The sequence below is a fragment of the Haliotis rubra genome, unplaced genomic scaffold, assembly GCF_003918875.1.
Source record: "Haliotis rubra isolate DU_JTF1 unplaced genomic scaffold, ASM391887v1 Scf306, whole genome shotgun sequence".
NCBI classification, from domain to species: Eukaryota; Metazoa; Mollusca; class Gastropoda; order Lepetellida; family Haliotidae; genus Haliotis; species Haliotis rubra.
The window spans coordinates 326,762-398,850 of NW_025766976.1; the positions used below are offsets into that span (position 1 = coordinate 326,762).

At 41.3% G+C, this 72,089-nt stretch overlaps 3 protein-coding genes across 5 annotated transcripts; 1 reads left to right on the forward strand and 2 right to left on the reverse strand.

Moving 5' to 3' along the window:
- Window positions 1–2,110: 2,110 nt before the first annotated feature.
- On the reverse strand, window positions 2,111–19,978 carry LOC124282894 (inositol-trisphosphate 3-kinase homolog). 3 transcript variants are annotated; one of them, XM_046718933.1, is made up of 10 exons: window positions 19,819–19,978; window positions 12,675–13,326; window positions 10,313–10,397; window positions 8,931–9,083; window positions 7,523–7,595; window positions 6,087–6,222; window positions 5,718–5,774; window positions 5,053–5,226; window positions 4,632–4,808; window positions 2,111–4,226 (listed from the first exon to the last, which is right to left on the reverse strand). In XM_046718933.1, the coding sequence occupies exons 2-10, from the start codon at window positions 13,161–13,163 to the stop codon at window positions 4,164–4,166; spliced, it is 1,407 nt and encodes a 468-aa protein (XP_046574889.1). In that variant the 5' UTR covers window positions 13,164–13,326; window positions 19,819–19,978; the 3' UTR covers window positions 2,111–4,163. The 3 variants fall into 3 exon arrangements, with proteins under 3 accessions (XP_046574889.1, XP_046574890.1, XP_046574891.1); XM_046718934.1 differs by lacking the exon at window positions 19,819–19,978 and adding an exon at window positions 17,776–17,911; XM_046718935.1 differs by lacking the exon at window positions 19,819–19,978 and adding an exon at window positions 15,235–15,475.
- A 15,942-nt stretch (window positions 19,979–35,920) lies between these two features.
- LOC124282883 (putative uncharacterized protein DDB_G0286901) lies at window positions 35,921–42,611 on the reverse strand. The gene is given in 7 exon segments (XM_046718915.1): window positions 35,921–35,991; window positions 40,851–41,315; window positions 41,472–41,566; window positions 41,741–41,814; window positions 41,816–41,834; window positions 41,974–41,977; window positions 42,440–42,611. Coding segments are annotated over 7 exon segments (900 nt in total).
- Window positions 42,612–45,213: 2,602 nt separating this feature from the next.
- LOC124282884 (extracellular matrix protein A-like) lies at window positions 45,214–54,318 on the forward strand. The gene is made up of 4 exons (XM_046718917.1): window positions 45,214–45,307; window positions 47,296–47,571; window positions 48,439–48,894; window positions 54,281–54,318. The coding sequence occupies exons 1-4, from the start codon at window positions 45,214–45,216 to the stop codon at window positions 54,316–54,318; spliced, it is 864 nt and encodes a 287-aa protein (XP_046574873.1).
- Window positions 54,319–72,089: the final 17,771 nt, after the last annotated feature.

Below are 72,089 nucleotides of genomic sequence, written 5' to 3' on the forward strand. Positions count from 1 at the left end.
ACATGGATCAACCTTCGTAATCAATAATGGATGTATTTCGTGATTCTATTTCAAGTGGCGAGATTAAAGGTATATGGTTTGTCTTGGCTATGTAGTGCTGCTAGTATTGAGTATAGCTAGGACCATTGCATCCTCGATAATCTCCAGGGTATACGTTACGATCACTCTCCACTATACCCTGGATGCATCCACGGCTTGGCCCGATGATTTTATTACCTCTCTTGACTGGCTCCGCATTCTCACAGTGGCCAATGAGCTAAGCCGCCGTTACATCCGAGCTTGCCAGTGTCAACAAAGATAGCGGTCGCAGTCGCGAAGGTTTGTTCGCAGTGCCACTCAGATTTTTGACACTTTCAAAAAATATATAAAAGAAATCTACCTCTTTCAGAGTACCTCTGCATCAATTGTGTTGCCAAGTTTAAACGGTTAGATAATTTAAGAAGCGAAAGTGAGTTGTGATTGGTTCGCTCAACTTCCCAGCATAGACACCTGATTGGATAAAAAGCCAGCCAAGGGAGGTAATAGAATCATCGGGCCAAGCCGTGGATGCATCCAGGGTATAGTGGAGAGAGATCGTAACGTATACTCTGGAGATTATCGAGGATGGGACCATTGACGATGTTGTCAAAGTTGCGCTTTACAGTTTGGATCCATTTCGTCATTATCGAAATACGGGCATTTGAAGCTTTGAGTGTGCACGCTTTCAATGCTAAAACCGTTTTGAAACAAAATTATTTCCATCACTTCTGTATGGAACCCTAGAAGGGACATTGTCGCGTTGTCGCATTGTCGCCTTGTCGTCCTCTCAAAAACAAGCAAAAAGAGGCAAAATTTACCAAAGCGCGACAACGCGACATATTCTGACCTTGAAAATAAATTGTCGTTATGTCGCCCTTTTTATGAATAGAAAAATATGATTCAAAACGCGACAAGGCGACATAGCTACAATGCGACAAATGGCCGAAATGTCTCGTTGTCGCGTTGTCGCGCTTTGGTTAATTTTGCCTCTTTTGCTTGTTTTTGAGAGATCGACAATGCGACAACGCGACAATGTCCCTTCTAGGATTCCATACTTTTGCGACTATGACATTCTTGCTTCCGAATAAAATACGCAAAGAATGTTTAACCATGTGCACGGACATGTTTCCTGAGAAAACCTTTCTGGTTCAGGGTTTGGAACGCTCCCTTGGCAAGGTGTAGACCATCTTTGTTAAATAATCCTACTTTTAATGGTACAATACGGTAATTTATACGTCATTCTAAACTGTGAAAAGCGACTCTGCTCCAGAATCCAGTGACGATTTCCGAGTAAGGTGTCAATGTCTTGCATGATGTGTAAATCAGGTTTTCTTTTTGTATTTCGGATGGTATGTTGCATTTCAATTTCGTCATACATGAGTGAGTGAGTGAATTTAGCTTTACGCCGCACTCAGCAATATTCCAGCTACATATAAATAATCGAGTCTGGACCAGACAATCCAGTGATCAACAGCATGAGCATCGATCTGCGCAATTGGGAACCGATGACATGTGTCAACCAAGTCAGCGAGCCTGACCACCCGATCCTGTTAGTCGCCTCTTACGACAAACATGGGTTACTGAAGGTTCATTCTAACCCGGACCTTCACGGGTGTCGTCATACATGAAGTGTGCATGGAGTAGATTTACTTCTAATATAGATGTGTATATATCATTGTTGATACTGGGTATCTAAATAGCGACTGTAGAGAAGACCAGTATGCAGATGATCTTGGTGAAACGTTACCTTACAGAGTAAATAACATTACGTTCTTTTATGTTTGTTGTTTAACTCATCAATATTCCAGCTATTTGGAGGAGGTCTGTAAATAATCGAGTCTGGACCAGACGATCCAGTGATCAGCAGCATGAGCATCGATATACGCAATTGGGATACGATGACATGGGAACCAAGTCAGCGAGCCTGACCACCCGATTCCGTTAGTCGCCTCTTACGACCGACAAGCACGGGTTGCTGAAGACCAATTCTAACCCGGCTCTTCACGGGTTCCATTACATTACGAGTTGTGTATGTACCAGAAAAGAGGTCCACTGTTGTATAATCGTAGACAACAAGGAAATACCAAACATTTATTACATCTTTTATTCGTCTTTCTTTTGAAATAAAGAAATAAATAAGAACCTTTTGAATCCACTGTCGTTGTTTTACCCTGAATGAACAAACTGACGGACACAACAGCGAGTGATTATGGTTTTACGCCGCACACAATATGGCGTTCGGACCCATGGAAACCATATAAATATGTCAAGACCATGTTGAAATATATTCACTTATTTGTGCAAATCAATCTGCTTGGTTTCTTAATATGAGGCAAAAAACGCCAAGCTGCTTAAAATTATAACTGTATCAATGAGTGTTGAAACACAGAGTTGTAGGTAGCCATTGGTGATGCATAGCAACGCAGATACGTCTCTGTCCTTGTTTTTGGACTGAGCTTTATAATGGATGTATTATCTTTCGCATCTTAGTTTACTTATTGCGACGAGACAGATATAAGAGCCGGTACAACCATATCTCCCTCACTGTGAACATAGTGATCTATACCAATACAGACCCGAGTCAAATGCTTAACAAAGGTAGCGGTTTAATAGTACCTTACTTCTGTAACAACCAAACAAAATAAATAAAAATAAAACAGAAAATGATTAAAACATCCTGGGCGATTGTATCCTTTGGAAGTATGGCGAGACAATAACATTAACCGGCTTTACCCTGGTTGTGCTGAGACAACATCTCCGACTTGCTGAGTTTGAATCTCGGTTCGAATCGCTGATTGTACCAGGGGAGACAACTCGTGGTTTGTATTTGGCGTTTCTTTTTCGCTGCATTGTTTGTTTCGGTAAATTAAAAACTAAATCATAAATTCTAGCTACAGTACCGTGAGGGAAATTATTCACAGGTCAAACTAAATATCGTGAGTAACACACTTTGATAGTTCTTACTGCGAGACGTATTAGTTACTTTGTCCCATTTTTATCATGGCATATTATTATTCTTTGAATAATCTTTTATAGAACTAACGTAACTATTTAAAAAATTAGCTATACCATAACTTAAATAATATCATTATATATACCCATACATTATCGTGCATGCACGAGAACGATAAACTAACATAAACATAAAAATTATGTCGTTGAAATATCAAAAATATATATTATAGTGTTTATGTTACCACTAAAACACGTACTCATGCTTAGTTGTTCCTGTTGCACACCAAGCTCACACTATGCTTAAACATACACGCGCATTAGTGTATGACTGTTTTACATTTTCATACAAACAACATACAGTGTACGAGGTAATGAGGTGTTTGATTCAGGAGACAAGCGTATTTTCAACGATTAAAAACAGTTAATCAGTTAAGGGTTCAAACGAGAATATTTTAAAATACCATAAAAATATCATTGCCAGATAAAGTGGATGGCCAACTGAAAGTACTGATCTTATTTAAAAACTGAAATTTTAAAAATATCTTTACTTGGAGCACATTGTTGCCTCTGCTCAAGACACAGCGTACTGCATACTTGGAGCATATTGTTGCCCCTGCTCAAGACACAGCGTACTGCATACTTGGAGCATATTGTTGCCTCTGCTCAAGACACAGCGTACTGCATACTTGGAACACATTGTTGCCTCTGCTCAAGACACAACGTACTGCATACTTGGAGCACATTGTTGCCTCTGCTCAAGACACAGCGTCATGCATACGTACCGTACGTACATTATTAGAAACTGCCCTAAGATACACGAATATACTCAACAGTGATGAAACGCTATCACAGAGAATGGTTTGATGATTACAATGAGTTCATTCCACGTCGTGTCACAACTTGTCGTCTTCATCCACCCTGAATGGATGAGGAAGGTATCCCAGTCCACCGTCTTTGTCGATCAGTGATGTTGAAAAACTGAACAATGTGATTTTTTATCTCACTTTTAAAGTCCTGGATTTCCTTGGAATCCAAACAATCAAAACAGCACCCAAATCTGGCGAAAAACAGCACTTCTTTTAAATCTGTTGCCTGTTCTGCGCATGACAATCAGACCAGGAACGTTCTCCACGTGCAAGGCACGCCTTCATAAAAACTTCGCTCCGCAAGGGGAGGCAACTCTGTCCGCCTCAAGTATCTCGAGAGTGAAGAACAATTTCACTCTTTTGACTTGCTTCCAGTTCATCAAAAATCTGAAATAAGTATTAGATTACTTTCAGTCATAATCCAACAAAACGATACACCAATAAGAACGCTTCGGCGATTAATTTCACAGCGAACGATAATAATTCTGAAGAATATACTGTGGACAAAATTTGGTATTCTACCAGATTTGATGGTGGCTAAACCTTGAACCAAAACAATATATATTTCATTGTGATGTTTTTGATACAGATATCCTGGATGTATTTAGGCCATAGGTCTGCCGTATTTCTGAACGTTTACAGCCTTGTCATAACGTCCATACGTCTAAGGTCTGATCATCTTTCAAATGTATACCTTCATTTGCTATGCAATTAACACCAATGGAGATTGAGAAAATGCTCTATACATCTACAGGTTCATATATTAATACAACATATATACCAAACACCTACCTCAATTAAATTATCCAGGCCTGACAGAAAACCATCCTCATGGTTTCCCAGTTGCCATGGTGATCGATGATTTAAAGTCATTTTGGCCTCTACAGGAATGGTTTTAGCAAAGTCTATCATCCAGATCCCCGCATGTCCTTGCTTGTCGTAGAGAAATAACAGCGAACCCCCGACAACCTAAAAATATGATCATTTTGTAAAAACGTGTTCTATTGTTATGGTATATGCATCCTCATTATCCAGAGTATGACCACTTTCACGCCAAACACACAGTTCAAATACTTCCATTGAGTCTGAAATTGCGGTATTGATACTAAAAGCGGCATAAAATCATTGTCTCTCATACACAGTGACGAGCGTACGAACGCACACGCACACACACACACTCACACACACACTGAATACATAACGGGAAACTTACCTCGTGTGTCCTGAAAAAGTTGGACCTTTCAAATCTGTCTCGGATATCTTTTAAACGAGCACACATTGCCTTGATGGTCGAGGGACAGCTGTGTATGAACTTGGTGATCGTGTCCTTGACCTGGTCTGAAGTCTTCACCTTCTTCAAGTTTGTGTTGGTGTTTGCGCCCGTCATCTGAAACACAAACAAATGGTCACGTATGCTGTAAACCTGCCTGCCATTTGAAACACAAACACATTGTCAGTCAGTCTACCCGCCACCCACATGGTCAGTCAAGTTACCCGCCATTTGTACACTGTAAGTTAGAGTGAGAGAGTTATATCACATATTGTCAGCCTAATTGAAACACAACCCACGTGATGCAGGTCTCAGACGTTCACCACTGAAACCCAAGAACACTGCAATGGTTCTGTTAACCCAGCTATAGAATCGGGGGAACCAGGAATCGAGGGACGCAACTCTGCAGAGCGGATTGACGGCCGACAACAGTTTCTCAAGCATCTCCAGGAACTTCAAACCTTGCCCTTGCCTCAAACATCTCCAAAACTTGTACTTGTACACGTAGATCGATTAACTAGAAGTCAGTGACACTTTTTCAGAACACACCTAATCAGCGTCCTCATTGTTAAATCCTCAAGTAAAATGGATCTATATCATCTTCTTACCCGCACTGCCTCTATCCGGAAACCAAGGTCAGCAGTTGAACTTTCTCGTTCCCTGAACTGAAACAACAAATGCCACCAAATTAGGATAGCCAGAAGAAGGAGATATACGTAGTGATATACGATCCCTGAAGATGCAGGTTAGAATTTGTCTTCAGCAGCCTATGCTTATGGGGTGGTCAATCTCGCTGACTTGGTTGACACATGTCATCGTATCCCAATTGCGTAAGCCCATGTCCCTCGGTCTAGACTCGATTATTACAGACCTCCGCCATATAGCTGGAATATTGCTGAGTGCAGCGTTAAATAACAAACAAATAAACTTTAGTGTTGTAAGTGATGGTACAGCAGGTACGTGTTAGCCTGACCCACCTGCATGTATCTGAGTTTAGTGATGGCCTCCTGCTCCCGCTCCGCTGGTGTAGGAGCATCAGGATCCAGCTTCACCATCTTCTCGTACAGATCCTTCCTCAGCACTGGGTTCTTTACCTCCGACTCCAGGAACGTCCTGCAACATCAACAGTTAATGAATCATGTGGTATTTTTCGTTTGTTGACGCCCAACACTAGCTATATACCTAGGCTTCTAACTCGAATTTGGACCCAACAATCCAGTGACTAACTTTGGGATCAATGTACCGCAGCACACAATCAACCAAGTGAAGAACTGGGTTTTCTTTTTTCCTGAACAAACGTGATACTTTTGTTGTCACGGTTTAACAAGGTTGGAGTGACAGAATGGATGGGTGGGAACAAGTAATATTGTTGGTTCTTTCCTTACACAGTGTGAAGAACTGTAGAGACACATTATTTATATGTATGGATCAAAATATAATCTTGAAATAGAAATTGTGCCTCTCGGTGGCAATATTGGCTATAGTTTAACCTGAATACCGCCAATATTACCGTTATGGCGTGAGAGATATAGACCATGATGGTAGTCTGTAAATATTCGCGTCTGGACCAATCCAGTGATTGACATCATGCATATCGATCCACGCAATACGGATATGATGGCATGCATAAACAAAGTCAGCAAGCCTAACCAATCGATCCCGTTAGTCGCCTCTTACCACAGGGGCGTGTCACGCTTAGAAACAGCGTTAGAAAGACATATAGGTATATAGACCCTACCCTAGAACTATTATATAGTTCTAGGGTAGGGTCTGTATACCTATATTATATAGTTCTAGGGTAGGGTCTAAATACCTATATGTCTTTCTAACGCTGTTTCTAAGCGTGACACGCCCCTGTGCCTCTTACGACAAGCATGGATCGCTGAATATCAATTGTAACCCGGATCTTCACGGGTAAGTTGCCATGTTGGTGGTACAATAAGGTCAAAACGGGAGTGTGATGAGGCTTCGTGTGATCAGAACACGCCATATTTTTGGTACATGTAACGGTCAACATATGGCGAATCTGGGAAATTTAACAAAATATATTTTCTTGCAGTGGTAGTTTGTGTTTTTTCTGACGGAAATAGCGAGTTTGAGATTAAACAGACGAGAGCAGGCCGCTAATCACGTGAACAGAAAATCCATAACACTCGTTCACGTGACCGCTCCCTTTTGAAGTAACTGCGCAGTAAATGATTGCAGGATTTGATATACAGGGCGGTTGTTTTTCGAGTTTTCTTTTTGCATTATAACACATCAAGGCGTCGGTAAATGCGAGACAGGAGTGTTGGAAATATCTCATTTACTGGACGTTGATGCTACAAAACCACTCCTTCAGACACGAAAACTGTCACATGCCACACACCCTTACATTCCCGCGTGACTGAGTTACCTCCCTTGCGTCACTCACCTTTTTCCCATCTTGACGTCCATTATATTGGGGTCAATGAATCGATGTAGGAGGTCCTCCATCTCAATGAAGACTTCGCCCACGTTAAGGAAGTATGGATGAATGATTGTGGTTTGAGGCCGGTCGTTTAATGAACTGTCACATTTTGAAATCATGATGCCATGCAGGCGATTCAATGCTCCATCTACATTATAAGGGGCGGTGGGGTAGCCTAGTGGTTAAAGCGTTGGCTCGTCACGCCGAAGACCCGGGTTCGAATCCCCACATGGGTACAATGTGTGAAGCCAATTTCTGGTGTCCCCCGCCGTGATGTTGCTGGAATATTGCTAAAAGCGGCGTAAAACCAAATTCAGTCAGTCAGTCAGTCTACATTATAAACACGTGTTCTACTTGGCAGAACCGATCTACACGACAGAGAAACATTGTACTGAACATCTGTTCTGCCGCAGGGTTTCTAAAATATGATTATGATATTAAAATAGCACGGTTACAATTTATTAGAACTAAATACTATTTGGCAAATTAATTTCGTAATATATTAACAGGGCGTAGTGTACCAACTCTAGGACGTTAACACTATTACATATTGCTGAGTTGGAACTGCCACTCATCCAACCAGCCGTTATGCTCTGTTTCCTGGGTAATAACAAACACCTATTGTACGTCTGATCTATAAAGTACATGTTTGGTCTTGCAGTGGTAGACAACCTCCCTGCTGCGGTGTGACTTACTCTAAACAACGCTTGACTGACTCTACCAAGTCCGAAAGTTGATAATAACCGTCCCAAGGTACTCTTCCACAAGCAACTTTTAGGCTTATTCGGTTCTCACGGTTTTGAAACATGTTCTATGCTACAGTCACTCGTTCTACACAACAGACACGTTCTACACGATAGACATTCGCATTACACGATAAAACGTAATTTATGTATGATACACACCCGCTCTGTACGATAGACAAGTTCTATCCGAGAAACACATTTTACACGATAGACATATTCAACACGATAAACACTCGTCCTACTCAGTAGAAACGTTCTACACGACGGACACGTTCTACATGACACACACACATTCTGGTCGAGACCTGTTCTGCCTAAACATTGTCATATATTTTAGCTACCAACATTTTGGCAACTCCGGAACTAAATGTGATGGGTAAGTGTAAAACGTTTATAGTCTATAACAAACAAACCTCAGTAAAGACGTGCACCAGACTATGTATATCGATAGTAGTTCGAGAAAAGCGGTACGCATTCTGTGAGAACGTGAATTCGGCTGAAGCAGTATAATGGAGTTCAAGAAATACATGAAACTTCCATGTGTTCGCTGAATCATAGACAAGCATGCACTTCGGTTTCGAGTTATTGACCTTCATGCAAAATAGTTCCTTTTGTTTAAAGGATACACTCTCCGTTGTATTCGACCTCCCTGCTGAAGAATGGGATGATCGGCTCTGTAATGGGATCGTCCATCAGGGCTTCATATGCCTTGGTCTCGTGGTTTTCTTTTGCCATTCTCTTCTTCCAGATTGTGTTTGGACCAGCGGGGGCGAATGATCCTGGAACAAGGTGTAGATACTGTTTAGACCTATATCTGATGAGGGTCATCACACCAGTCACACATTCAAAGATGTATGTATATCCAATAGATCATGTCAAGATTCGTTTGATCTGCGTTGCTGTAACCCATATGGGTGATTGAGTGAATTGCGGTTCACGGCCGCTTTGTACAACGTTTAAACTATATTGCACGCTATACTACACCTCGTCTCACGAACACCTTAACGTTGTCTCACGAACACCTGAACTATACGTTGTCTCACGAATACCTCAGCTATACGTTGTCTCACGAATACCTCAGCTATACGTTGTCTCACGAACACCTCAAAAGCTATACGTTGTCTCACAAACACCTGTAACTATACCTGTTCCCACGAACACCTGAACTATACCCTGCTTCACGACCACCTCAGCTATGTTGTCTCACGAACACCTGAACTATACCTTGTCTCACGTTAACCTGAAATATACCCTGCCTCACGTACACCTGAACTATACCATGTCTCACGTACACCTGAAATAAACTCTGCCTCACGAACACCTGAACTATACCATGTCTTACGTACACCTGAACTATACCTGGTCTCACAAACACCTGAACTATACCTTGTCTCACAAACACCTGAACTATACCTTGTCCCACGTACACCTGAACTATACCTGGTCTCACAAACACCTGAACTATACCTGGTCTCATACACCTGAACTATACCTTGTCTCACGTACACCTGAACTATACCTGGTCTCACGAACACCTGAACTATACCTGGTCTCACAAACACCTGAACTATACCTGGTCTCACAAACACCTGAACTATACCTGGTCTCACAAACACCTGAACTATACCTGGTCTCACGAACACCTGAACTATACCTGGTCTCACAAACACCTGAACTATACCTGGTCTCACGAACACCTGAACTATACCTGGGTCTCACAAACACCTTAACCATACCTTGTCTTACGAACACATCAGCTATACGTTGTCTCATGCACGTACACCTGAACTATACCCTGCCTCACGAACACCTCAGCTATACGTTGTCTCACGAACACCTGAACTATACCTTGTCTCACGTACACCTGAACTATACCTGGTCTCACAAACACCTGAACTATACCATGTCTTACGTACACCTGAACTATACCTGGTCTCACAAACACCTGAACTATACCCTGCCTCACGAACACCTCAGCTATACGTTGTCTCACGTACACCTGTCTCACCTGGGTGTCCTGCCACCTGTATCCACGAGTTCTTCCTGTTCTTGAGAATGGCATCACTGGCGGGTGCCGTTAGATCTAGGGCGGTCTGGAATGCAGAAGTAGATCCTTAACATTGTTTTACGTTGAGACAATGAAACCCAGACAGGTACTACCGTGACCTGACTAGGCACTATGACATACAGCACAATTAGGTATACATCACTGAATGACATCATGGGTAACATAGGGATACACCGAGATACAAACCACTGACACATCAACAATACATATCATGGTTACAGGAATAGGCACTGTGTGTGCCATAGACACATCAGAATATATATGCAAGCTATGTATGAGGGTGTGTCAGTACAAAACCGTATTGAGTCATGGACCGTTATGATGTCAGGGATATACATTATGATCATTTATTAAATCTTATGGTCGCACAATGACATAAAACCTCTGACAGCCATGTCACCTTGAAGGTGATGTAGGTTCTCGCATGGGATGACACCGCAGTCACAGACAGCTGAGGCAGGTTCTGTGAGTGAGTGAGTGAGTGAGTTTAGTTTTACGCCACACTCAGCAATATCCCAGCTATATGGCGGCGGTCTGTAAATAATCGAGTCTGGACCAGACAACAGTGATCAACAGCATGCATCGATCTGCGCAATTGGGAACCACAGGTTCTGTACTTGGTACGACACTAGTGCTGCTTCAACTTCATCTCAGACACACACGTTAGCACCAAATTCTGGCTGACGTATTGGGGCTAAACTGAGTTTGGTGGCGTTGACTTAAATATACTGATTTCGACACACCTACTTATAAACAACGCGAAACATGTCTTGACCACTTGTAAATATATATAAAAACGATTGTGTGCTGTTGCTTAGTTCACCCCAGAGGAAGGTACAAGTACTTGAATTATGTATTCCGTTTACCCCATTGAAACCCAATTTACGGACAACTGAGGTATGAACAATATCGTCCGGACTGGCGAAGTTACACTATTCATTCGGGGCGGTGGGGTAGCCTAGTGGTTATAGCGATCGCTTGTCACGATGACGGCCCAGGTTCGATTCCGATAACGTGTGAAGGTTATTTTCAGATTCCCCATGATGGTATTTCTTGCATATTACTAAGAAAACGGCTTTCATTTAACGAAGGGCGGAAGGATAGCATATAGCTAGTTGTTAAAGCGTTCGCTCGTCACGCCGAAGACCTGGGTTCGATTCCCCACATGTGAAGCCCATTTCTGGTGTCCTGTTATTGCTGGGTGTCCTGTTATTGCTGGAATATTGCTAAAATCATATTTGAATACAAACAAGTAAAACGAAATAACTGAATCCCTACTTCTCATTCTACTACAGTTTCACAGGAACGCTATGTCACAATGGGCCATGAAGCTATATATGTTAAAAGCAGCACCCGTACACTCCCCAGTCCACATTGGTGTAGGTCAGATTCTTACATAACCCCCTCCCGCCTGGGATCAGGAAATATACAGCAACACGTCAGGTTTATGGGAATTAAGACCCCAGCGCCATAAAAATACCTTTCCGGCTTTCATGGACTTCATGGAGATTTATCACCACCGCCTCAGCCGACTATATCTAACCCTCCTATATATCAACATGAAATGGATTTGAACGTTTGGTACAGTTTTGTCATTTGTCTTCCGACGTGAATATATAGTTAAATATGACGCCATACTCACCTTGGATACAAATTCGGGCCCTGGATACATGGGTACCGTCTATTGGTGTATATAGATATTTGTGTTCGAGTGTTATGGTAAGAGAATACAAACATACCTCCTTATTGAAATATCGATAAATCAAGGCGGTCGTTCCTGTGCTATTGTAAGACACCTATACTCGAAGAAGGCGCTAAACGCACTGGAGTGCAGCAAGGAGCTTTTATCGACTATGACCCCATAAATTAACGTTGTTCTGTGACCCTGACAATCGGACCCTTTGGATAATCTCGGAATTGAAATGCCAAGGTCGTTGTGTTCAAATATTCGGTGTTTACAACCACTGGATGGAACGCATTGTGTTTATATACTTACTTTGTTTATAGTATAAAGGACTTGTTTAGCAATATTCAACAAATGACATGGAGGGTAGTGTGGGACTTGTATTGATCTTCGATTTGATCTATAAATTTGTTTAAAGGGGTCCCGGAGTGAAGCATGCTGATTGCTACTGAAAACTTAATACTCTTTCATCCAGTTTGATAACCTAGTATCACAGTACACATGTGTACAACACCGGGGACACAATAACACACCTGGCCCAAAAAGGGAGATAACCCACAACAAAGGGAGAGAATCCACAACAAGGGGAGATAATTCACAACGTGACAGCGAACGTACCAGTGCAAGCAGGTTGGCAAAAGAAGCCACATTGAGGGACTCGATACCGTGGGACTGGCGGTTGTTGTTGGGCTTCAGCACCAGACTATCCTTGGAACATCTCTTGCACAGGGGTTCCTTCCCAGGCCTCTGGCGAGTGATCTTAATGAAGTCATCATCACAACTCGACCTCCTACGGTCTTCCTTGACACAGAACGTACACTTCTCGTATTTCTTCCACAGTGGGAATCTAGAGCGGATCATCCTGTCGTGATTCTTAGTAGGTGAAACTCTTTGAGGGCAGTCCACCCACACGTTCCTGGAAGTGTTGACTGGCTTCTTGTTCAAGTTCTCCATGCTGTTGGAACTTATGTCCTTGGCATACTTCATTGCAACGTTTTGAGCAGCTTCATTTTCGGAGACGTCGTTGTTGACCTTGCGGAAACGTTGATGGTACGACAGCGCCTCCACAGAGTCTTCTTTCGATGGCTGACTTTGGACGCATCCCATGGTTGGTTTTTATACCTGACTGAATCCAATGTTATCACAGTGTCGTTGTCAGTGTTAATGATATCAGTTAGCAATGATCGTGTAGGTGATACTTAAAATCTGATTATCTTTCGAGATACAGTTCATGAGAAACACGTCACAATGATGTCAGCGGCAACAGGTGCTGGAAATTAAAATGATACTGATAAGAGTGAGTGAGTAAATTGTGTTTAGCTCCGATTGGAACATTATCTCCCTCTCACCATACATGACAGCACACAGTAGTAACTTGGTATATCCCAAGGAAAAGGAAGGCACTCGGAGTAACATACACATTAGCACCAAGGTGTATCCCATCTAGCCCGAGAGGAGGAGCTCGGAGCAATATACACACATTAACGCCTGAGTATAACCCACCAAAGTTGGAAGAAGGCACTCGAAATAACATAGACACATTAACACCAGGGTATATCCCACCCAGCACGGAAGAAGGCACAGGACATTATTTGGCAATACATGATCATGGCTTTCGTAGATTTAGCAAAGAAAAAAGATAACTGGTCGTCATCATTTATCATGTTTGTGAACCAAAATTGCGCTTTTTGCCCCAAATCGTAATTGGGTTCGAACCCACGATCAACAGCCCCTGGTGTTTTTGGGGGGGACATAACAGAGCCAATTACTTAAACATGGTGAGGTTTTGAACATTCAACAATAGATTTAACTTTGGTCTACTTAATGTATGCGGAAGAAAGATAATAACATTAAACTCCACATATACACTCTTACATACGAATCCATCCTGAAGCAAACAATGCACTACCCATCAAACATCACCCTCAGCGTCCTTCAAGCGTTACTAAATCCTAAGTCAATGGCTCCAGCATCAGTCTCATTTCAATGAGGAGGATTGCAGGTAATTATCATACGCACAGCTGAACACAAGCATAGTTGTTACTGACGCCAATGATCGAGTGTCCCATGAACCCGGCTCTAGAAATGCTCGGGCGCCATAGTCCCTTCTCTTTTGTTCGTGCAGAATATGTAAAGAGCAATACACAAATGAAAAACCATTTACGAATACAGCCTTGTATTAAAATGAGGATTTGTCAGAAAAAAAACTCATATGAGTTTACCTCCCAGACAGGACGAAGCAACGATTCTTAAAACAGTCATATGTTCAAAGAAAGGAAGACCCACTGACACCAAGACAAGAAGGCCCTACGACGTCAAGAAAGGAAGACCCACTAACACCAAGACAAGAAGGCCCTACGACATCGAGGAAGGAAGACCCACTAACACCAAGACAAGAAGGCCCTACGACGTCGAGAAAGGAAGACCCACTAACACCAAGACAAGAAGGCCCTACGACGTCGAGAAAGGAAGACCCACTAACACCAAGACAAGAAGGCCCTACGACGTCAAGAAAGGAAGACCCACTAACATCAAGACAAGAAGGCCCTACGACATCGAGAAAGGAAGACCCACTAACACTAAGACAAGAAGGCCCTACGACATCGAGGAAGGAAGACCCACTAACACCAAGACAAAAAGACCCTACGACGTCGAGAAAGGAAGACCCACTAACACCAAGACAAGAAGGCCCTACGACTTCGAGAAAGGAAGACCCACTGACACCCAGACAAGAAGGCCCTACGACATCGAGGAAGGAAGAGCCACTGACACCAAGACAAGAAAGCCCTACGACATCGAGGAAGGAAGACCCACTAACACCAAGACAAGAGGGCCCTACGACGTCGAGAAAGGAAGACCCACTAACACCAAGACAAGAAGGCCCTACGACGTCGAGAAAGGAAGACCCACTAACACCAAGACAAGAAGGCCCTACGACACCGAGAAAGGAAGAAGAACCACTGACACCAAGACAAGAAGGCCCTACGACATCGAGAAAGGAAGACCCACTGACACCAAGACAAGAAGGCCCTACGACATCGAGGAAGGAAGACCCACCGACAGCAAGTGAAGAAAGGCCCTACGATATCCAGAAAGGAAGGAACAACGACATCGAGAAAGGAAGACCCACCAACACCAAGTTTAGAAGGCCCTACAATACCCAGAAAGCAAGACTCACCTACACCAAGAAAAGAAGACCCTTCGATTCCCCTCAAGAGCATAGGCGGTCTACTTCGCTGCAAGGTCGAGGGTCTGTACGGGTCACTACTGCCACACAATCCAAGGCGTCATGTTAGTGAACAACTCACCATTGTCTACTCCAACACCGTCAATATCTCCCAACCCTGACATGCCATTATGTCAGCGGAGTCAGCGGATGTTCTCGCATGAAAGGGATGTACAACAATTGCTATTTTCTGAGTCTCTTTCCAACAAATACCACAAGGTCACAAACACAATTGTCCCTATCATGCCCGTCCTTACAACGTGGCGTTGTGTCAAGGAAATAGTAATATCTATGCTGATACATAACTGGTGTGTTCGGATGAATCAATGCGGGACAGAGAATGAGGCCGAAAGCCGTAAGATCAGACCATGGAACATGACAATTCCCTTTTCGAAGAAATAGGTCCAACATTCTTGATATGGCACATCCTTATCTCTCTCTGTCTATCTGTGGTCACACCGCATGCCACAAGGAACACATTAGTCGTAATTGTTTGGATTGGGTTCAAACCTGTGATCAGCGAATCCTGACACGACTAAGGGATGGAACCTCTGAGTAACCCGAACCAAATAGTAGACGGTTCGTTAATTGGCACTGCTGATTACAATGACAACTCTCTGATAAATAAGTATTCAAGTTCGAATATACAGTATGGTAATCACATAAGTACTGACGCATAGAAAATGAGTGAGTTTAGTTTTACCCCGTTTTTAGCAATATTTCAGCAATATCACGGCGGGTCACTAGAAATGGGCTTCACACATTGTGCCCATGTGGGAATCGAACCCGGGTCTTCGGCGTGACGAGCGAACGCCTGAACAACTGGGCTACCCGACCACGCAGTGAAACTGAACTGGGTTGAGATGACACGAATGTAACGTGTAACTTTGAATGCACATGTACAGCAGTATATGTCTCGTTGGGAATAACGTACGTCAGTCTGATAGTCGAAGGTCACGGTGACCAAACTTGCTCCTGATCTCAATCACTGGATTGTCCGGTCAGATTCAGTAGCTGGAATAGTCAGTGCAGCATTCAACACAAACACATCGACTGACAAGAGAACTTAAAATTAGGGTTTTCACAAGATTTAGTGTAACCAGAATGCCATTTACTTAGGATTACAACCAACGAAGATGAATATTGCGAAATAAAAGGGACCAAGTGAAAAATATTCGTTCGTCATTTCCAATGTTCGTTATAAACATGACTAATGATGTGCATTATCCCGTATGCTTATAGGGGTGGTGGGGTTGCCTAGTGGTTAAAGCGTTCGCTTGTCACGCCGAAAATCCGGGTTCGATTCCACACATGGATTGTGAAGTCCATTTCTGGTGGCCCCCGCCTTGAGGGGGGAAGGGAGGTGTCGACAGGGTGGGACATGTATATCATTGCCAAACACTTCAGAAAACCGCCTTTGCCTTTGCAACAGGAAGCACTGTCACATATATGCATTATAATACCATCATATCACATCACTAGGTCATCTACTCAATATCCGTCCGTTAAGCGTCCTCGTATCAGAGCTAGTTTCACGAAGAGAACAATATGCTGTACAGGAAACAAGGTCTCAAATGTCCTCACAGGGCTATCAGGTCTACTCATCCCATATTCCGTTTTCGTCATACGTACACTGATCAAGGTCTGACAACAAAGACTATGGGCACATTCGTATTGGTTACATCTACACCATGTGAACATCTCATTCCTGTACGACCTACATATGATGATGTAGGCAGGAACTTGTGAGGTCGGAAAGGTCGAGGTGGATCAACTCAGCTGGAAATGACTTAATGATGCCCCATGGGCTTCTCGACACAAAAATAATATGTTCTGGGGTAAGGGTTTTCATGGTCAGCCTGTACACTTGCCCCAGTAACCCTACTTTAACCCTTGTCCGTGGAGGACGGTAACGACAGAGATACGTCCGTATCAGTCCACCAACATCATGCCTACTCCAAAAAACTTAAAGAAGACCCGATATGAGACCACGAGACAGATTAACTGTATGAAATAATGTAAAAAATATGAAAAGAGGATGTTCCTTAATGAGATGTTTAGAAGTTTATATGACATCAGCAATATTACATCCATATATTTCTTATATAAACAGTATACATTAGGAAAATATTACTTATTATTCTTACCACGACCGACTGGATTATTTTTGTATTGGTAAGCTTGTATAGATTTTAAATGTACCTACTGCGTCAACAACAAAGTACAAGCTCTACCCGATGCAGATTCATTCAAGCGAAACACCTTCACGCTTACTGATAGCAAGCCATGTTTTCAGATATCTGCAAACTGCTCACACAATCTTGTACACATGAAACACTGATAAGAAAATCCCCCAGATACTGCTCCTGGGTTGAGATTCGAAACACACAGACATTCACACGAAACGTATATCCTTCATGAATCTCCTCAAACAAACACACACATACACGCTCCATTGTGGTACGTCCTGTGTTAGGTGTTATGGCAGCTTACACTGAAACAGGTGCGTGTTGTCTTGGCTAGACTTGCGTGCCGAATCGTTGGTCTTGACACGACGAGGCACAGAACCAAACGCTGTAAATCATCGGAAAATCCCAGAGAAATCCTCGAAACACGTTGCCTGATCACATAAGAAATACCTCCTCCAGTCACAGGGCTGATATTCATGATCCAGAAATTCTCCCCGTAATTCACGTCACAACAAAGCGTGTATCTGACACATACAATTCTCGCTCTCCCACAGACAGCTCTGAATTACACCAACAGAACCCTTCAGCTCAACATAGAACTCTTTTACCGACCACTGAGTTCAATTACCACTAAGTCCACCTGTCAGCGGCGTCGAAGCTCGCCCACAGCAGGCACTTTTCTGTATCCAGTCTGTGTGTTTGTGACCCTCGCTTTCCATGCATCCCAGTGTCGCTACCTCTCCCGCCGATCTCCTGGTGTGTGCATGCTCAAATGTTATCAGGTAGCCTACGGCGGGGCTAACCTTCGTTATGAGTGGATCCGCTGTACTGCCGACGTATGGGTCTCACAATTTACCGGCCCTGCCTTATCAGTGATGAAACAACATATGTTGCAACAGATAATCCGTGACTCGATCCCAGACACGACATGCCTTTCATAAAACCACTCTGGTTTCAACAGATTGAAGATTTTCAACTAAAAGGAAATCTGTAAATGGGATAGGTATGGGAAATTCAACACACATTGTTCTACGTTACTGTGTGATTGAAACTGGAGATGAGGTGTGGCCACACCCTCCATTGACAGCGATAGAGGGGTCAAGAGCATGTTCTAACGCACTGATGATCTTTCATTGACGCACGCTCCCCTTTCCGTCCATCCCCTTTCCGTCATCACTAGGTTACTGTTGCATACTCACGCAATGATAATATTAACTTAGAGGTTTTCTTATTCCATGTATCGTCCATGATGCAGTGTATTACATCGCGTTAAGATATACGCCCTCGTCAATCCAGGGTATAATATAACGTTGTGATACATCCTCGTCAATCCAGGGTATAATATCACGTTGTGATACATCCTCGTCAATCCAGGGTATTACATCGCGTTGTGATACATCATCGTCAATCTAGGGTATAATGTCACGTTGTGATCCACCCTCGTCAATCCAGTGTATTACATCGCATTGTGATACATCCTCGTGAATCCAGGGTATAATATCACGTTGTGATCCATCCTCGTGAATCCAGGGTATAATATTACGTTGTGATACTCCCTCGTCAATGCAGTGTATTACATCGTGTTGTGATACACCCTCTTCAATCCAGGGTATAATACCACGTTGTGATACATCCACTTCAATCCAGGGTATAATACCACGTTGTGATACACCCTCGTCAATCCAGGGTATAATACCACGAGTTGATACATCCTCGGCAAACCAATAAATACAATGTTATGTCTGAATGACAGAGGTTGAAAGCCACCACTTTTGTCTCTGATAGAAATGTCCACGATACTATAAATATCTAGAAGTTCTCGTCGAGGTAAATGTAATGATTTACAGACTTTGATTTTAACATTTTCCATAAATATCACAACGAACAGAACTTGAGTTTCACAGTTGTGCCCATTCGGGAAATCACATTCATAACAGGTCTTGCCCGCCGCGAAGGTAACATGTGCTTCAGTCTCGTGGCACAGAACCGTTCACAAACTCTCAAAATATTTTCCATAAAATTCAAGCAGTTTTCATCGACGTCGGGGCATTTTAATCTGAACTTATAACAGTAAGGGACACATTCGAAAGACAATGTGTAACAAGTATCATGTTTGTTTGTTTGTGTGTGTGTGTGTGTGTGTGTGTTTTAACACCACACTCAGCAATATCACAGCTACAAGACACCAATCTGAAAATAATGAAGTCTTCACATTTTGAGCAGTAGATAACTGTAATGGTTGTAAATACCTGCCAAAATGTACATTTTCCATTCATAAAATACGTACTCTATGTACTAACACATCTTAATCAATTGAATTTATCAAAAACTACTCTAATTAACTTACTACATTGAGGAAGTTACAAAGATCCATCTTGAAAGCGCTCACGTTGAGTTCTGTCGGGTTGTGATACCTTTCTGAGATTCTCTCATCATACGTCACCCTATATACTCACCACCTTTAAAAAACTGACACGCGAGTTTTAATCAGTTGTGTCGTCACTAACGCGCACTTCAACACACTTCCTCTGTTTGTGGGTCACGTTCATGACTCGACATTTATCATAAGGCTTCATCCGTGTATTGAAGATAACTGTATGGACATCGTGTTCATTGTTACAAGCTGTGACGTCATAGTGTGAACTTCATGACTTCAGGCCCATTGACTGTCTATTTATAGCAACAAATCCGAGGAGGTTCTATTCATAGCTTGTCGCACCACTCTCCCATTAGTATCAGGTTTAATACATGTGTAAATATATAGTACCTTGCTCTAGGCAAGCCAGACAATACAATTAGAGCGGAAAATGACATATATGCAGCTGCTTCGGGCTAAGTCTGTGCTGGAATATCACGTTTCTACCTCACGGTGAAAATAAAACCCCGGTGCTTGAAAGGTACACCTATATACAATACGCTTCGTGAGTTAAAAAGGTTAATGGCGATACGACGTAAAATTTAAACTCAAAAGTTTAACTCACTCTCGGCCATACTGACTGAATGACATTGTTACATGAAACTACATATAAACGTGAAATCACACGATTGGTCCCGAACAGTCTCAACTCATTGTTCATACCCTTTACACCATAACTTTGGATATTCAGAAATGAAAAAGATTAAATTAAGCTCGGTGAAAAGTAGAGGTGCAAACCTTTTAAAGATAAAATAAGTGTTATGGAGCTTGGTGAACTGACACAGTCTGATGTTGATCAAAATCATAATTCAGTTGGCACACCTGAATTCCTAGACTAACAACTAGTCTCTGAAATGAACATATTTTGCAAAAAAGAAATACAACCCAGTTCATAACAATAAAAATAAAGTATAATGAAAAGGAGCCCTGAGATATTCTTCATTTTCAAAACTGTGGAAATCCAGACTTGACACATAATCTTGGACTTGCATGGGCTTTCTTGGATATGTAAGTTTCAGGGTCTGTATGACAGACTACTGAATTCCAAGAGGCACAGCTTAACTCCATTGTGGGTGGCGGGCAACACCAACACAAGGAAACAGAATTCAATGCCCGTGTTTTATCTTAACTTTGAGCCGGAATTTTCATTTTTGACACACTTGAAAACAAAGACAATTCAGTCCTTGGTTTTATCTAATCCTCGGGAAGCTTTATTCATTATCAAATGAGTAATTTGAAAGTATATTATAAATGTTTATCTCATAATGCTATATATACCACCCCACTTTTGACAAGGACATTTTTATATCTTTCCATGATGCACAAATCTATTTGTCAGAATATGTAAAATGGATATTGATATGCTATGACATATCTGGTTATCCCTGTCAAGTGGTGAGTTGTAAAGTAGCAAGAACCCATATTCATTTCGAACAGAGACGCCTATCAATAGGCACTACTCTGAAAGATCCGGGTTAGCATCTCCAAGAACGAGGCGACAAGTGAGGGAGTATGTTTTTACGCCGCTTTTAGCAATATTCCAGCAATATCACGGCGGGGGACACCAAAACATGGGCTTCACACAATGTACCCATGTGGGAATCGAACCCTGGTCTTTGGCGCGACGAGCAAACGCTTTAACCACTAGGCTACCCTACCGCCCCGTAAGAGGCTTCATGTTGCTCATGTTGTCTATCACTGTATGCCTGGTCCAGATTCGGTTGTTCACAGACCGCTGTCATCCAACTGGAATACTTCCGAGTTGAAAATAGACAATCAGATATATACATTGGGTAATTACATAACAGGACTGTTTATCCAATGGCTGTTACTGTAGGAAACGTGGCCCGTTCAAACCAACATCTCTGTATGTATCGCGTGAAGTGTTCTCACACGCAATGATTCCAGACAGCAATAACATCACTGCTTCAACTTCAGTCCATGGGCCGGCTGCCGGTAGTATGTCATGTGAAGCAAGCCCAGAGACTGTATACACGTCTACACAATAACCAGCAACACTAATCATCCTACAGCCTCACAACAAAGGTCCAGAACATGAAACATGCTCAAAGAAGCATTGTGCTCGTAATCACTACAAAAGTAGTGCAAGGTCTCTGTTATATACTGAATGCCAAAAGAAACGCAACCTTATGAAGAGGATGATGCGCATTACGATATACACGAAAGTGTGTGAACGCGTGTGTGCGTGAGCGTGTGTAAAAGGAGGTGAGATTCACTCTTTTTTGTGGCACATGCATGATGAAATTCACAACTGAGTGAGTGAGTCGGGTTTTACGCCGCTTTTAGCTTTATTCCAGCAATATCACAGATGGGGACACCAGAAATGGGCTTCACACATTGTACCCATGTGGGGAATCGAACCCAGGTCTTCGGCGTGACGAGCGAACGCTTTAACCACTAGGCTAACACACACACACAAACACAAACACACACACACACACACACACACACACACACACACACACACACACACACACACACACACCTGAAATTCACAACATAATCACACGCAATTGTTTTCCTATATGTCTCAGTTTTATCTTCTGGGGTGTACTGCGAACTAAAATAATCTGAAAAGAAACTATTACGTCAGGTGACAGTGGTACATGATGACGCCATCAGATAGCATACGAGGCGCCTCAGCGACAAGGCCATCCTATGGGTGTTTACCATACATGACGTAGATACAACCTGTTGATACAACCTGTTGAACACAAACAGGAACAATGTATCACTCCGTCTCGTCAATACGAACCCTTCACACGAGATACCGGATAACTCAGTCACGCCCCATCAACAAGCGATAACAGCGGATTTGGGGCCACTTGGTACCCTTCCTAAACTGACTGACTGACTGACTGAGTTTGGTTTTACGCCGCTTTTAGCAATATTCCAGCAACATCACGGCGGGGGACACCAGAGATGGGCTTCACACATTGTACCCATGTGGGGATTCGAACCCGGGTCTTCGGCGTGACGACCCAACGCTTTAACCACTAGGCTACCCCACCGCTCCCCCTTCCTAAACAGATACGGTGAGCTACGACTGTCGTAAGTTGAACTATGTTACAATAGTAGTAGCGTTACGGTCGCTTTGAGTGAGTGAGTGTGTTTAGCTTCACGCCACACTCAGCAATATTCCAGCTATTTGACGGCGGTCTGTAAATAATCGAGTCTGGACCAGACAATCCAGTGATCAACATCATGAGCATCGATCTACGCAATTGGGATACGATGACACGTGTCAACCAAATAAGCGGGCCTGACCGCCCGACCCCGTTTATAGTCGCCTCTTACGACAAGCATGGGTTACTGAAGACCAATTCTATCCCGAATCTACATGGTTACATTGTATTGTCACTGCAGGCCGTGAACAAGTTCACTCCACCAGGATAAGGAATCGATCCTGCTTCTTTGGAGCAAATACTATATATCCTAAGTCCCGCCCATAATTCTTTCCGACGTTTTAGACCATAAACATCTAAGTCGAGAAAAGCCCCCCAAAAACTCACAATGTTAAAGAAGAAGAAATTGTAAGAGGGGGAAGGTGGGGTGGAATGACGAGAGAAAGAAACAAGATTATCTCCCTTCCTTCCTACGGACCTGCAATTCTATCATAATCAACTTTATTTTAAAGGTTTTAAAATACATTTTGAACAGGTTTAACTAATAATTTATATATTTTGTGCAATGGGGCTTTTACCTTTAGTTATTAGATATTAAAATAGGCTTATTTGGTCTGTGTTTTGAACAATAATTGATAAAACAGTTTTTCGGAGACTGTGTATACGTAAACCAAGGTCTGGTCTAGTTATCTGTGAATATGTGAACGTGACTCGCATTTTCTCAGAGTCACATATACTTATTCATTTTAACGCATTTCCAGTTTGGCCGATCAGATCAAAGACCAAATATTCCAGAGAGCACACATAACAAATTACTTTTAGTCGCGCGCCAGAGCACAGTGAATGACCAGCGGTCTCGACCAACACCCCAACCTTGTCGGACAACTTCTCAAGGGACGATCATACTATTTTCCCTTCCGCCCATCCCTAAAGCTACAGCCTTTTGTGTTTACATTTTCTTACATTTGAGGTACAATCAAGCATGCTCATACACCTCTTGCTCTAAAGTTGTTTGATCAAGGTTACAACACTAAAGACCTTAGTAAACCTTTCCAAATGTCTTATGGTAGAGGGAAATATGGTGTGCTCAAAGCTCAGGTCACAAATCGGTGAAGTTAAGCAGCGTCGAGCTCGGAGAGTCATTGGATGGGTGACCGTGCTTGGCAGCTTGACTCCTGAGAGTTTCTAGGACTTGAGTCCTGCCCCCACAACGAAGCACATGTGACACATGTGGTCTCACCTTAGGCAAGTGAGTTTGTTCAAAATTGTCTCTGTTCACCTAGCAGGAAAATTGGTACCCGGTGGAAAAAAAAGTCATATGACTATAACCTTCTAGCGCCTAACAGGCAGCTTGGGTTATCCGGGGTAATAATGTGCTGTGGCTTGATTGTTAGCGCTATGAGCATACCTAGTGTGGAGTTTGGCGCTATATAAATGGACACATTATTATTATTAATTTCAAACTGTACGCATTTGTGACAAAAACTGAAATTTAATGCAATTCCCTATTTTTACTTGTACCAAACATTCCCGAGTTTGTTTCACGTGAACAGGTGTCAGTCCTTTGCTGTTGTTTATGGCGGGTGACACCGTTGGGGCAGGATACGCTCACCTTTTCGCGAACACCTCATATCGTCAGTATTGTGACAGTGGTATATAACACAAGCTCATGGTACGGTCGGCTTTCTATTTACTTAAATTAAATGTCTAATAGACGTATAAGAAACAGGCCTTGGCACACTTTCCACAGGGAAAAGAAATCATCTCAGGATGCTCAATTGCAAACTTAATGAAGGAGCTCGACCTAGCGTAAGTCTAGGAGTTACGATGCTTCTGACGCCTCTCTCGATACCATCCTCAGGGGAAGGTTGGGTAGCCTCATGGTTAAAGCGTTCGCCCGTCACGCTGAAGATCCGAGTTTGATTCCCAACATGGTCGCAATGCCCATTTCTAGTGTCCTCCGCTGTGATATTGTTAAAATATTGCTAAAAGCGGCGTGATACCATACTCAGTCACTCACTCACACACATTATCCTCTATCTGTTACAAACAAAACGGAAACTCAAACCTAAACAAATATGCAACATACAGCACACAAACTAGTATATCAAAAATTTGGTTCATGATTGTCAGAGCAGGGCCCTGTTCCTCAAAGCGATCGTAGCGCTACGACAGTCGTAACTCCCATACTTTAACATAGACTTATGACTGTCGTAGCGCTACGATCGCTTTGAGGAACGGGGCCCTGAACGCGTTTCGTACATCAGCCCAAAATGGTACAACGTTGGTACAACGGCAGAGGGTGACCGATGAAGCTTATCACAGTCTCTAGTGACTCATTAGAAATAAGAACGCCTGTGAGGTTGAAGAATGTCCTTTGACGTCATAAGTAGGGGTATATTTAGACAGTTCACTGACTAATCAGCGTCACAATAGGATATGTCTATTGTTAGTGGAAGTACAACGTCAATTTATCGCATCTGTAATGATACCAGTAATTGACTGCAAATGAAGCACCTTCGCCCATCGATGCGAGTGTGTGAAATATGAAAATGCATGATTTCCACGATATGTTTACGTTTTCCTACAATAGTACTCAGCATCATGACTTCGTCAACTGATTCGTGTTGCAAATTACTTAACGCCCATACCGAGCTCTGCTAAGGGTCTCAATGCATGTTTCGCTTGATAAGACTGGCAGATGGATGCTAGCACATCAAGGGGCATACGAAACCGCGCACGAACCAAATATTCCAGTGTTTTGTCAAAACCTCAACCCACCTTCCACTTCGTTTTACAAGTAACCCTCATTCTTCTGCGTGTATCCGTACAAGTAACCTTCATTATCCACGTGTATTCGTACAAGAAACCCCCATTCAACTGCGTTGTATCCATACAAGTAACTTTCATTCTCCAAGTGTATCCGTACAAGTAACCCTCATTCTTCTGCGTCTATGCGTACCAGTAACCCTCATTCTACAGCTTAGTGTCCGTACAAGTAACCCTCACTTCACAGCGTAGTGTCCGTACGAGTAACCCTCATTACACAGCGTAGTGTCCGTACAAGTAACCCTCATTCTACAGCGTAGTGTCCGTACAAGTAACCCTCACTTCACAACGTAGTGTCCGTACAAGTAACCCTCATTACACAGCGTAGTGTCCGTACAAGTAACCCTCATTCTACAGCGTAGTGTCCGTACAAGTAACCCTCACTTCACAGCGTAGTAACCATACGAGTAACCCTCACTTCACAGCGTAGTAACCGTACGAGTAACCCTCATTACACAGCGTAGTGTCCGTACAAGTAACCCTAACTTCACAACGTAGTGTCCGTACAAGTAACCCTCATTCTACAGCGTAGTGTCCGTACAAGTAACCCTCACTTCACAGCGTAGTAACCATACGAGTAACCCTCACTTCACAGCGTAGTAACCGTACGAGTAACCCTCATTACACAGCGTAGTGTCCGTACAAGTAACCCTCACTTCACAGCGTAGTGTCCGTACAAGTAACCTTCACTTCACAGCGTAGTAATCGTACAAGTAACCCTCATTACACAGCGTAGTAACCGTACGAGTAACCTTCACTTCACAGCGTAGTAATCGTACAAGTAACCCTCATTACACAGCGTAGTGTCCGTACAAGTAACCCTCACTTCACAGCGTAGTGTCCGTACAAGTAACCTTCACTTCACAGCGTAGTAATCGTACAAGTAACCCTCATTACACAGCGTAGTAACCGTACGAGTAACCCTCATTACACAGCGTAGTAACCGTACGAGTAACCCTCACTACACAGCGTAGTAACCGTACGAGTAACCCTCATTACACAGCGTAGTAACCGTTCAAGTAACCCTCACTACACAGCGTAGTAACCGTACAAGTAACCCTCACTACACAGCGTAGTAACCGTACGAGTAACCCTCATAACACAGCGTAGTAACAGTACACATCCCAGTGAAGAAACCACAGGAATAACAGACATTCTTTTTTGTAGTGCGCAGTATTCACATACGTACGTCCCAGCCCGAGAAAATTGGTTTACAAGTTTGCTTACTGTCCTGAAAGACGTTATACCCGAATAATTAAACCTTTGAAGAGCAGCACCTCTTTCATCTTATGCGCGGCAGGTAACGAGAAGAGCGACAACCAAATTATCTTGAGATCTTCTCGTGTTGAGTTTAATCATGGTCCGTTGCTGTTTTTGTGAGACTCTTGACCCAGGGACTCCGAGACACCCAATTATTTCTGAATCTATTCAAATACACCTGGTGGAGACAGCCGAGTATGAGCATCACCCAACACGATCTGCGATAATGCAACTTAAAGACTGTTTAACATATAACCTCGGTGACGTAATTAAAGAGAAAGGCGTCTAACCATGTGCTTGCGAATTCTGTTTTCTATCGAATCTAGCGATATACTAGCTTTTTCACGGCGAGTGTGTGTGATTGGGGCAGGGAGACAGGCAAATCATAGGTTGTACCATAAAGTGAGTGAGAGAGTATGGTTTTACGCTTTTAACAATGTTCCAGCAATATCACAGAGGGGGATACCAGAAATGGGCTTCACACATTGTAGCCTTGTGGGGAATCGAACCCGAGTCTTCGGCGTGACGAGCGAACGCTTTAAGCACTAGGCTACCCCACCGCCGCTGTAGTATGTGGGACGATCCTTAATGTTGTAAAGACATGATGTTACGAAGAGGCTTGTCATCACCCTTCACTGACAGTAGATACTTAAAAACAACCATACCAGATGTACTAACATACTTGTAGACTACTATACATTCGTCCACATACAGTTAAACATCGTTGTGTCGATCACTGATGTGTCGAACTTACGGTTGTCTTGAAGAAAACTGAGCTAGGTCCCTGCATATTCCGTATGTTGTCATCATATTGCTGTTGTGTCGAACATCGAATAACGCGAAGCATTTACGTAGGTACCTTCACTATTGACGGAATGGTATTGGACAGTATAAATAATATATAATTGTATATATTTGAAGTTTTTACAGGATAGCAGATTCACTAACGGAAATCGTCAAACTAAATCCCTCTTCACGTTTGAGCGAGTGTGAATGAGTGAGTTTAGTTTTACGCCGCACTCAGCAATATTCCAGCTGTATGGTGGGTGCCTGTGAATAATCGAGTCTGGACCAGACAATCCAGTTATCAACAGCAATAGCATGGATCTACGCAATTGGGATACGATGACACGTGTCAACCAGGTCAGCTAGCCTGACCACTGGGATCCCGTTAGTAGTAACGACAAGCATGGGTTACTGAAGATCAATTCTAACCCGGATGTTCACGGGTAACCAAGGCATATTAGTCATGTGTATTATAACTAACTGTAGATCATAACTAATTATAATATAAATAATTTAATTGATCATCCTCATATGATCAGTTAAGACCAGACAGGAAATTCGCTTGACATGTCCTGAGTAACCCACGCCTTGAGATTAAGTCTAATGCATTAGCGCGTTATCGGCAGTAAAGGTCTTTATGCTCTCTAACTAATGTAATTAACGTGCAGAGGACCGACAGGGCAGTGTGTCATTATCTCAGAGGCGGAACCTCATGTGACATCAGATTTACCTGGACAGTATAGACCTGGAAATCGATATCCTCACGTGGTCACAAACGGGTATCAAAGATACAGTCATAAAACATCTCCCCATACGACACCTTGTGCGAGACCAGTAATGCAAAGTACAGTTACCCTAACCACTGACCACAGATGCTAAGTTGAATCATGAAGACACAAACAATAAATAACAACGCACTTGGACCTCTGACCGCCTCCGTGGTGTAGTGGTTAGAGCGTCCGCCCGGAGAGCGGAAGGTCGCGGGTTCGATCCCCGACCGCGTCATACCAAAAGACGTTAAATATGGTACTTGTTGGTCCCTGCCTGGCGCTCGGCATTAATGGGTACAACAAGGACTGGTCGGCTCGGAGTCAGTATACTGTGTCTGAGTGGGGTATTCATGCTTCACTGCGGCATGGTATCTCAGTGAGCTAGCACTATAAAACCAGCTTCAGTCTGGGCTAGTACAAGCAGCCGCACATACACATACATACGCATGCACGTCGTCATATGAGCGAAATATTCTCAAGCACGACGTTAAACCCAATTTCACCTCACCTCACCTCACCTCACTTGGACCTCTCCTTCCTTAAAACATATCAAGTATAATGACATACATGACATATAATATCACGAAAAAATCCCAAGCAAACTTCAATTCAATTCCTATCTGAAAGTATGTTTTTACTCACGCGAAACTGCAAAGAAACCTTGTATTTTTGCCAGGGAATCGCCTGCAGAACCCTTCCTGTGTTCACTGGAAATCCTGGCTATAAGTCCCAAATTGCAACTCACGGCAAATTATCGATCGTAATGTTCCATCTAAAGTTTTCATTAAAAAGGTATCGAACGTTCTCGACAAAAAACATTTGCTGTTGATGTAACCTTTAAGCGACGCAAACCAACGTTCTCAAGTTACCTCCGTCAGCGCCTGCCCATGCCAGTGAGAATCCCCTTAGACATTGGCTTCCAATAAAACTGGCAGTGATGTACTTCAAATTAAAGTTTACACGCAATATCACTTTACACACCAGCAGTGTCGGAGGTTCTAAAGTCTCAATGTTTCTATCACGTGTACTTTAATGTTTGCCATGACCAGACATGGATGTCGTTATGTGACGACAAGACCTAGGCATGACGTCAAAACTGTCGTCACGAGTCTAACACTTTCCATTAAAGGTTCAAAATACAGAACATGTGACATAAATATTGCTGGTGGCAAAAACATTCAATAAACGTCTCCTTTCGAACAGAACCGAGCCGGAACAGACACTCCACCGCCTCCAGAACCAATAACATCCTCGGCTAATCCCATAGCTTTAGCCAGTGTGAGTCCATCAAGTTGCTCGTATATCTCAATAATGACTAAAGTAATGTCCACAAATCTGTTATCAAATTACGTTTACATCACCATAGCTGCTCGATGTAGGAGCTCTGGAATATGAATAGCCAGAACACCCGCTGGGCGTTTTTGTTTCATTCAGAACGGTCCTGTTTTAGCACCTCACAGCTCGAAGGTTTTCTGTTAATACCTTGCCGTACTTTTGTCACATGTTGCTTCTGCCACCATATCGATTCTGCGTCACGTGACGAATACACTGTGATTATATCAGGGCGGAACAGCGGCACAAGTTAGACGTATCGTGAGAATCGACGAGATAATCGATCGACATCTGCCATTGACTTCTCTTTTCCAGGTCTAAAGTTGCCATGGAAATACGGCGTTATAAAGTCTATCTTACGATAGGATATGTGAATGGATTGAATACATATTCGCAGCTCTGGGCAGTACGGTATCATGATTCGGGGGAATTATTATTTTCAGGTTTTTGTAAGCATTTGGAATTTCATTATTACTTTTCACATGGGCAAAGCTTCCTCGACACTTTTGAAACTCGATATATGTATATAATGTCCTTCTCTGTTTGTAAGTTTGTTTGTCTGACTAACGCCTAACGCCATGTTCATAATCAGGTCACATAGTCGAGTGATTGACGTCATGATCATCGACCGACGCATTTCGGAAACATAACATGCGTCAACTAATATAAGTCAGTGAGCAAGGCCACTCGAAATATTTCAGGATCATGTTGAGCATGAAAGAAATTATTAAAAATTAAAATTTTGATCCTCCGTAATTAAACATTATTAAAATTAAATGTTCTTTTTTAAAGAAATGTAAATGCATACATTTATATAAAGGCAAATATAAATATGAACCCAGACACATTTGATTTGTTTCCACCAGGTTTCCAAGTTAGGTCGAAGAGCGTGTAAACATGAATGGTGTTTGACGCCGCAACACTCCAACCATATCATGGTATCGTGTAATAAATCGAGTCTGGGCCGACCCAAACATTAATAAGCAGGCATAATAACTATCGGAACAGCCGGATCTTTAAGACAAGTATGTGAAACTGCGGTCCGGTTCTTACACAGATGAAAAGGACGGTGGTTTAGCCAAGTAGTTAAAGCGTTCACTCGAAGACCCGGGTTCGATTCCCCACACGGGAACAATGTGTGAAGCCCATTTCTGGTGTCCCCGACGTGATACTGCTATAATATTGCTAAAGGCGGCGTAAAACCATACTCACTCCATAGAAAACAGTGTTGACAACATTAATGTATACACATTCTTTGAGATTTTAATAAGCTATTTCCACCACTGATGGTAGTTTCCATATGCATTAAAGCTAACGTAATGCCCTTGGGGATGTATTTAAAACCTTTCCGGAATTCAAACACGTTGTAAACAAGATAGGTGCAGACTGAAAGATTGTCATACACAGCTCTATCACACTAGTTCACATGCCCCGGGCGCCGACACGCCGTCGGGACCACATAATCTACTATATAACGGCTCGGTGTTGGCGTTACAGAATAAATTGCCTTGTCTTCGTAAAACATTCTATATTTTTTTGTTGTTGTTGTCTTTGAAGATAAAATGTTTATGCATTAATTAATAATCCACCGTCACAATGTTTGGTTATCTATTCACGGCGTTCCTTACTAATTTACTGACCTTGACCTAATAGTTTTATTGACCTTGAGCTTGACCTGACTGAAGCACGACAGTAAATTGAGTCAGATACGTTTGTCGTTTGATTCATTTAACAAGCACTGGATGCTACGGGGTGGACGTGAGAATGAAACTATAAATAGGAAAATATCTGAGAGAAGAGCTGAAGTCGGCTGCTCTGAAAACCAACACAAAACGGGAGTAATTGTTCAAATAGTTTGTAGCTTCGGAGGCAGAAAGCAAGTGAGTTTAGTATGGGATCTGAAACCTCGTTTCATTCTAGCGATACTACTGTATCATGTCCCTATAGTGTGTTGAAGTAAGAGACTTGTGACAGTCGATTTTTATGTCCTTCCCGACATTATGACTAGTTTTTTTCTGCATCTCTCTGGTTGAAGATTCGCTCAATTCAGTTGATCAGCTGAAGTCTGTCTCGTCTCGAGCCTTGGGGCACATTTACAGGCTTGGTTGACAGCAAAGCCAGCTGTCAAATAACGCTCAACTTAATATCAGGAAATATGACGAATAGGCAACTATTTCCTTGGGGAAATGCGACTAGAGGAGGCGCACTATCACTAAAACTGTCAGGTCAGCAATTTACTAAATGACAGTTAAGCCCTAGGGTACATTTGTAATACATAACGCAAGTAAGACTGACCCAGTAACATGCTGACCCATTGGCGCCAGTCAAACAGATGACCTGTCATTTTATGCCCGCTTCAATGGCATCATGCGTATAGAAATGGCTCAAACATATCAGTAAACAGTCTACTTTGAGGACACAAGACAGAAAAACGGCTAACTACCAATTGGTAGTCACTTGCCAATAAGCTCTAGCCAACGAGAACAATTGCATAGTACATATGAGATATTTTAAAAATTATTTTTAAAAAGATAATATTAGGGCGTGGATGCAAAAATAAAACAGAAAATTAGAACATCGTCGGTGTTTAGAGAGTGAAATATTCACATCGTCGGTCGGTGCAATAAGAGACACAACAACGCAGAATATAGTTTTACAGCGCGGTCGCAGAGCAATCTTTAAGGACCGAGGGGTATAATAGCCTAATGGTTAACAACAACGCACGGGAATATTATTTGACTGGATTCAAACGCGGTGGCAGAGAACAATAATGATGTTAAGGACCGAAAACTAGTCGTACAGTCTTGGGACCGAAAAATACGTACACTTAAAATACAAACAACTGAAATTTCCACGTACTCCGCCGCTATCTTATGCACGGGCCGACTTCGTGAATATGGGCAACGCCACAACCTTCATACACCTGAATCCTGAACTCGCGATAGATGCTCTAGTCTCCCACTCTAATTAAACATCTCGAGTAAATAATACAGCAGGTTACAGACCAACGTCAACGTGAGGCGGGTACGTACATACATACCCGGAGTGCAACATGTACGGCTCACCATGTTAAAGATAAGACACGTACAGTAGTGGTTTTTTGGTTATTGCAAATGCCAATCACACTAAACACTCGTGCTATGCGGTTCGTGTACTAAGTATTGTTATCTGAATTCACTGATACAATGCACCTGGAGGATTCGTGATACACTTCCCTGTTCACTTACTTACATCAGCATTTATTATGATCATGCAGACACACCCTCGTTCTTGCTTAATCCTGTCAAAGAGATACGTTCCGATCTTACTCTAGGTTGTAACATGATTGATCAGGTACTGCTGTTAAGGTGGGCATGTGGCCAACCGTTTAATATTTCCCTAAAACTGCCATTTGACAAATTCTGTGAAGTATTTGCATAAATAATCAGGACTTAAAATTGAAAGATAACAAATGTTGTAGACAGATTTTTTTCTGAATCAAAGATGGCTACGTGGCGGCCATATTGAAATTTCAATTTTCCGTGATGACTTTAAGAAACTCCGATGTACTTTTCGCCCAAAATATTAACAAAAACGTTCAGATGAATCCACCAAAACGCTGTAGACGAAGAAGTGGTAAAGCTGTGAGGTGAGGTGAAATTGGGTTTAACGTCGCGCTCGAGAATATTTCGCTCATATGACGACGTGCATGCGTGTGTATGTGTACGTGCAGCTGCTTGTACTAGCCCAGACTGAAGCTGGTTTTATAGTGCTAGCCCACTGAGATACAATGCCGCAGTGAAGCAAGAATACCCCACTCAGACACATTATACTGACTCCGAGCCGACCAGTCCTTGTTGTACCCATTAATGCCGAGCGCCAGGCAGGGACCAACAAGTACCATATTTTAACGTCTTTTGGTATGACGCGGTCGGGGATCGAACCCGCGACCTTCCGCTCTCCGGGCGGACGCTCTAACCACTACACCACAGAGGCGGTCGGTAAAGCTGTACTTTAGTAAAGAGGCAACAGACCATATAAACTAACACATAGTCTCTGAATATATATAATTTTGCTAGAAACAAACCATTCTTCTTAAATTGAAAAGGATCCCCAGTGAAATGGGAGATTCAGAACCTGGGGAAATCTAGACATGTTTCTTTTAAGGTTTTAGCATTGCAGAAATGGCTAGGCAGAAAGGAAAATAATGCGTTTCAGGGACTTTGAGGCAGACTACAGACCATAGTCCACCAGTTAGGTCCTACATTCTGATCATACATTATTGTTACTGTATTAACAGTGTTTTGGTAGGTGATCATTTTATAGATTAAACGGGGCGGTGGGGTAGCCTAGTGGTTAAAGCGTTGGCTCGTCACGCCGAAGACCCGGGTTCGATTCCCCACATGGGCACAATGTGTTAAGCCCATTTCTGGTGTCCCCCGCCGTGATATTGCTGGAATATTGCTAAAAGCGGCGTAAAACTAAACTCAGTCAGTCAGTCAGTCTAGATTAAACTGCATATCGATATGAAGCATACTTTGAAAGTATTCCTGTTGATAAAGTATTCCCCAGAATTTTGACAACAAATATATGCCATCATAAACAGTAAGTACCCGTGTAGATTCGGGTTAGAATTTGTCTTCAGCAACCCGCGCTTGTCGTAAGAGGCGACTAACGGGATCGGGTAGTTAGGCTCGCTAACTTGGTTGACACATGTCATCGTGTCCCATTTGCATAGATCGATGCGCATGCTGTTGATCACTGGATTGTCCCGTGAAAACGGGTGAACAAAAGAACTGTGCACCCCCCAACCCCCTTTCTCAAAAACCTGTATCCGCTCCTGCTCAAATAGCATTGCTCGTATGGATTACAATGCATATATTACAATTGCGCCCCCTTTAGATGCAAACCTTGACATTTGTAGTGTCAATGCACCACTCTATTCGCTGGGAACTATTCTGAGACCAGGCGATATCACATCCGCAGTCCAGCCTTGCTTCATTAGACCTACACAGACAAACACGTGTGGTTTTTCTTCCTCGCTTTGTCTGCCTTTACTTCCAAGGTTGACACAATATACCACTAAAAAACGTTTTGTTGACTTACAAGATAATAGGTTAATGACATCTGCATGCTATTTGAGGTTTATCGAGCTTGGTGGTGGGTTCTTACAGCAAGTTTCGGCCCGATTGTTTCTTGCCTTACACTGCAGGTTGTACACATTAATCTCACAAACGTATTAACACCTCTGAAAACAGCATCTTTCAAATCTAGCCTTCCATATATGGTCATAATAACTTAAAGACCTTCAAGCGGTATTAAATCCCCATCAAGAAAAGCTGCAAGGTTATTGCTCCCAGGTGCGAGGCTAAAGGCTGAGGTTATTATTTAACCGAGGATGAAATTTCTACAAACGTAATCACAGTTTACAATGTGATTGATGTAAAGTGCGTGGCGACACACCAAAAAGTATGTTCCGAGGTATTCATAGAAGCATTTCCCCCTAAATATGTTTGGTTGAACGCGACTTTGAACAGTGACAAGAACGAAATGGTGAACTAGGCGTAGACATTTCACAGCCTAGGCGAAGCCCACAAGTATGGAAAGTTTCTGGAATTCTGAAAGACTCATCAGCGGATCCTGCGATAGGTAAGTCAGAGGAAATGGCGGCCTTTGGCAACAAAAAAGTGCACAGGTTTTTGCGTCTATCTTTTTAACTACCTGCTTAAATCATGTCAGATTTCATAATAAAAAGACGACATTTAACACTGACACCTGCACAAAGCATCTGCAAACGATATGACCAGACACCTCAAATTTCAGTCAGTCCGTAACCGGGTATTACCGGTTTCATGCTGTTGCATCCGGTCTGTGTGACCCAGTTTCTACGAACGCATCAGTACACTGCTTCATGACTGTATACTTTTATTCTTACTGAGTCTTGTCCTGGACGAAGATAATAAACTTTGAATCCATCATATTTCCCAACTCGCGTTCTGCGACTTCAACATACAGGAGCAGAGTGTATCTGTTGGCTGTACAACGTTTGTGACGTAATCCACAGAATGTCACGTGACATCGCCACCAAAACGCATGGATCGTTTCCAGTGGATGGTTGTTTAATTTCCTGTTGTATAGGTTCGACACAAGAGGATTTCCTCGTGAAGCTTGGGAATACTGACCCACTGATTTTTTCCAACGGAACCAGTATGACACTTTCACATATTTATCTTTCTCTCACGAAACAAAATTCGCAACGTAACGAAACATCACAGTTCAGAGTAAAGTTTGACCTCTGATATTATAACAAATAAATCATTGACAGAATGAGGTCCGATATTGACAGGATATTGATACTGATAATCATACTGATGATCGAGCAGTTCTGATCAAGCTATTTCCTCAGAAAGTTTTGCTGTTCGTAAGTGTCACATACTACGGATCAGATGGACAGGATCTCTGACGTCGTTGACTGTGTTCAGTTGAGCCTTTATATTCCTGAAAACACCTAAATATTACAACCTTCAATGTCTTCCAATTGAGAGTTACCCCCCTTTTTTCCGGCGGCATGCTCACCTCGCATAACGCCAAAGAAAATGGAGTTATCTCCCTTTACCATGCTTAACTAGTTAAACATATTTTGTACCATATTTCACAATTGCATGTTATAGTATCTGACCTGCGTGGATCGGTGCTCATGATGTCAATCATTGGGCTGTCGGATCCATGCCCGATGATTTACATGCTTCTGTCCTATAGAAGGAATATTGCTGAGTTTTGCGTTGAATAACCAACAAAACACAGAACGTCAGTGCAAAAGAATACCCAGTTTTGACTATCCTAAGAAACAAATTCCGTTTGGTGTAAAGCGAGAAATAGCTGTGGAAATTATATGAATGGATCACTGAAAATCACTGATGATAACAGGTGTTAGCGAAAAGGGTGGGTATGTCTTGCACTCTCTACTCGTGAAGGTCCGGGTTACAATATTGATCTTCAGTAACCTATGCTTGTCGTAAGAGGCGACTAAGGGGATCGGGTGGTCAGGCTTGGTTGCCTTGGTTGACACGTGTCATCGGTTCCCAGTTGTGCAGATCGATGCTCATGCTGTTGATCACTGCCCTGGATTGTCTGGTCCAGACTCGATTATTTACAGACCGCCGCCATATAGCTGGACTATTACTGAGAGCGGCGTAAAATTAAACTCACTCACTCACTCTTGCACTCACAGCCACCGGTATCCCGCCATTAACAAAATTTGACTTAAAATGGACGTAGTGTTTGCCCAAAGCTGCGCAGCAGTACTCCTGTCGGTCTGTAAAGAAACCAGGCAAACCGAAATGGTAACGAAACTGCAGTACAACCACGTACTGTATACAGTCGTTTCTGGGTCCAACAAACCAGATGACCACTGGTCAAAGCCGTCGGGAACGATGACCGTCACCAACTTTGTGACGAGCTTTGGACAGAAGAACGGAGGTAACGTCCAATGCTGGTCGGACGTCACCCATTCCGCAAATCACCAAGTCTGATCGCAAGGGCCCCATTTCACAAAGCGATCATATCGCTACGATTGTCAGCCAATGTTATGGTATATGTCTTACGACAGTCGTAGCGCAAAGATGATCATAATTCCCATACTTTAACATAGACTTACGACAGTCGTAGCGCAAAGATGATTATAATTCCCGTACTTTAACATAGACTTACGACAGTCGTAGCGCGAAGATGATCATAATTCCCATACTTTAACATAGACTTACGACAGTCGTAGCGCAAAGATGATCATAATTCCTATACTTTAACATAGACTTACGACAGTCGTAGCGCGAAGATGATCATAATTCCCATACTTTAACATAGACTTACGACAGTCGTAGCGCTAGACGATCGCTCTGTGAAACAGGCCCCTGGACAGTGTCTGTCATCACGTACAAGCAATACAGAATTGGGGGCCAATATCACCCCAGAATCTAAGCGCGACACGCCACGTTGGCGGTATTTCAGCCATATTGTTGGGGATTATGAACATTTTGGTATAACTGATTGAATCGCCTACCCTGAATCCCGAGAGCATCTTGATCAGGGACTCGCGGTCATACACGATCGTAGACTGAACAAACTTCAAATGCCATTTATCTAAACTTCCACCGAGTAAAAAATCCTGCCATGCACACCCGAATGTTTAGCAGGAGGCGGGCCAATCGTCAACATCTGTTTCGCCTGTTTTTCCATTTAGGTCATAAATGGACCTCTCAAATCACCTGAATTATACCTCAATAGAAATTGTACAGTTCAAAATCACACAGATAACGTGGGGGCTTACAATACATAAAGACGGTCGCCTTTTGGTCGTGGTTTAGTGTGACGGAAGAGATTCAATTAAGTTTTTCCACCATCCTCCTTTCTATCAAACCATTTAAACACAAAACAGGCTTTCATCGTTCATGTTCTCGATAGTACAATTTGTACTATGGTTTCATTATTCTTGCTCACTCCGGAAAGGCAAACTGACACGGTTCCTGAATAAGAAATAATACCCTGTCGATGTTTAATAATAAATGTTTGAAATCACGTTGTACATCTTACTGGGTGAAGGGTGAGACGTTTTGAAAACGAGGTCTCAAAGGTTACAGCATTCAACTTAAAAGTTGGGTTACCAAAGAAACCAATCGTATTCTACCCGCTGTTAAACCATTTATGTTTCGTGTTCAATGCGTTTGCAGAATCAGCTCAAATTATCATGACTATGCCCAATTCGTGGGTGGCTTACAGGCGATCGTCAAAAGTCGATGTATTATGCGGAAATTTGTTCTGGTTTATTTTTGGCACGTGAATTTTATAAGAACGATGACGATCCCTCAAACCCAGGACAGTTGCATTCAAATGTGGTCTATTGAAACATCTGCTTTAAGGGAGAATCAAGAAAATAAATCATTACCATATGAATGATATTTTTTCTGTTTACAAAAGCGATTTTGGAGCCGGTTTTCCTACTGAACGTCCGTGAAAAATAGAAATGCTGAGATAGAGTAAAAATTCATAATCTCAAAATATCCGTGAAATATGAATATATACCAGTAAGAGACGGGATAACATATCCCAACACGTAATGACAAATGAGAAGTGAGTGAGTTTGGTTTAACACCTCATTGAACAGTATTCAGGTTATATCACGGCGTTACTGTTTAACATGGGAGCAAAACCCGAAGTAATACAGGTCTACAGTAGAACATGCACATGGCAGTTCGATAGCATGAACAATTATATGCGTGTAAATCGAAATCAGGTTTTAAGACTCTTTAACAGGTTCGAGTTTAAAGGGTCTGATTGAGTTCAAAAGTCTCAGAAGATTTGATTTTAAGTTTAAGAAGCCACAGAGAAGCATCCATGACTGACCAATATCACTTTGACTGCGAGTTCAATGTCCACTGGGTTTATGAAATCCAATAAGTCAAAATAGAAATTAAACTATTGCAATCTGTCTGAGTGTAAATGTCTTGGAAGGTAAATTAATCAATACTCACGACATTCACGCTACGCATAATCCGGCCCATAACAGAATAATCCCACTCCACGCTGACTGTTTCGTTCTGATGGTGATGCAGCCGTGAACAAGTTAAAGTCAGTTCTTCACGCCTTCTTCTCTACCTGTGTGACGTCGAGCTTTCCTCGTGCTCGGAATAAACAAACGGAACTTAACCGTCGTGACCAGGTACAAAAATAACCCAACATTCGAACGAAGTTACATACTCGTTATAACGCGATTCACAATTAAGAATGAAATTCAAGTTTTACCCCTACCCACATTATTACAAAAACATTTGAAAACATATAATCTTACCATACGCCCAAAATTCTTCAATACAATCACCACATTAACATTTTAAATCGTTAATTTCGTTGACATTCCAGGGACAAATTTTATAAGGACAGAATATACATCAATGACTGTCTACGGCATGGTTGTCTCCCTTAGATATACAAATACATAGGCATGTATCCTTATTGTCAATTATTATACAGGTTTGTTCATGAATGACACATTTTGATCGCGGGCTGTGTCGTAAGGGATGACGGATGTATTGAAGTGGTTGCACCATGAGGATGGTCCAGGTTTTGTAATAACAGATGAAACTTTACTGAATCAGACGAGGAGGGGCGCTCAATGGGACTGCTAGAAAACACGTGAATACCCAGTACTACTTTGTTTACAAAACAGGTTCAACATTTCCTAGTCAACACGACATTAGATAGGATGATCATTGTGCTAGCTTGTGGGTCCACGTTACGGGGTTCTGCCTTTGTTTGAGTAATAAGTCCAATTTAAGTTTTTATTTCAAGTCTCATTGTGAGGCTACAACTGTGGGTGTACCTACTTAACACACATGCAGAGACAGCTGGTAGATGACACGGTCAAACAAAATATTGCGGTTACATATCGTATTATGGCATCTGACGTCTACGTCAGTTCTACTGTTGTTGTTGTCATTACTACCGCTATCACTGTTATGGTTGCCATTACTACAGCTATTACTGTTGTTGTTGTCATTACTACAGCTATTACTGTTGTTGTTGTCATTACTACAGCTATTACCGCCGTTGTTGCCATTACTACCGCTATCACTGTTATGGTTGCCATTACTCCAGCTATTGCTGTTGACATAACTACAGCTAATACTGCTGCTGTCGCCTTTACTACAGCTATCACTATTATGGTTGCCATTACTACAGCTATTGCTGTTGCCATTACTACAGCTAATACTGCTGCTGTCGCCTTTACTACAGCTATCACTATTATGGTTGCCATTACTACAGCTATTGCCATTACTACAGCTACTACTGCTGCTGTCGCCTTTACTACAGCTATCACTATTATGGTTGCCATTACTACAGCTATTGCTGTTGCCATAACTACAGCTAATACTGCTGCTGTCGCCTTTACTACAGCTATCACTATTATGGTTGCCATTACTACAGCTATTGCCATTACTACAGCTAATACTGCTGCTGTCGCCTTTACTACAGCTATCACTATTATGGTTGCCATTACTACAGCTATTGCTGTTGCCATTACTACAGCTATTACCGCCGTTGTTGCCATTACTACAGCTATTCTTGTTGTCATTACTACATCTATTACTGCTGTTGTTGCCATTACTACAGCTATGACTGTTGCTGTTGCCATTACTACAGCTATGACTGTTGCTGTTGCCATTACTACAGTTATTACTGCTGTTGTTGACATTACTACAGCTATTACCGTTGTTGCGATTACTACAGCTATTACGGTTGTTGATATTAATACAGCTATCACTGTTGTTGACTTGACATTACTACAGTTATTACATTACTACAGCTATTACCGTTGTTGCGATTACTACAGCTATTACGGTTGTTGATATTAATACAGCTATCACTGTTGTTGACTTGACATTACTACAGTTATTACTGTGGTTGTTGACGTTACTACAGCTATTACTGTTCTTGTTGCCATTACTACAGCTATTATTGTTCATGTTGCCATTACTACAGTTATTACTGTTGTTGTTGCCATTACTACAGCTATTACCGCCGCTGTTGCCATTACTAGTTATTACTGTGGTTGCTGACATTACTACAGCTATTACTGTTGTTGTTGACATTACTACATTACATTACTACAGCTATTACTGTTGTTGTTGATGACATACTAGTTATTACTGTGGTTGTTGACATTACTACAGCTATTACTGTGGTTGTTGACATTACGTTACTACAGTTAATACTGTGTTGTTGCCATTACTACAGCTATTACTGTTCATGTTGCCATTACTACAGTTATTATGTGTTGACATTACTACAGCTATTACCGCCGCAGACATTATTGTTGTTGACATTACTACAGCTATTACTGTTGTTGTTGACATTACTACAGCTATTACTGTTGTTGTTGACATTACTACAGTTATTACTGTGGTTGTTGACATTACTACAGCTATTACTGTTCTTGTTGACATTACTACAGCTATTACTGTTGTTGACATTACTACAGTTATTACTGTGGTTGTTGACATTACTACACATTACTACAGTTATTACTCTGTTGTTGACATTACTACAGCTATTACTGTTGTTGTTGACATTACTACAGTTATTACTGTTGTTGACATTACTACAGTTATTACTGTTGTTGTTGATATTACTACAGCTATTACTGTTGTTGTTGACATTACTACTGTTGTTATTGACATCTACAGTTATTACTGTGGTTGTTGCCATTACTACAGCTATTACTGTTGTTGTTGACATTACTACAGCTGTTACTGTTGTTGACATTACTACAGTTATTACTGTTGTTGACATTACTACAGTTATTACTGTGGTTGTTGATATTACTACAGCTATTACTGTTGTTGTTGACATTACTACAGTTATTACTGTGGTTGTTGACATTACTACAGTTATTACTGTGGTTGTTGCCATTACTACAGCTATTACTGTTGTTGTTGATATTACTACAGCTATTACTGTTGTTGTTGCCATTACTACAGCTCTCACTGTTGTTGTAACCATCGCTTTCACCACTTCCATCAACAACTACAACCACGTGTATGCCTATGTCGACAAGTCTACTATTCATAGTGAAAGCATTTGCTTGCTATGTAAGTTACAGGTTCGTATCCGTCAGTTCAAACCACCACAATAACCTATAAACCCACCACTCCAAATACTATTAATAATTCAACTGCCGGTACTTTTTACCTCGTGTCAATGCATGCCACGATACAGAAACCTAGTATAGAGGAATGACACGAAATTGTGTCAATGGATGTTTGCTGAATAACCATTCCGTACAAAACGGTAGAGAAATCTCCACTTTCAATTGACGTCATGCTGACTGTCATTTTATAACGAAATCAAACAGTACCCTGGTGTCATGCATCGCCCCAGTGACCCCCATATCAGGTGACAGAATTCCGATTCAAACCTACTTGACCTTGCCACACCTTCGTAGCTTGAGACGTATGAACCATTAGCATTTCATACGAAGTAGACAAGTTCTGCGTGACTGAAGTCGAGCATACACGCCCTGGAGCATTACTAGTTGTAGGATAGTAGAGTAACTGTGAGGACTAGCACACACGCCCCTACACACTGTCATGGGACCCCTCCATTATCGCGGTAGTTAATGTTGTCACTATCGGGAATATGAACGCCCACTGACATTTGGCACTTTATACATATTTTCACTCAGAGACTGAAGCTGAATCCTCATTTCTGTCATATATAATGTGGCACATAGTCGCAACTCGTTCAATACGATCGCAGCAATCCCAATTGCCTCGTTTGGCCCGGAAATTGAAGTAACTCTCTATAATCGCCATATTGCTAATTTCTAAACATGGCACGCAGTACAAGAAAATGACACTGTCAAACGTTTACTAAGGCAAGAAACGAATCTAAATAGTTTATTATTAAAAGTTATTTAGAAATTTCATTTTGTTTTTAACAAAGATATCTGAAACTTCTATTTATATGGATCCAAGGTACCAATAACGTAACTAAATACTAGTATCTTTTTGCCGCTTTAAAACGTACCACACAATTTGCTGTCGAGTGCAGGGTGAAGTTGCATAATACGTCACTTCCTGTTAAATGTTTATGACCGAAAATATGCAAATGACCTTATATTTGTCCCAGAACTTACTGTAAAGATGAATACTTAAATATTTCTACGATTTGACATGACATTCCAATGAAATAAATTACTTTTGCAAGAGCGATGAATTCTTTTCCGAAATTTGCACATGTAAACAGCCGATGTGGGGTGTGGTGTTTCTGCCTTCCCGATATTTTCATGTGCCATAGAGAGCCCGCCAGAGTTCCAGGATACTAGTTGTTGGAGGGCTTCGAAAATCTAGGCCCTGGATACAGTTGTATGGTATTGCAGTACTTGCGTGTGAATTTTCCACTTTTATTTGTATACTGAGTTAGTGAATGGTAAAAAGTCATCTCTCTCGCTCTCTCATTCTCTCTCCGTAAAGACTTTTGCCCAAACAAACCACTGGTTGATAGTATCAGAAACAACGATCAGGCTACACATTGTGACCTCATTCCCCAGATAACCAGTATTAAATTACATTTGTGACGTCATTCCACTGTTTGCTCGCTCCATTCCTTTTCGGGAACGGAGCGATGTGTACCAGTTTCAAATTAAAGCCTTCATTTTGTCATTTTGAGATTTAATTTTGATAACAGAAATATCCCCAGTTCTTTGAATGTAATTTACGCAGGGTAATATCCTCGTAACTCTCCATTCCTTAAAAATAATGTGCCTCGGCCCCTCCGGGGACTCGGCTCCATTATTTTTAAGGAATGGAGCGTTACTCGGACATTACCCTCTACGTACTGTGGTAAGTGAGAGATTCAAAGGGCCAATGCAGGATACAAAACTCAATCAAACATTTTCTTGATGATACTGTTCAGTACAAATATGGCCATTTGTATCCACGTGATCAGTGATTCACCCGAGAGGGCCATTTTGTCTGTGTGGGGGAGACATTTCCTTGCTTTTTCAGTACTGTACGTCACATGTGGCCAACGCGTGCATGAGACTTCTTGCAGGTTACGAAAAAAGAACAGTGACGATGAATTTACAGGTGTGAATACAAAAATACGACAAAATGAAAAGAGAAAGTGAATTATGGAGGCCTTTGGGGAGGGCAATACCCTTTTATATTCTTAACACATGCTCTGTACGATATATACGAAAATAACGAGTGTACTTGAGTCAATTTATAAACGATTGAGTTTTTTTAAAACGTGATGAGTGATTTGTCGTGATGTTTGTGCACATCAACACTTACTTTTTTAGAACGCAAAGCAAACACAATTCGAGTAAGTAGATCTCGCATCGTTGTATGGAATTTATTGACATTATTTTAAGTGAGGTTATCTTATTTCCATACCCCACCGCCCAACTTTGTTCAAGAGTTAGTTGGTCATGCACGTGGGTTTCATGTCCTAAGCGCCTGCAAAACCTCGTGTTTTCCTCCTGCATTAAGCTGGTCGAATACTGCTGTTTTAAATCAGCGTAAAACAACACTCAGTCATTAGCAACCAATATTAGTCGACGACAAATCAAAGACTATGGATTGAATAGTCTAAAATATTTAATGTTTCTATTGACAGTTATCTGAAGGTGTACGTAAGAAGGTAAGAGACGTATTACTTCAAGGATAATGTCCAATAAGAAAGAAGAAAGAGACGCCACTCCAGGGAGCAATAAACGCCTGTTATTGGATGAAGGCCACACTCCAGCTATATGTCGTCGATGTATATAATCATTATTTTACGTGCCAAACTGAAAAAACTGGTTAAAAACTTGTTTATATTCTTTATCACGACGTTTCAGAGCTAATGAAACGTCCCGAAAAAGAATAAAGAGAAGTTGTTAAGCATGAAACGTGTCATGTATTCGTTAACAATATCTGAACGGAGACTATTCTTACGATTGTACTACATGACGCTCTTTCGTCCACTCAAAAGAAATTTTTCGTTGAGGCCACACTCACAAAACCACGTTCATTCGTTGTCAAAACATACGACCCTGCTTTAGCTAAGGATTAAATCAGTATAGCATAGTATCTACTTGCCCAGAAGACAACAGACAAGGGTGTAATTGTCTGCGCCAGTTGAACCTTTGTCGTACTTGATACATGACTTGGTATGTTTTCGTAATGGCTGTTGTAACTATACAAGTTACTACACAACATACAAGTCTTCCTGGGTCCAGTATAAAGTTCCATATGAATCAGGGGCGGATACAGCTTTTTGAGAAAGGTGTGTGTGTATGTGTGTGCGTGCGTGCGTGCGTGCGTGCGTGCACTATTGAAATGGGGTGCGCACTTCATTTTCACAAGAATTTCAATGGTCATTTACAGTGTATGAAATAAGCCAAAAACCCAGCCAGACATCAGGGCTGGTAACTTCAAAATGTTACCAGCCCAAAATGGATTTAACCAGACCAAACAATCCAAAGAAACTAACTCAATTTTTAGTTATTGTTTAGACACTGTTTTAGTGATAATATATGTCAACGCAGTGCTTTGAGCTTGCGATACGATAGTTCAATGTTCAAACAGTAATTGTCAAGTCTAAATGCAAAGCTCAATTTGAAAAACAGATTTTAAGATGTGATGAATTTACTCAGATGTATGGAACATGTAATCTAAAATGTTTACCAGACCATTGGGCTGACCAGCTGTAAATTTAGACCGTCCGTCAGAAATCTAGCCCGTCTCGGGCGGTCGGACGGGCCTTATTTCATACACTGACGAAAGCCCTTTGTGTTCGAACTATGTAACATCACAAGTACTGCCAGTTAGACACAATATGGTCCTACTCATTGTGCGAAATAGTTTCCACATTTTGCAAGCCAGTCGGCTAGCTATGCCTGAAAGTTACTAGCCCACAAAATAATTCACTAGCTCGAAATTTGAATGTAGAAAGTACGCAAAAGATTACAAAAAGGTAAAATACCATCAAAACCAAATGACCCCATGAAAATTCACTAGCCAGTTGGGCCAGTGACTGGAGATTTACTGGCCTGACTGGATTTTTACTACCCATGGTCTAGCGGGCTAGTGGCTACTTCGCACACTGGTCCTACTGCAGCATACAAGGTGATCGAATCATTAGGACTGCAAGCAATGCTGGCCACTGTTGACCAATCAAAGCTGCATTGGCAAAGGTCTTACAGATCATGGTCTGATTTACCTTGGCTGGGTGGTCAAGGCTAAGAGCGATCATACTCAAATAGATGTGGTCATCTGTGACAACCATCCTATTGCTGTGGACACCTGTGACAACTATCCTATTGCTGTGGACATATTTGACGACCATCCTATTGCTGTGAACATCTGTGACAACCATCATATTGCTGTGGATACCTGTGACAACCATCATTTTGCTGTAAACATCTGTGACAACCATCATAATGCTGTAGACACCTGTGACAACCATCCTATTGCCGTGGACATCAGTGACAACCATCATAATGCTGTAGACACCTGTGACAATCATTTTGCTGTAGACACCTGTGACAACCACCCAATTGCTCTGAACAAGTGACAACCATCATAATGCAGACACCCTATTGCTGTGAACACCTGTGACAACCATCCTATTGCTGTGAACACCTGTGACAACCATCCTATTTGTGGACACCTGTGACAACCATCCTATTGCTGTGGACAACTGTCCATCCTATTGCTGTGGACAACCATGATTGCAGACACATGACAACTATCATATTGCTGTAGGCATCTGTGACAACCATCATATTGCTGTAGACACCTGTGACAACCATCATAATGCTGTGGACACCTGTGACAACCATCCTAATGCTGTGGACACCTGTGACAACCATCCTATTGCTGTGGACACCTGTGACAACCATCCTATTGCTGTAGCCATCTGCGACAACCATCATATTGCTGTGGACATCAGTGACAACCGACCTATTGCTGTGGACGCCTGTGACAACCATCATTTTGCTGTGGACACCTGTGAAAACCACCCTGTTGTTGTGGCTGTCTGTGAGAATCATCATGTTGTTGTGGCTCTCTGTAACAACCATCATATTGCTGTGGATACCTGTGACAACCATCCTATTGCTGTAGACATCTTTGACAACCATCCTAATGCTATAGACACCTGTGACAACCATCATAATGCTGACAACCATCATAATGCTAACAAGACATCTGTAACAACCACTCTATTGCTGTGGACACCTGTGACAACCATCCTATTGCTGTGGACGCCTGTGACAACCATCCTATTGCTGTAAACATCTGTAACAACCATCCCATTGCTGTGGACACCTGTGACAACCATCATTTTGCTGTGGACACCTGTGACAACCACCCTGATGCTGTTGTCTGTGGACCACCCTGTTGTTGTGGCTGTCTGTGAGAACCACCCTGTTGTTGTGGCTTTGTGCTGTGTGTGGACAGAAACCATGTTGTTGTGGCTGTCTGTGAGACAGCCACCCTATTGATGTTGTGGACACCTCTGTGAGAACCATCCTGCTGTTGGGCACCTGTGACCCTGTTGTTGTGGCTGTCATTCATCCTGTTGTTGTGGCTGTCTGTGAGAATCAGCCTGTTGTTGTGGCTGTGTGAGAACCCTCTGTTGTTGTGGCTGTCTGTGACAACCACCCTGTTGTTGTGGCTGTCTGTGAGAACCATCCTGTTGTTGTGGACACCTGTGACAACCATCATATTGCTGTGGACACCTGTGACAACCATCATATTGCTGTAGACACCTGTGACAACCATCCTATTGGTGTAGACATCTGTGACAACCATTCTGTTGTTGTGGCTCTGTCTGTGAACCACCCTGTTGTGTGGCTGTCTGTCTTATTGCTGTGGACGCCTGAGACAACCATCCTATTGGTGTAGACATCTGTGACAACCATCGTATTGCTGTGGACGCCTGTGACAACCATCATATTGCTGTAGATACCTGTGACAACCATCCTATTGCTGTAGACATCTGTGAGAACCATCATATTGCTGTGGACACCTGTGACAACCATCCTATTGCTGTGGACATCTGTGACAACCATCCTATTGCTGTGGACATCTGTGACAACCATCCTATTGCTGCAGACATCTGTGACAACCATCCTATTGCTGTGGACATCTGTGACAACCATCATATTGCTGTGGACATCTGTGACAACCATCCTATTGCTGTAGACGTCTGTGACAACCATCATATTGCTGTGGACACCTGTGACAACCATCCTATTGCTGTGGACGCCTGTGACAACCATCGTTTTGCTGTGGACACCTGTGACAACCATCCTGTTGTTGTGACTGTCTGTGAGAACCACCCTGTTGTTGTGGCTGTCTGTGAGAACCACCCTGTTGTTGTGGCTGTCTGTGAGAACCACCCTGTTGTTGTGGCTGTCTGTGAGAACCACCCTGTTGTTGTGGCTGTGTGTGAGAACCACCCTGTTGTTGTGGCTGTCTGTGAGAACCACCCTGTTGTTGTGGCTGTCTGTGAGCTGTTGTGGCTGTCTGTGTCTGTGTCTGTGAGAACCACCCTGTTGTTGTGGCTGTCTGTGAGAACCACCCTGTTGTTGTGGCTGTCTGTGAGAACCTGTTGTTGTGGCTGTCTGTGAGAACCACTCTGTTGTTGTGGCTGTCTGTGAGAACCAGAACCCCTTGTTGTGGCTGAGTGTGAGCTGTCTGTTGTTGTGGCTGTCTGAGAGAACCACTCTGTTGTTGTGGCTGTCTGTGAGAACCACCCTGTTGTTGTGGCTGTCTGTGAGAAGAATCACTGTGTGAGAATCCTGTTGTTGTGGCTGTCTGTGAGAACCACCCTGTTGTTGTGGCTGTCTGTGAGAACCACCCTGTTGTTGTGGCTGTCTGTGAGAACCACCCTGTTGTTGTGGCTGTCTGTGAGAACCACCCTGTTGTTGTGGCTGTCTGTGAGAACCACCCTGTTGTTGTGGCTGAACCACCCTGTTGTTGTCTGTGAGAGAACCACCACCCTGTTGTTGTGGCTGTCTGTGAGAATCACCCTGTTGTTGTGGCTGTCTGTGAGAATCACCCTGTTGTTGTGGCTGTCTGTGAGAACCACCCTGTTGTTGTGGCTGTCTGTGAGAACCACCCTGTTGTTGTGGCTGTCTGTGAGAACCACCCTGTTGTTGTGGCTGTCTGTGAGAACCACCCTGTTGTTGTGGCTGTCTGTGAGAACCACCCTGTTGTTGTTGTGGCTGTCTGTGAGAACCACCCTGTTGTTGTGGCTGTCTGTGAACCACCCTGTTGTTGTGGCTGTCTGTGAGAACCACCCCTGTTGTTGTGGCTGGTGAGAACCACCCTGTTGTTGTGGCTGTCTGTGAGAACCACCCTGTTGTTGTGGCTGTCTGTGAGAACCACCCTGTTGTTGTGGCTGTCTGTGAGAACCACCCTGTTGTTGTGGCTGAGTGTGAGAACCACCCTGTTGTTGTGGCTGTCTGTGAGAATCACCCTGTTGTTGTGGCTGTCTGTGAGAACCACCCTGTTGTTGTGGCTGTCTGTGAGAACCACCCTGTTGTTGTGGCTGTCTGTGAGAACCATCCTATTGTTGTTGGTGAGTGTGAGAACCAGCCTGTTGTTGTATTATGTCAGTATCATGTCATCCTTGTCACAGAAAACAGTCCTTGCATGGAATAATACTCACATCCATGTGCAGGATTCTGCAGCCATGTATATTATATGACCATGTACAAGAGTGAATGGGTTTCAAGTGAGTGAGTGAGTGAGTTATTATTTAACGTCACATCGGCAATGGGTTTCAAGTGTATAGAAATGGTCATATAATGGTGTTTCAGCTTAATGTTGATGTGAACCTCTCTGGTGAGTGATTGAGTTTAGTTTTAGCCGCTTTTAACACTATTCGAGCAATATCACGGCAGGGGAACACCAGAAATGGGCTTCACATATTGTACCCATGTGAGGAATCAAACTGGGGTGTTCGGCATGTGACAAGCGAATGCTTTAACCACCAGGCTACCCTTCCGCCGATCTCTGGTGAAACTCATAGTCACAGCCAAGATGATGATAAACCAAGGATCAAAATTAATTATGGCAGAACTGAGATGCAAACAGATAGCCTTCATCCTGGTGTAGCTTAGGGACATTAGATAGTCGTACATGTATGACAGACTACGTGACTAATCTCAGACTGAAAAGTTTCTTATTTGAGATCCTGATTATTTCACAAACACACATTCTTCACACATATTTGAAGTGAAAGGTGGAACTGCATGTGATGAATAATATGCTTCCCAGTTTCAGAATTCAGGAATTAATTCCCGAGATAACTTTCCATCTGACATTTCATCATGTGTTGGAGGTGACACCTCAGCTGGCTAGGTGTTTGTGTTTACTCTCCACTGACAAGGTTCAACATTCGCTGTTGTCACAGGGACGCTGTGTTGACAGGGGAGTTAACTCTGTAAGGTTGAGGTTGAAGGTAAACAGGTTTAATTTTCTTGTTTGTGAACCCAAATTAACTTTCTCGCTTCCATGTCATGAGAGTGAACAAAAAATACATGTCCTAACAAAAAACTATATTAGGCTCCTGCCACATAAATATTGAGCAAGTCCAAAGGTACAGATTTACCTGACCCTCCCACAAAATACACTGACACGGCCGTACAAACTATTAAGAAAAAGAAAGAATTTCAACTGACTTAAATGTGTTGGTGATGTCCTCAAGTTAAAAATCATAATTTGAGGAGAAAACTGGTGCAGGAAATTTCAAAGTGCATATAAATTTATACCATTCAACTTAAACCATAGCCATATACCGTACATTACCATAGATAAGCTGAAGGTTGGTAGGTCGGTAGGTCGGCTTATGTACGGGACATACCATTGTGATACAGATTTTAAGGGTCAAGTTAGGACCAGTGTCTGCAATACTTTCATTTTCCAGGTGGCCTTCAGGGCCTGCTGCCACGGCTTTAAAATCTACAGGCCCTGAGTGAAATCTCCTGGCCCATTTTGTTAAAGTCAAACCAATAAAATGAAAATGGACTACATTGTACACAGTTTCATACTGTTTCTACAAAATCAATTAGCGAAGCCTATGGTGCACAGAGACGTTTTTATTTGTTAAAGACTGGTGTTGACATTCCTATGCGCAAAGCGTTGACATACCAGGAAGTGAAACTGTAAGTTTTCGTAACTTGGTGGATTATGGATGATTCCCCAACGTTAATAAAGAAAACAATAATGGGAAAGATTCCAGTTGAGAAAAAAAATGACATAATTTACTGACGGCCACAAGGGAATGCATATATTGAAACTGACGGCCTGATACAATAACAAATGGCGTTGGGTCTCCGGGCCAGCGATTATTTCGAACACTGGTTAGGACCCCAGCTTATCTATAAAATTGGCTTGTCTATAATAACATATGGTAATTGTTAGAAATATAAAACAGTGTTAGTTTGAATAGAGAGGACATGATATGTGGACAAGTATTTAAATCATTGTGAAAAGGATATAACAAATATGACATGTTCAGTCTCAATAAAATCATTCAGGTGATGCAGCAGAGCAAATGAACCTATAAAAAGAGATGGTGACAAGTTAAAATATATTCATGAATCATCCCTTGATCTCCTGCGTGATATGAGAAAACTTGACATTAGTGAGGTGAAGTGGAGCTCTTGGTTTTGTTCTTGATAAATGTTACATAACATTCATTTATTATTCTCATATAATGTTAGTTGTGGGGGCAGGCAAGGACAGATGCTTCAGATTAATGGTCCAGATTTATTTCATTTATAGGGCCAGTCCATGCCAAGGTTTTACATGGTTAACCATATCAGACACAGTGTAGCGAGCCGAGTTTTCAGACCAGTTATTGCCAAGCACTGGGCAGGGTAATAGAATACCATCTTTTAACACGTGATGGTAGTGTGGGTCTGGGAATTGAACCTTACTCTCTCTGTGAAGATGCCGTATACCACTAAAGAGCCAAGGTGGTCCAGTTGAAAGTGGACCCCATGCTTGAAAAATATAACACTGCAAGCAGAGCTTGAAAACCTGGACACCTTTAACCCCCTCAATTGGTGAGGTGAGGTGAAATTGGGTTTAACGTCGTACTTGAGAATATTTCGCTCATATGACGACGTGCATGCCTGTGTATGTGTATGTGCGGCTGCTTGTACTAGCCCAGACTGAAGCTGGTTTTGTAGTGCTAGCCCACTGAGATACCATGCCGCAGTGAAGCATGAATACCCCACTCAGACAAATTATACTGACTCCGAGCCTACCAGTCCTTGTTGTACCAATTAATGCTGAGTGCCAGGCAGGGACCAACAAGTACCATATTTTAACGTCTTTTGATAAGACGCGGTTGGGGATCAAACCTGTGACCTTCAGCTCTCCGGGCAGACGCTCTAACCACTACACCACACGGAGGCGGTCTAACCTCAATTTGGGGTGGTTGGGTAGCCTAGTGGTTAAAGCGTTCCCTTGTCACGCCAAAGACATAGGTTCGATTCCCCACATGGGTACAATGTGTGAAGCCCATTTCTGGTGTCCCCCACCATGATATTGCTGGAATATTGCTAAAAGCGGTGTAAAACCCAACTCACTCACTCACTAACCTGAAGTGTGAGGGGACTGACATCAGATCTTGTGTTTGGGGATGTCGCCAACTCTTACCTGATCTGGGGGGAACATGTCTAGCAGCCTGTTATCCCATGATGATGGCTGGCGCCTTCCATCCTGTCGCCATCTAGATCTGTCCACTCAGCAAGTATACAAGACTCGGCTCTGTCTCACCTGAAATCACAGTCCACAGAGAACCAGTCAGGGACCATCCCAAAACAGAACAGCAGCTTTATTGTTGAACCTGGTGAACTGAATGGTCAAATATATTCCTGGAAATCATAACTTTAACAACAATAAGATGGCGCACATCTCCATGTAAATCGCCAGTGATTTTAACTCTTGGAATTGTCATAGTCAGGGTCTGATCACGTATCATCAGTTGGAGAAATTTGATTTTTGCATATCTTGGAGCACAGGTGACTGGAACCTTATGTACTGGAATGACATCATAAAAGATATAGGTGAGGTGAGGTGAAATTGGGTTTTACGTCGTGCTTGAGAATATTTCGCTCATATGACGGCGTGCATGCCTTGCTGTATGTGCAGGCTGTACTGAGCCCAGACTGAAGCTGGTTTTATAGGGATGTATAGTAATTCAGTGAAGGATATACCCCACTCGGAGAGGACCAGCCCTTGTTGTACCCATTAATGTCGAGATAAGTACCATTTTCCATGGAGTCCAGTCTCGAATTAAATCTTTTTAGAAATTATCCATAAAGATTTAAACTATTAACCTTGCTTTGTACCTGAACAAAGACTATAGTAATGCCTTCGGAGAGGCCCGAGATAAGCTGCCTATGGACCAGTCTTATTAAATCTGAAATTATCATTTTAATGAAAACTTGCGTGCCTTCAGACCCCACCGCCTACATCAATTTCTGTTATTTTGATGAAAACTATTTCCCAAAGTGCACAATGGATTTTCATACTGTGTCAGTATAGTAACTAATTAAATCCTTGCAAGATTCAATGTAAAGATTATGGTCTTCAAAACAAACAGAATTACCAGACTTAGAAAGTCAATCAAAGTCTGCTACTTAAATATGTTTTCAGAGATATCACTTATTATCAACAATAAATTATCAAATTCACCCATTAACATGGTGTTCTCTGTGTACAGTTGTGATGAACAGCAGCTTGAATGTAAAACGACCTTGAGGAATGACTTTCTTCTAAGACCCAATTTACAGAATACAGCTTTATGTGACAAACATCATTCTTGTTTCATGTGTACAGATATAGATAACTGGTTAGATCCAGTTTAGAACCACCTATGTAGTCTGGTGGAGAGACCGTCTGCTGGAGACTCTAAGTTTGGTGGCTATTTGCCCTGCTACGTCATACGAAAAGACGTTAAAAGATGGCACTTATTGTTGCCCTGCCTGGTGCTTGGCTTTATGGGTTACAAAAGGTGAGACGACTCAGAGAGAGTCAACTTCAACTGCAGCATGTATCTCTGTAGGCTGACATCACCCCAGACGACAATAAGCAGCTACACACACATGCATGCACATTGACAAATATGTGAAATAATCTTGCATGCAAGATTACACCGCATTTCACCTCCCCTCAGAGCCATTTTATTTATATATTCAAAATAACCCCAAGGTCAAACATGGTTAATTTCCTATTTAATGGTTCTCGGAGACAACCACATTGTCCAGGTTGATTAGAGGCAGATTTTCTACAAAATACACTTCAACTAAACATCATAAAAGAAATGTCAAAAACAAATCATTATTTTTTAAATCTGGGTTAAAATTGTCCATTAAACAAGAATGATAGAGGTGAATACTTTAAGATGTTAGATACTGATATGTAATGGGATCAGTTTCTTTCCGCTAGCCAACTTTTATTACCACCCAATACATACAGTTTACTCACTGAACCAATCACTGTCACTCCACATTGGCACGTTCATGTTGCTTTGATCACAATAATCATTGAAAGGACTACAAACTGTTGAGCTTACTCCTGCAATAAAACTACAGAAGATGAACAAGGGAATTATTCATGAGGACGGTACATGTTTACAGGGACAAAAAACGCTTTGTGCTACAGTATTTATGACAAATTCCACCCAACTTTATGATGACGACTTCTGATAGAAATATACCAATCTGAGCCTACAATACAATGACTAAATGATACAGAATTTGCTGAGTCACGAATATCACTCTTAACAACACCTGTTGGAGTTACATTTATAAAATTTTCTTAATAATTACCAATTCTGGAATGGAGTGAAAATTTAGAAATTTAGACATAAATCTGGTAATGTCCTTCCTGTGCATGTGTGTGTGTGTGTGTGTAAGAGAGAGTCTGAGTGTGTGCACATGTGCAAGAATGCATGTGAGTGTGTGTGAGTGTGTTTGTGTATATGTAAGTCTGCATGCATGTGAGTGTGTGTGTGTGTTTGTGTATATGTAAGTCTGCATGTATGTGTGTGTGAGTGTGTTTGTGTATATGTAAGTCTGCATGCATGTGAGTGTGTTTGTGTATATGTAAGTCTGCATGCATGTGAGTTTGTGTGAGTGTGTTTGTGTAAGTCTGCATGCATGTGAGTTTGTGTGAGTGTTTGTGTATCTGTAAGTCTGCATGCATGTGAGTTTGTGTGAGTGTGTTTGTGAATATGTAAGTCTGCATGCATATGAGTGTGTGTGAGTTTGTGTGCGTATATGTAAGTCTGCATGCATATGAGTGTGTGTGAGTTTGTATGCGTATATGTAAGTCTGCATGCATGTGAGTTTGTAAGCGTATATGTAAGTCTGCATTCATATGAGTGTGTGTGAGTTTGTATCGTGATATGTAAGTCTGCATGCATATGAGTGTGTGTGAGTTTGTAAATGCGATATGTAAGTCTGCATGCATAAGGAGTGTGTGTGAGTTTGTATGCGTATATGTAAGTCTGCATGCATGTGAGTTTGTAAGCGTATATGTAAGTCTGCATTCATATGAGTGTGTGTGAGTTTGTATGCGTATATGTAAGTCTGCATGCATATGAGTGTGTGTGAGTTTGTATGCGTATATGTAAGTCTGCATGCATATGAGTGTGTGTGAGTTTGTATGCGTATATGTAAGTCTGCATGCATATGAGTGTGTGTGAGTTTGTAAGCGTATATGTAAGTCTGCATGCATATGAGTGTGTGTGAGTTTGTAAGCGTATATGTAAGTCTGCATGCATATGAGTGTGTGTGTGAGTTTGTAAGCGTATATGTAAGTCTGCATGCATATGAGTGTGTGTGAGTGTGTTTGTGTATATGTAAGTCTGCATGCATATGAGTGTGTGTGTGAGTGTGTTTGTGTATATGTAAGTCTGCATGCATGTGAGTGTGTGTGTTTGTATGCATATATGTAAGTCCGCATGCATATGAGTGTGTGAGTGGGTTTGTGTATATGTAAGTCTGCATGCATATGAGTGTGTGTGTGTATATGTCAGTCTACATGCATGTGAGTTTGTGTGTGTGTTTGTGTATATGTAAGTCTGCATGCATACGAGTGTGTGAGTGTGTTTGTGTATATGTAAGTCTGCATGCATATGAGTGTGTGTGAGTTTGTATGCGTATATGTAAGTCTGCATGCATATGATTGTGTGTGAGTGTTTGTGTATATGTAAGTCTGCATGCATGAGTGTGTGTGAAAGTGTTTGTGTATATGTAAGTCTGCATGCATATGAGTGTGTGAGTGTGTGTGTATATGTAAGTCTGCATGCATGTGAGTTTGTGTGAGTGTTTGTGTATATGTAAGTCTGCATGCATATGAGTGTGTGTGAGTGTGTTTGTGTATATGTAAGTCTGCATCCATATGAGTGTGTGTGAGTGTGTTTGTGTATATGTAACTCTGCATGCATGTGAGTTTGTGTGAGTGTGTTTGTGTATATGTAAGTCTGCATGCATATGAGTGTGTGTGTAAATGTAAGTCTGCATGCATGTCAGTTTGTGTGAGTGTGTTTGTGTATATGTAAGTCTGCATGCATGTGAGTTTGTGTGAGTGTGTTTGTGTATATGTAAGTCTGCATGCATATGAGTGTGTGTGAGTGTGTTTGTGTATATGTAAGTCTGCATGCATGTGAGTTTGTTTGTGTATATGTAAGTCTGCATGCATATGAGTGTGTGTGAGTGTGTTTGTGTATATGTAAGTCTGCATGCATGTGAGTTTGTGTGAGTGTTTGTGTATCTGTAAGTCTGCATTCATGTGAGTTTGTGTGAGTGTGTTTGTGTATATGTAAGTCTGCATGCATGTGAGTTTGTGTGAGTGTTTGTGTATATGTAAGTCTGCATGCATGTGAGTTTGTGTGAGTGTGTTTGTGTATATGTAAGTCTGCATGCATGTGAGTTTGTGTGTTTCTGGGACTCTCAGTGTCTGTGCATGCAAGTGGGTGTGAGTCTGTGTATGCATGCGAGTGTGTGTCTCTGTGTGCATGCACGTGTGTGAGCGTTTCTCTGTACATGCATGTGTGAGTGTATGTGTGTGTATTGGTATGTGTGTGTGTGTGTGGTCTCTGTGTGTCAGTATGTGTGCATGTGTGTTTGTGCACGCATGTGAGTGTGTATGACAGCCCACTCAGATACTGTGCTACAGTTAAACATGAAACAGACACAGAATACCGACACGAGGACGACCAGACATTGAACTATCTACTTATCGAGGACGACCAGACATTGAACTATCTACTTATCGAGGACGACCACACATTGAACTATCTACTTATCGAGGACGACCACACATTGAACTATCTACTTATCGAGGACGACCACACATTGAACTATCTACTTATCGAGGATGACCAGACATTGAACTATCTACTTATCGAGGACGACCACACATTGAACAATCTACTTATTGAGGACGACCAGACATTGAACTATCTACTTATCGAGGCGACCAGACATTGAACTATCTACTTATCGAGGACGACCACACATTGAACTATCTACTTATCGAGGATGACCACACATTGAACTATCTACTTATCGAGGGGCGACTAGACACTGAACTATCTACTTATCGAGGGCGACCACACATTGAACTATCTACTTATCGAGACTCCACTCACACATTGAACTATCTACTTATCGAGGGCGACCACACATTGAACTATCTACTTATCGAGGATGACCACACATTGAACTATCTACTTATCGAGGGGCGACTAGACACTGAACTATCTACTTATCGAGGGGCGACCACACATTGAACTATCTACTTATCGAGGGCGACCACACATTGAACTATCTACTTATCGAGGGCGACCCACATTGAACTATCTACTCTATCGAGGATGACCACACATTGAACTATCTACTTATCGAGACTAGACACTGAACTATCTACTTATCGAGGATGACCACACATTGAACTATCTACTTATCGAGGACGACCACACATTGAACTATCTACTTATCGAGGACGACCACACATTGAACTATCTACTTATCGAGGATGACCACACATTGAACTATCTACTTATCGAGGACGACCACACATTGAACTATCTACTTATCGAGGACGACCAGACATTGAACTATCTACTTATCGAGGACGACCACACATTGAACTATCTACTTATCGAGGACGACCACACATTGAACTATCTACTTATCGAGGACGACTAGACATTGAACTATCTACTTATCGAGGGCTGACCACACATTGAACTATCTACTTATCGAGGGGCGACCAGACATTGAACTATCTACTTATCGAGGGCGACCAGACATTGAACTATCTACTTATCGAGGGCACTCACACATTGAACTATCTACTACGAGGAATGACCAGACATTGAACTATCTACTTATCGAGGGCGACCAGACATTGAACTATCTACTTATCGAGGGCTGACCACACATTGAACTATCTACTTATTGAGGGCGACCAGACATTGAACTATCTACTTATCGAGGGCGACCACACATTGAACTATCTACTTATCGAGGGCGACCAGACATTGAACTATCTACTTATCGAGGGGCGACCACACATTGAACTATCTACTTATCGAGGGGCGACCAGACATTGAACTATCTACTTATCGAGGGCGACCACACATTGAACTATCTACTTATCGAGGGGCGACCACACATTGAACTATCTACTTATCGAGGACGACCACACATTGAACTATCTACTTATCGAGGACGACCACACATTGAACTATCTACTTATCGAGGACGACCACACATTGAACTATCTACTTATCGAGGACGACCACACATTGAACTATCTACTTATCGAGGACGACCACACATTGAACTATCTACTTATCGAGGGGCTGACCAGACATTGAACTATCTACTTATCGAGGACGACCACACATTGAATTATCTACTTATCGAGGATGACCACACATTGAACTATCTACTTATCGAGGACGACCACACATTGAACTATCTACTTATCGAGGACGACTAGACACTGAACTACAGTGAGACCTCGGATATCCGGACACATTCGTTTTTACGTAAATCGTCCGGATAACTGAATATCCGGATATCTGGATTTTTGGATTTCATACACCTCAAGGAAAATCCAAAATGTTTATGATCATCAAGCGTTTATTGTACATGTATAGACATTCAAAAACAGCATCACAATATAACAATCATACCTTTACAATTATTCAGTTTTGAAAAAGTCTTTCATTGAGGACTGCTTACACTGGGTGCCAATCCTTTGCAACACGACGGACAACATTTTGTCCAGGTTTTCACGGTCGCCATTGTTCTCAAAGTAGCTGAGTAGACCTTCGTACTATTATTAAAGCTTACTTTGGGATTTTGTTCTTTGTAAAGACATATCTCTTTCTTTTCCTTGGCTGTCACTGCGTAGCGCTTGCGTTTAGTAGGTTGACTAGCCATTTGTGATCAATTGAAAGACCAACTGACATGAATATCGACACACTGCACTTTTATTGCTTTGACTGAATAAACAACTTAACAGTTAGAACTCAATGGTTAACTCAGTGTCAGCTAGGCTTTCTAATCACCACCAATACCTTGATCCGGATTAGCAGACCATGTCTCGTGTGAAAACACACCGCTGACCCTTCACACGGTCAGCGGTGGATCAAAGCTTCGTGCGGATAGGTGAGTCAATTTTGTGTTGATTTAGCCGGTTTGTTTGTAAAATGCACCGTCCGGAAACGGAAACCGAATATCCGTTATAGACAGTCCCTTTTATAACGTAAGAGATTGGGTTTTTTTAAAAATTGACCGGAAGGTGAGGTTTCCGGATATCTGGGGTCCGGGTATCCAAGGTCTCACTGTATCTACTTATTGAGGACGACCAGACATTGAACTATCTACTTATCGAGGATGACCAGACATTGAACTGTCTACTTATCGAGGACGACCACACATTGAACTATCTACTTATCGAGGACGACCACACATTGAACTATCTACTTATCGAGGACGACCAGACATTGAACTATCTACTTATCGAGGATGACCAGACATTGAACTATCTACTTATCGAGGACGACCACACATTGAACTATCTACTTATCGAGGACGACCACACATTGAACTATCTACTTATCGAGGAGGACCACACATTGAACTATCTACTTATTGAGGACGACCACACATTGAACTATCTACTTATCGAGGATGACCACACATTGAACTATCTACTTATCGAGGATGACCACACATTGAACTATCTACTTATCGAGGATGACCACACATTGAACTATCTACTTATCGAGGACGACCACACATTGAACTATCTACTTATCGAGGACGACCAGACATTGAACTGTCTACTTATCGAGGATGACCAGACATTGAACTATCTACTTATCGAGGACGACCACACATTGAACTATCTACTTATCGAGGACGACCAGACATTGAACTATCTACTTATCGAGGACGACCACACATTGAACTATCTACTTATCGAGGACGACCACACATTGAACTATCTACTTATTGGCAAACACCAGACAAGGTACCAACAAATACAATCTATCACCATGACTTGCTATAACACGCCCGCCTAAGGAATAGAACCACAGGCCTTCCTTTCCCTGGACACAGACCCTGTCTGCTTCACTTGGGAAAGAGTTTACAACAATGTGTTTGGTAATTCTTCGGCAAGGCTCTCAAGCACGAGTGGACACACCAAGGGTTTTAAACTTAACACATTGACTGCCTATCACGAAGTATACTCGTATTATCACAATGTGCCACAACGAGTTATCTGTAAGCTACATCAGTGGTTCTTTGTTACCACCAGGAGACAATTGCTTCTTGTGCCTATTTTGAAACTTGTTTTAAAATACCACTGATATAGCTACAAGATAACTCATGGTGGCAAATTCTGCCATAATTGATGATAAGAGTATACTCATGGTGGCAGTCAACGTGTTAAAGGATCAGCCCATATTTTCACTTTCATTTTATAGGGTCTGCAGAATCCAAAAGCAATACAAAATATCTAGTTAAGCATAAAACTGAAAACTCTTACAAAACAAATTCATTCATTTCACAACTGAATATCAGATAAGTGCCCTGACCAACTTAATACCAATTTGCACATGGGATATCTTCGTATGTAATAGCTGAGAAATGGCTGAAAAACTTATTTTCAATATGGCTGCCACAATCAGAAACTGATTAGATGGTGAAGGGAAGCCTTCAGCCTTGTACCCCTAGAGTCGCGGTAATTAAAATGGATGAAAATTGATCTGTTATTGTCCAGGGGTGGTCTACAACACATGGATCACAAATACTTGATTTCTTCATGCAAAAATGTTTGATGGACAAAAATATATTGTTAGAAACTGTGCGATACCAGGCCATTATGACAGCTGCTCTCCAACCAGATGAGCTAATGCATGCATTTTGGGGAAAATACAAAGACACCTCATGGTTTACTATTAACATGAATTTTGTCAAGATCCATTTAGAATACAAGAAAACATAGAATAAACTCACACCATTCTTACATGGGAATGTTGGTCTAAAATACATGATTTACGCAACAAAAAATCAACTTTTCGTGAACACTTGTTACTACTTAACATAGCAACATAGAAACGAGTTGTACAGAGATACAAAACAGCACCATCTCTAATAGATTTTCCCTATGAGCAAATACGACATGCAATAAATCTCCTAAAACCAAATGCAAAGGCAATGTTTGTGAAGGACATACTTTACTTAACATTCAGTGTTGATCGAGGATGCTTATTACGAGAGTCTAATATGCTTTTATGTACACAATGTATGGTGCATGTTTACCTTGGTTGGGCTGGCTGTTCACGGCGGGCGTGTAGACAGACAGAAACGTGTCCCTTATCTACCAGCTGACTGACATTACACACGGAGAAATACTAACAAACCTGACCTTACTAGCTCATTGAAACAATCAGCTTGTGCGTCAGAGATTCTGTGTATACACTGTTATAGTCTCTTCATCAAACATTGCATGTACATCCTAGTTCAAGCATTTCAGCATTTTGATACTCGTTGGAATTCTTTTCAAACTCTTTCTGGGTAGGTGTACTTCAGAAAGCTTTGATATATGGGTTTCAATACGATAGGATATCCCTCTCTAGGTATATGGCAGTTTGTGTCAATTCTATAGCACCTTGAGCCAGATATATGGCTTTTGGATCAGACAAATGGCAATTTGGGTCAGACATGTTGCTGTATGGATCAAATATATATTGCTTTTGGATCAGACAAATGGCCATTTGGGTCAGACATGTTGCTGTATGGATCAGATAAGTGGCTATGGGTCAGACAAATAGCCATTTGGGTCAGACACATTGCTGTATGGATCAGATAAGTGGCTTTTGGATCAGACAAATAGTCATTTGGGTCAGACATGTTGCTGTATGGATCAGATATGAGGCTATGGGTCACACAAATGGTCATTTTGGTCAGACATGTTGCTGTATGGATCAGATATATGGCTATGGGTCAGACAAATAGCCATTTGGGTCAGACACATTGCTGTATGGATCAGATAAGTGGCTTTTGGATCAGACAAATAGTCATTTGGGTCAGACATGTTGCTGTATGGATCAGATATGAGGCTATGGGTCAGACAAATGGTCATTTTGGTCAGACATGTTGCTGTATGGATCAGATATATGGCTATGGGTCAGACAAATGGTCATTTGGGTCAGACACGTTGCTGTATGGATCAGAAAAGTGGCTATGGGTCAGACAAATGGCCATTTGGGTCAGACATGTTGCTGTATGGATCAGATATGAGGCTGTATTCAATGTATTGGCAAGGCTAAATTGCCTTAGCTCTAAACAATGTTCTTCGCTCCATTGATTCTTACTTTGTAGATATATATTTCTAGATAAGACAATCTTCTTTGGGGACTAAATGTTAGTCTATCTTTTCACCTGAAACATCTTTGGTCAGTCTGAAACTTTGGAAAAAACGTTAAGGCCAGAAAACAGAATATTTCGGTTGTGTCTGTATATTTGATTCTGTCTGAATGACTGTTGTTGTTGTGTTAGGTGCTTTTGAGGTCGCCTTCGCCGGTTGGCATGTCAGAGTTAGAATTGGTCATTCTCAGCCATGGCTTGTAGCGACCTTATGATTAGGTGGTCAGTATCACCGACCTAGTTAATATCTCATCAGTTTGTCCTGCTGGTGTCTATCAGTGCTAATAATATCAATCACTGATTTGTCTGGTACAGATTCTGTTATTTACAGGTTGTCATCATACAGATAGAATATTGAGTGTGGTGTTGAACAACAGTTTAAATAATCATAGACAATGCTTTGTATTTGAAGACAGTCTAACAGCCAATCAAAGATGGACATTCTAGCTGAATATGTCAGGATGACGATGAAAAAAGGAGGTTAAGATGCATTTCAAGAAAATTAGTTATCAAAGTTAATAATATAGAAAAGAAATCTAATTTCTAAGCCAGGTTTCTTTAATATTTCATATAATTAATTTATCAAATAAAAACAGAAAAAAATAGACCCTAAAGTTTTTAACACTTAACGAAACTCTAAACATACATCAATGAAAATAGTCTTTGTGGCGTGACGTATATACCATACAATTAACTGATGTGGCAAATTCCTAATCCCATCGTGACTGAGTCTCACAGGGAGCGTTCAACACAATGTACTTCATGGGCATGTCTGTTTGCCTACAGCACTCACACCATCACCTTCAGAAATACCTGGTCAGAGTTGGTCATCACCTGAATCACACACAAACTACTGGACATCAAGGGAGTGGGAGTATTTCAAACAACATCCCCAAAAAATAATCACTCATTAGACACATCTATTCAATAGACTTGAATGTGCAAGATTTACACAGGCAAGACAGGCCCTAGCTTTGTCATACCCTAAATTAAGTAACACAAGGAATGTTTCATAAAAACAAGAACATATTTTTTTAAATCTCAGAAATAGCATACCTTTGATTAATAGTGATCTAACAAATTCCAGTTTGTGCATACATTTTTGTTTTAATTCATTTGAAGAGTTTCACTGAGGATTAACTTTGTAATTAACAAATAAAATAATTTAAGATTATCTTTTGCAGTTTAGTAGCTGAATTAAAAGGAAAAACTCCCCAAAAATGTTTTAAAAAACATGGGAACCTCACTAAGTTAACAATAATCCTGTTACGATTCACGAGTTAGCTTGTTGTTTATCTTAGTGATACATGCAAAATAGAGTATAACCAAGCCATACAGTCAGGGGCGTAGCTACCATTATTAAAAAAAGCCCGGGCTTACACATGATTTTTGCCGAAAAGGTTGGGCAACCCCTCAATACTATCTAAATATAAAGCTTTGCAACCTATCGGGTTTACACGGAAAAAATGGCTTGGTACGCACCTGACAGTAGCGTAACTTGCTTCTTTTTGCCAAGACCCCTCACGGCACTGTCATTAGGCTATGAGCCCCATTGTTCACAATGTATTGCTCTTTATGCTTTATAGAAAATATCATTTAAATGTTCAAACATAAGCAATTACAACATGTTTGTTGATTTAATTTCTTGATATTAAACACGAAGTATTAATGACTACATATTTGTATTCCTTACTATATATTCGTAAAACATATCATATTCACCTCAAAGTGTTTTTGGTGTAGCCCTAAAAAACAATATCTTTTATTTGTATTGCCCGAAAAACTATCTGTCTGAACAAAGTGGTGCCAAAATATTACAGGAAATATTTTATGTATCTCAACTGCCTGTCTGTGACTAAATGAATTATGAATTGTAAGTGAGCATGTTTTCACATCCATTTTAGAATTTTCTAGCAATATCGTGGCAAGTGACACCAGCAATGGGCTTCAAACATTGCACCCATGTGGAGATTCAAACCCTGACTTCAGTATATGACAAACACTCTAACCATTGGACCTCCTTTCTGTCCCAATGGAAATATGCAATGCCATATGATTCCTGTTGACAGTTATATATGTAAGTACGTAATGAACCAGGAACTCTTCTCAGATACCTACATCCCTACTTGTGTCTCTATACCCTTGTGGAGAATCAAACCCAGCCTTCAGCATTGCAAGCAAAACACTCCAACCACTAAACCACCCTACTACCTGATGGTAACATGCAATAAGATATACCTGTTGACACTTACCTATGTAGATACATAATGAACTCGGACCTCTTGTTAGATAGCTAGATCCCCACTCTTGACATTCAAACCACTAAACCGCCCTACTACTTGATGGTATGCAATAACAGATTCCTGTCAACACTTATCTATGTAGGTACGTAATGAACTCGGACCTCTTGTCAGATAGCTAGATCATCTCTTGTGACAGGCGTTGACTTCCTAACATCCTTGACAGTCCAGTTAAAAACATGTGTCTCTTTGTTATCTGTGTTCCACCACACCACCAGGATGTAGATAGACACAGGTGACGAGATTCAACGTGTTATCAGTCAAGATCAATCTTTGACTTAGCCACACCTTAAGTAAAGAGTTACGTAAGATGTTAAAGGTTAAATTCCATCGTAAGTATCTATACTGTCAAAACCTGCCAACAGAGAATTAATACACTTGTGTACAGTTCTAATCTGACTAATGATGTATACTTTATGAGTTCAATAAACGTTTATTCAAACAGTATTACAACTTCAAAGAGGCTTTAAATTCTGATCTTTGATAACTTCACTATCTATGCTTTCCTCATTGTGATCAAAGTTTAAGTGTGTGACTGTTTGAGTTGTTATCAACTTACCTCCTCTCCGCCTGTTCACAAGGCCATTTGCACTAAGACAAATCTTATCAGCTTTCAAGTAAAATCATGTAGACCATAAACGCTTTCTATTGTTGAAAATATTTCAAACCTATTGCACTGTTATCTTATTTACGACACAAATGTAAGCTGGAGGTCAGTTTTATCAACATTACTGTTATGTACAAATGATCAGAATAGGATATATTGCAGACCCATTGTCTTTAATATGTTTATTTGGCAAACACTAAAGACTAGTATATAAAACTTGAAAGACAGATGTGGCAAAAATCAAAGAAAGGTCACAAAAATATATATGTGTTATCCTGCCCCACAACAAATCACACAGGAATTCTACTATATGCTATATTCTAATTCTATATTTCATGTATTTTTAAAACACTCTTGCAACTTGTGACAATTCCAGTGACACATGTTCTCACCTCAGGCAAGTGAGTTTGTTCAAACTTGCCTCTGTTCACCCAGCAGTGAATGGGTACCTGGTGGGATAAGATAGTCATATCACTGTTAATGTTCTAGTGCCTCACCGGAAGCTTTGGTTAAGCCAGATAATAATGACTGCACTACGCGCATAATTTGCCCTCGGCACCACTGAGCATCTTTGAGGTGGATATTAGGCGCTGTACAAATGCATTATATATGTATAGATGTTCATATGTATAGATTTTGTAATAAAGCCAGGATGAAAAGAGTATACTGAATAATTTTAGGAAAACAGAATGTTTACCTCAGTAAGAGTCTGTGAGATCACTGAACCAAAGTCCTCTATGCTATTTTCTCAGACAACAAAAAACATGCAATGACTAAGCAATAGTGAATTTTCTGGTGTCTCCTGCCGTAAGATTGCGGGAATCTTGCTGAAAGTGGCGTAAAATTAAAACCCTATAACTTACTATTTAATATTGAAAAATGTTATAAGTGCAGAGCTTCTGAGCGTTTATCAATAGGAACAGAAACACAAATGATTAAAGTAAGTTTGTGAGTAAACATTAATGACGCCCACGTCATACTTGAAGGTCACGCTCAAGAAGTAAACATCCGTTTTTATCCATTGTTTCTTCATTTTGTTACACCTTCATGATTTCCTTGTTATATCATCTAAGCTATCTCCCGCCTAGTGTCACGATGACGGATCTTGATCCAGCAAAACACATTTTACCAGGATAAGGAAGTGGAGGCGAGAGTCATGAGAAATAATTCCTGGGAATATGGGCAGCTTATCAGTGATACCACATGTCATTATCACAGACAGACTGTACCACTCATTTTGAGCAAACATCCCTAAAGATATAAAGATATAATCAGAGATGCCAACCCCAAATTGGTGCAATTAGGAATCTGAGCTCCCTAAGATAGAAATACATAGGAATTTTCTCAACAAATTAGGGATCCCTATAAATTGTTGCACTCAAGGAACGAAATTTTTCAATGCCATTACACATAGCAATCCTTATACAATTGAAACCGGTTTGCAGTACTTGGCAGCAGTGTTTGTGAATGTTAAGTGAATAAAATAAACAGAGTGTGGAATTTATCAGGCAGCCTACTCAACTTCAGATTACTTTCTTGTGTAAACAATTTGAGAACTTCTGTAAATATAGTGTTCTGTTTATTTAATTATCATATTTTATAGTCAAAGTTGATCCTAGCCCTTTATCTATATCTTTGTTACATTTTGAAAAAAATGGGAATGAATTTGGCTTTAACATGTGTTATATTTGGGATTAATCATAGAATTTGGCTTTGTCGGATGGTGGAATCAGGATGACTGATAAATTTGTGAGGGTTGGCATCTCTGTATAATGGACATCGCACATTTTCAACCAACACCCTTGAAGATATCGAGAATGAGAATTCAAAACAATATTGTTATCTCATTAAAATCAGATATTTTACAAACACATAATGTCTCTCTGCATCAAGACATAAGGCAGAGCTCCAGATAAGATTTAGCTCATGTGGGTACTGTACCCACTGTATTTTTTTGTAGTGGGTATTATAAATGTTGAGTGGGTATTTCAGTTACCCACTGCTTTCAAATATGTGCGTATTTCAGTCATTTTACTCACTTAAGTATTATGTCATTGAGTAAGTTTACTAAGCAGGTATGTTCTGCCTTATGTCATACCTAATCAAAACCAACTTAAATATAATGGAAATCACTCATCCTATACTGACAGTACAACACTTGCACTATACTGATAGCAATCGATGTCATTTTCATTACGCAAGCAATTTTTATAAATATATTCCGTACGCATTTGTTTTAAACTTTTTGCGTATCTAACATTTTAAATGCGTAATGGGTACGCAACAATTATTTTTCAATGCGTAAATGGGAATGTTCTATGCGTATTTTACCTGGATATGCAGCTTATCTGGGCCTCTGATGAGGATCTATGTTCAGTCACAGACCGTAGTGTAGCAAGTGTATAGAAATGAATTGTAAACATTTTACGGCAGTGTGAACACATAAAGTCAGTTTGCTATCTGCTAAAGCCACAAAAAGTGATTTCTGTTTGGAAATGACATTAAATATGTTTTGCACAACACTGGGAAAATACAGTTTGATCGTTTTTTATATTATTTGTAGTGGAATATTCATTCATAGACCAAATGATTTTCAAACAGCATATCCTCAAGGTACATACTGCAGGGCTACAGATAACTTTGTGGGTCATTGAGTTACGTACTCACTTGTGTTCATCTCAATTGGGTATCCTAATTTTCCTTTAAGTAACGAAATAAATTGTACTTATCTCACTCAAACTAAGTTGGGTGTTTTGCCATTTTCATTAATATTAAAAATACAATAAAGTTTAAATGTTAGTGTTTGTTATTTACATTTGATCTGTAACATGAGAAACGATAAGAAAGATTGCAACTCGCCAAGATCATGTCCTGAAATAGAATCTCTCAATATACCTCAGTTATTTATTTATCAACCATTACACAAGCTCTGATTTGACATTTTTGTGCATGTAAGTTCACATTTATTTATTACTAAAAGTCAAGTGAACTTGTACGCAATAGCCTAAATAGGAATTGAGTTTTCACATAAATATTTGTGTAATTTACGCAGATACGCAGCTTATAAATGTACCTCTGTACTGGACAAGGTGCTCACTCCATTAGGACTGCACATGCCTTAGTTCACACAATATCATTATCTTCAGTGACAGCAACCTTCACTTTCAAGTTTAAGGTATCAGGTGTACAAAATTCTGAGGAAATATTCTGTTCTTTGATATCATTCTCAGTAATTTTAGGCCAAGAAAGAATATTGAAAACAACCTCATTGTAAATTTTGCTAAATTATATTGAATCTCCATTTAGTGAGTTAATTCTCGTATGTTTTGAAATCTAAATATTGACTTGCATAACAAACACAACAAAGGGGTAGGGAACGCATGTTTCTGTCATTTATCAAAGTGGAAACATTGCCGATAACCCTAGAATTGTCTACCATCATTTTGAAAATAACACGTAAGGGGCCATTCATAATTTATGGCAAGAGGGGGAAGTTATGACTATTTTAAGGGGGGGCACCAATTTCGTTCTAGGGAGGTAGAGGGTTCATCAATGTTATGCACAAGTACTAGGGGGGTCATCAATTTTGCTCATAAAAATAGTAAAATATTATGTTTACAATTTTGGGAAGGAGGGGTGGGTAGTCATTGATTTTGTACATGACATGTAGGGAGGGATCACTTACTTTGTACATAAATTTTAGGGGGGGTCATTCACATTGTACATGCTTCCCCATAATAATCATCATCACCCACTCAAGCCATAAATAAAGAATGGTCCCTTTACACAAACAACTCAGTGAACATCCTCCATAATGCATAGTATTAATAAAATAATGCTTTACACATGCCGTTATGAGATGCATATGACATGTATTTCACACTCAGCTGTAATACATACATCTTAGCATCTAACAATATGTCGTCCTTGTCACTAATACAAAACCACCGCCATATAGCTGGTATATTGCCCAGTGCGGCATAAAACTCAACTCACTCACTCACTCACTCATTAATACAAAACCATCATAGGTTCATGCACACTTAAGGGAAGCAACTCTGTACAGCAAAGTGCTACACTTTACACCAATGGGCTCTCTAATTATACCTTCAACCATTATTTGATGCAAACACTTGTATACTCACCCATGTGTATGTGAAAACGACAAAGTTTGTCTAAAACACCTGCAATGAAGAACCTCATTTCTCTGTAATGGAGTGCAAAATGTTTTTAAAATTCAATGACCCAGACCCTATGGCTACCTAATGAGTGAATGATTGATACTGACTCCTGAAGGGATTATCAACACGACATAAAAAGCTACCAAAATAACCATCTACACATATCCCATGGCTGGTTGTATAATATAAGTACCAGTGCCTGTCATATCTCTGCTATGTTTGTCACATACCTATAGCAATATGGCATAATTCTTTCAATTCTACAAATAAATTCTATTAATTTATTGAATTACCACCTCAGGAGATAGCAACACTCACATGGTTGTTGCAAATGCAGACAGAAATATTCCATCTTGGAAACATAAAATCTATGTCGATAAACCTGCGGTTGATATTATGAGTACCATGCAGTTGTGGTTTCACGAATGTGAAACATGTCACAGAGTCTGATCAACTGCATGAGTGAGTGAGTTTGGTTTTATGCTGCTTTTAGCAATACTCCAGCAATATCACGGCAGAGGACACCAGTAATGGGATTCACACATTGTACCCATGTGGGGAATCGAACCCGGATCTTCGGTGTGAATATTAGGCTACCCCAACGCCCCTCCTGATCAACTGAGACAACATAGTCACATATAATGACACACAACAAAACTTTGGGGTCATATTTTAACATAGGATCCTTGGGAACAGAAGGTTCCTATTGATTAAAGAGAGTGAGGCTGTCAGGTTTGGTGACAAGGCTGAAACTGTGTTTCCCTGCCCTAATAATGTGGATCAATGCTTCTACTTTCCTCTCTCATCTGAAATGATGTTTTACTGCCCAACATAGTTTTGGTTGATATTTACCACCACTAAGCAATACTCAAACTGCACGACACAAGAAACAATTCACACCACTGGGTTTACGACAACACACACGCAACCAAGCAAAGGAACTTATCCATCTGATCCATAAAACTGTCATAAACCCAGCGGGGACTGTCAAATTTCTGCATCATAGTTACCTAACGTGTTAATACACTATGAATCCTAAACTGGAATTCCCTGGGTGTCCGCTGTGAAACAGCTTGAATACTGAGGAGCAATTCTCTAACATATATCTCAGCCAACCCTAACTTGTCAGGGCTCCCTCGGAACTTTGCCATTAATTCTTCTCTCGCTAGCAACAACTGAATTTACCGCATCAATTAATAGCATCACCAGGAAGTGTGGTTTGGTTATGTTGAACTTCAGATTACGAAATGTTTGAACAAAGATGTAATGAAATACATTTTCAGTGAAAAAAAAAAGATATTTTCAGCATGGAGTTCATGCATGCAGTGCTAGCATAAAATGGGTTTGATGAGACGAACATTTACTGAGGTAACAGTATGCATACCACATTTGCCATTATAACAGATAGGAATGCATATCAAAACCACACATAAGACAACTTTTTAATTCAAAGATTAACAAAAGTAAAATCTGTCTCATAATA

Bases quoted from the DNA above. Each gene is read 5' to 3' on its own strand.
- LOC124282894 (XM_046718933.1), bottom strand. From the start codon at position 13,163: ATGGGATGCGTCCAAAGTCAGCCATCGAAAGAAGACTCTGTGGAGGCG. The intron at 6,223-7,522 runs GTGAGTGACGCA...TTGATGTTGCAG, and splicing joins GACGTCAAGATGGGAAAAAG to GACGTTCCTGGAGTCGGAGG. The intron at 4,809-5,052 runs GTAAGTTTCCCG...TCATATTTTTAG, and splicing joins ACTTTTTCAGGACACACGAG to GTTGTCGGGGGTTCGCTGTT.
- LOC124282884 (XM_046718917.1), top strand. From the start codon at position 45,214: ATGTCCAATAAGAAAGAAGAAAGAGACGCCACTCCAGGGAGCAATAAA. The intron at 45,308-47,295 runs GTATATAATCAT...ATATTGCTGTAG, and splicing joins TCCAGCTATATGTCGTCGAT to GCATCTGTGACAACCATCAT. The intron at 48,895-54,280 runs GTGAGAACCACC...CTCTGTGTACAG, and splicing joins CCCTGTTGTTGTGGCTGTCT to TTGTGATGAACAGCAGCTTG.